The sequence below is a fragment of the Triturus cristatus genome, chromosome 1_1 (genome assembly GCF_964204655.1).
Source record: "Triturus cristatus chromosome 1_1, aTriCri1.1, whole genome shotgun sequence".
In the NCBI taxonomy this organism is placed as follows: Eukaryota; Metazoa; Chordata; class Amphibia; order Caudata; family Salamandridae; genus Triturus; species Triturus cristatus.
Window position 1 is genome coordinate 112,566,279 of NC_140579.1, and position 61,065 is coordinate 112,627,343.

At 52.5% G+C, this 61,065-nt stretch overlaps 1 protein-coding gene across 1 annotated transcript; it reads right to left on the minus strand.

Annotated features, from left to right (window-relative positions):
* Positions 1-27,762: 27,762 nt before the first annotated feature.
* NRM (nurim) lies at positions 27,763-53,041 on the minus strand. The gene is made up of 4 exons (XM_085611865.1): positions 52,089-53,041; positions 40,164-40,363; positions 35,735-35,911; positions 27,763-29,842 (listed from the first exon to the last, which is right to left on the minus strand). Exons 1-4 carry the CDS (start codon positions 52,222-52,224, stop codon positions 29,546-29,548), a joined length of 810 nt encoding a protein of 269 aa, XP_085467991.1. The 5' UTR covers positions 52,225-53,041; the 3' UTR covers positions 27,763-29,545.
* Between the last annotated feature and the right edge of the window lie 8,024 nt (positions 53,042-61,065).

The window sequence follows — 61,065 nt, forward strand, 5'->3', positions numbered from 1 at the left end:
CCTGTTAATATAAAAGAGGATGCAGTGGTGGTCGGACCAATCGCAAGGGGTAATGGTATCCAAAGGGATGGTCTGCCCTTTCGAGATAATGAGATCTAGTGTTTCTCCTTTAATATGCGTAGGTTGGTCACAGTGCTGAATCAGGTCTTGATCATTTAAGAATGATTTAAGGCAAGTAACCGCCTGGTTATTGGCGTTAGACCAGTGAAGGTTGAAATCACCAAGGAAGATTTGAGTCAACATTGCCAGAGATGTTTTCCATTAGTTGCTCGATGAAGGGAATGTCTCCCGGGGGTGATAAAAAGTGTGAAGTTTGCAAATCTGCAGCTTATTACTTGAGATGCTGAGACAGAGGTATTCACAGGAGGAGGGCGAGGAGGACTCCATGTGCGGAATCGAGAGGGTGTTCCTATGAATGCAGGCTAGGCCACCACCAAGCTTCTGAGCTCTGTCTAGCCTGATAATGTTGTGAGTAGGAGGAATTAGGAGGTCTAAGATAGGCGTGGAGGCGGGATGTAGCCAAGTTCCAGTGAGGATGATAACGTCTAAGTCATGGTCAATGAAAGAGCACATCAGCAACTCAGCCGAAGGAGCGCTCTACACTCTTAGACGTCTCAAGAAACTCAAACCCTTCATTCCCCCTGACAATCTTATAACGGTTGTGCAATCACTAATCCTCCCGAAACTTTACTATGGAAATGCCATTATCACGGGAACTCTGAAAAATCACATTGCCCTCCTCTAAGAGCAGTTCTCAACGCAGCTCCCTGGCTCCTCACATGTATTACGCGTTTGAGCACATCTCACCTGCCCTCAAGAGCCTCGATTGGCTTCCCATGAAGGAAGATGCATCTTCAAGACCGCTTGAATCAATCACAAAGCCCTAAATACAAAAGCCCCACATACGTAGAAACCAAACTATCGAGAACAGAAAAAGGCCGGACACTGGGAAGCTCCAACTCACTTCTTCTCCTAACTCCAGATGTGAAAAAGAAATCCTCCCAGGTGTGCTACTTCTCAGAAAATGCTCCTAGGATTAGGAACTCACTCCCTAAGGACCTCCTCTGAAACCCCTCTTTTTCTTGCTTCAAACAGGACCTCAAATCCTTACTGCTTAACAACTTCTTCAACACGTGCACAAGCTGATCCACCTTTCCCAAAGACGCAACCCCTAGTGACACGTTCCTCCAATGCTGTCGGCTCGTACAGCTCATAATCTGTCACTAATGCCATTACCCTAATGCTGTAATGTAATTTATGTTTCTTGACTATTTAACTACCTTAATGCTATATTGTTTTACACTCTTTGGTTGACTGCTACAACCCACGCAAATCCTCACATGTATCTTGAGTAAACTTATTGGCACATCACGTAAAGCGCTCTGATAGCTTCGGGTCTAGCTAGTGCTATATAATACCCTAAAATAACATAAATAAATACAAACTAGAACACTCTCTTTTTACTCAATTTTCCTTTAGGGGTATAGTTTCCATCTCACAACCTCCCAAATCTTTCTTTTCCCCTATAATTATACATTCCTTATCCTTAGCCAAACCTTTTAATTCCTTGGATGCATTAACCCCTGGGAAGAATCGCACTGTACACAGTGGGTAGTGCAGAAGGAGTCAGGTACAGCTCCAAGGTAGAGGTGTTTTGTACACAGTGGGTAGTGCAGGAGGAGTCGGTACAGCACGAAGGGAGGGGCGCTCTGTACACAGTGGGAAGTGCAAGAGGACTGCGGGTACGGCATGAAGGGAGAGGCACTCTGTACACAGTGGGTAGCGCAGGAGGAGTGAGGGTACAGCACAAAGGGAGAGGCGCTCTGTACACAGTGTGTAGTTAAAAGGGAGTGAGGGTACAGTACGAAGGGAGAGGTGCTCTATACACAGTGAGTAGTGAAGGAGAAAGGGGTACAGCAAGAAGGGAGGGCCTCTCTGTACACAGTGGGTAGTGCAGGAGGAGTGAGGGTACAGCCCGAAGGGAGGGGCGCTCTGTTCTCAGTGGGTAGTTCAAAAGGAGTGAGCGTACAGCACAAAGGTAAAGGCGATCTGTACACAGTGGGTAGTGCGGGAGGAGTGGGGGTACAGCACGATGGGAGAGGTGCTCTGTACACAGTGGGTAGTGCAGGAGGAGTGGGGGTACAGCACACAGGAAGAGGCGCTCTCTATACAGCGAGTAGTGCAGGAGGAGGAGGTACAGCACATAGGAAAAGGCACTCCGTAAACAGCGGGTAGTGCAGGAGGAGTGAGGGTTCAGCTCGAAGGGAGAGGCACTCTGTAAACAGTGGGTAGTGCAGGAGGAGTGGGGTACAGCACGAAGGGAGAGACAATCTGTACACAGTGAGTAGTGTAGAAGGAGTGGGCCCATACTAGGCACCAAGCAGTCAGGGTTTTAGCCTGGAGGTGGCCTAGGGGTTGGACTGAGGCACAACATAGACCAGTAGTTACCACACTTGACAAGGACTTGGCTGTGAAGTGTACAGAAGGTGCAGTGGCCCAGAGCTGAGAAGGGCCCACTGCACCCCACCTCTCATTGCATGGGGCCCTGCGTTAAATACTTATATTAGGGCCCACTGCACCCAATCTGTTGCTGCATGGGGCCCGCGTTCCTTTCTTGCATTAGCGCCCACTGCACCCCTCCTCTTGCTGCATGGGGTCCACGTTCCTTTCTTGCATTAGCACCCACTGCAACCCACCTCTCGCTGCAAGTGACCCCACGTTCCTTACTTACATTATGGCCCACTGCACCCCACCTCTCGCTGCATGGGGCCCCGCATTCCTTACTTGTATTAGGGTCCACTACACCCCACCTTTCGCTGCATGGGGCCATGAGTGTCCTTACTTACATTAGGGCCCAATGCACCCCACCTCTTGCTGCATGGGCCCCACCTTCCTATCTTGCATTAGGGTCAACTGCACCCCACCTCTCGCTGAATAGGGCCCTGCGTTCCTTACTTGCAGTAGGGCCCATTGAACCCCACCTCTCACTGCATGGGGCCCCACAATCCTTACTTGCATTAGGGCCCACTGCACCCCACCTCTAGCTACATGGGGGCCCACGTTCCTTACTTGCATTAGTGCCCACTGCACCCCACCTCTCGCTGTATGGCGGCCCGCACTCTTTTCTTACATTAGGGCCCACTGCACCACAAATCTTGCTGCATGGGGCCCTATGTTCCTTTCTTACAATAGGGACCACTGGACCCAAACTCTGACTGAGTAGGGCCACGTGATCCTTACTTACTTTAGGGCTCACTGCACCCCAACTCTCGCTGCATGGGGCCCCACGATCCTTACTTGCATCAGGGCCCACTGCACCACAACTCTCGCTGCCAGGGGCCCATGCTCTTTTCTCGCATTAAGGCCCACTGCGCCCCACCTCTCACTGCATGAGGGCCTGCGTTCTTTTCTTGCATTAGCGCCCACTGCACCCCACCTTTCGCTGCATGGGGGCCCACATTCCTTTCTTGCATTAGAGCCCACTGCACTCCACCTCTCGCTGCATGGGGGCCCACATTCCTTTCTTGCATTAGGGCCCACTGCACCCCACCTCTCGCTGCCTGGGGCCCTCACTCTTTTCTCGCATGAGGGCCCACTGCACCCCACCTCTCACTGCATGAGGGACTGCGTTCTTTCTTGCATTAGAGCCCACTACACTCCACCTCTCGCTGCATGGGGGCCCGCATTCCTTTCTTGCATTAGGGCACACTGCACCCCACCTCTCGCTGCATGGGGGCCGATGTTCCTTTCTTCCATTAGGGCCCACTGCACCCCACCTCTCGCTGCATGGGGGCCCATGTTCCTTTCTTCCATTAGGGCCCACTGCACCCCACCTCTCGCTGCATGGGGGCCCATGTTCCTTTCTTCCATTAGGGCCCACTGCACCTCATCTCTCGCTGCATGGGGGCCCACGTTCCTTTCTTGCATTAGGGCCCACTGCACCCCACCTCTCGCTGCATGTGGGCCCGCGTTCCTTTCTTGCATTAGGGATCACTGCACCCCACCTCTCGCTGCATGGGGCCCGCGTTCCTTACTTACATTAGGGTCCACTGCACCCCACCTCTCGCTGCATGGGGGTCCATGTTCCTTTCTTACATTAGGGCCCACTGCACTCCACCTCTCGCTGCATGGGGGCCCACATTCCTTTCTTGCATTAGGGCCCACTGCACTCCACCTCTCGCTGCACGGGGCCAATGTTCCTTACTTACATTAGCGTCCACTGCACCCCACCTCTCGCTGCATGGGGGCCCGCGTTTCTTTCTTGTATTAGGGCCCACTGCACCACACCTCTCGCTGCATGGGGCCCGCGTTCCTTACTTACATTGGGGTCCACTGCACACCACCTCTCACTGCATGGAGGTCCACGTTCCTTTCTTACATTAGGGCCCACTGCACCCCACCTCTCACTGCATGGGGCCTGCGTTCCATTCTTGCATTAGGGCCCCCTGCACACCACCTCTCGCTGCATGGGGCCTGCGTTCCTTACTTACATTAGGGCCCACTGCACCCCACCTCTCGCTGTATGGGGGCCAGCGTACCTTTTTTGTATTAGGGCCCACTGCACCCCACCTCTCGCTGCATGGGGCCTGTGTTCCATTCTTGCATTAGGGCCCCCTGCACCCCACCTCTCGGTGCTTGGGGGCCCGCGTTCCTTTCTTGTATCAGAGCCCACTGCACCCCACCTCTCGCTGCATGGGGCCGGTTTCCTTACTTACATTAGGGTCCACTGCACCTTTGCTAAACCAGTGTCAAGTGATAAACACAGATATCCCGCCAGATGCACTAATTGGAAAAGTGACCCTCTTCTTTAATACACCAAGGAATACTAGAAATTATAATTTGTGAAGGTTTCTAAAGCTCAACATCTAACAGAGTAAAACAATTCAAATTGGACAGTATATAAAAACACAGCACCTAGCGCCGAGCTGTGCCCTGAAGCACTACTTGCATCTGCTGATGTAGCACCCGGTGGGCAGTGGTGCCCTGTGTTTCCACCTGGCAGCGATAGTGTCTTTAATGCTTACTCCCTACATTCATTAGCAGACAGACAAGAGTCAGCCATCCCTACCACAGCTGCCAGAGATAAGCTCTAGATAGCTCAGTAGGTTTAGCTCCTGCCAAGATTGGGGCCATAGCCCAGCTAACTAGAACCATGGGCTGCTCATGGCTTTCTGTGGCATTATCGGCTCCAGCGTGTTGGTTGAGCTACTTGAGAGACAGGGGGTCCTAAAGCTCATGTGCTGCTGAGGTACGGTGGTCTCTGAGCTAGGTGTAGTGTAGTGGGGCCCAAGGCCCCCATGCATCAAGAATCACAATAGACACTGGAATGTAGTTGGTAGAACTGGCCCAGGGCACGTGTGCCGGACCCCTTTAATTATCGGGGTCACTTGTCCAGTGACACCTGTGTTGAATGTGTGGGGGTAGAGTGTAAACCAGCCCTCGGGGTGGCTGGTACAAGGAAAGACTAGAACAGTGACCAGCAGGTCGCTACTTCCCTCCCAAACATTATTAAGACTGGGACAAGAAAGTCAATCCTGGGAAGAAAATAAAACGACAAATAGAAAACTTCCACTGAGTCTATTCAGCTGGTTTCAGAACAGGGCGGTGGTACAACTGCCGCTAGGACCACCAGTTCTATCGGGCACAGTTCAGTGGAGCCCTGCGGGTCCTGTCCTCCGATCCTCCCTGGACTCAAGGCGTGGAAGTTGACAGCCAAAGTCTCTTATATATACAGTTCTCTGTGACGGTGCAGGTGGTGTGATCGTAAATCTGGCAGGTGGTACGTTTTCACAAAATTCATCCTGGCTCCACGAACATCAAACCTCTAACGACGGATGAAATCTTGGTTGTTGTTTAATCATCACCGAGGCAACCGTGCTTCCAGCTGCTGAGTGGTGGAATAGTTACAGACATCCTTCTCTCACCAGGATGCCCCTCTCCCGGGTGTTCCCCTCTCACGAGATGCCCCAGAGGCCCTCCTCACCATGCTTCCACCGGACTAGGTGTACTGCGCCGTCTCACTCCAACTCCACCCTCTAGGTTCGTGGAGGAAGCATTACGAGTCCCACTTTCAAGTCCCAAGCTCCACCTGGAGAGCAGTTGTTTCCTGATAGAATTACTGGTGCCATCCAGGCTCTGGTGCACTGGCATGGATAGGATGGCATTTAGAAGAACCAGCTTATACACAAGATCTTTGTCTTCCTGGGACCTGCGGGGAGAGCTGCTGTAGACTCGTCTGTCGTGTTGGGACCCCGCTCTCAGCGGTAATCCCCGAGGCCCTTGCCCCTGGATTGCCACAGTCTGGTGATGGCGTGGTCAGATCCTTTTCTAGACCTCACCTCTGAGGTCACTCAGGACCTCCAAGCAGGACCACAGTCCATTCTCCCGTGTGACCCCAAAGGTGGATGTCACAAATGGTCCAGCTTGCTCACTTTTGCAGGCGGCAGGTTTTCTTGGTGTAACCGAAGACTTCTGGACAGCCAGCCTCTCATTGTGCTACAGATGTTACCTGGGTACTGTGCTTCCCTCCTGTTTTTGCATTCAGTTGTCTTCTGTACCTTGTAGTGTGCCAGATGTCTAATCACACACTTTGCTCTTCTTTCTTTTCTCTTCTTCTTTCTATTCTCTTCCTTTGGACTTCTTCTGTGGTCGCCTCATGCCACAATGTTTCCTTTTCCTTGTTCTTTCGCTTCGCAACGTGGTATGGTCCCAACTTGTCTTGCTCGTCTTCTCTGACCAGGCCTCTCCTTGTGACGTACACTTCACATGGGTCCCCCCCTGCCATGTCCTACCCCTAGGACAATGCTTTCTCCTCATTCAGTGTCCAGAACACTTGTCGGTACCTCCTACCTTTCACGACCTCTCCTAGGTATTCATCCTTTGACTTCAGGTAATCCTTCCCAGACCTCTCACAGGGCACTTTCTCAGACCTTTCGCAGGTCATCTTCTCAGACCTCTCGCAGACCTGGACTGGTCATCCAGGCAGTGCTTACAGTCTCTGAGGAAGAGATGACAGGCAGACCTAGACAGGTCACGTGGGCAGTGCTTGCCATCTCTAGGGTAGAGTCAGGCCTGAACTGGTCACCTGGGCAGTAATCGCAGTCTCTGGGGCAGAGATGACAGGCTGACCTGGACTGGTCAACCTGGCAGTGCTCGCAGTCTCTGGGGTAGAGTCAGAGCAAACGCAAGATGATGGATGGAGTGCTGAATCTTTTCAGACACTCGCCCCCAGTCACAGATCTGGGTTGAATCCATCATAATTCTTTAGCTCACTTCGCCACCCCAGTTCAGACCCAGCCATATGCAAATCAGTTTTGACCCTGTGCCTCACGGGAGCAGTCCAGCCCTAACTGCCAAGCCAGTACTTCCCTGGACCAGAAACAAACATCCTGGGACCAGTTTCGGGGTAACACCCCTCATCAGCCAGGCTAGTTTGAATCCAATAGCAAAGTGAGCACGGCACCCATGTCTGGGTATACTCTGCCAACTTAGGGCGAACAAAGCAAACACAAGGAAATGATGAACGGAGTGCTGAAACTTTTCAGACACTTATACCAAGTCACAGATCTGGGTTGAATCCATCATCATTCTTTAGCTCACTTCGCCACCCCAGTTCAGACCCAGCTATATGGCTGGGTCCAAACTGGAAAGGCATGGTGAGCAAAAATAAATCGATGGATTTAGGCCCAGATCTCTGTACTGGGGTGAATGTATGACACTGTTCTGCATTCTGTCCATCAACAGTTCTTTTTGCATTTGTCACCCCGAGTGGGACGGGTATGCTCAGAAGTGAGTCCCCTGCCCTCCATGCCACTGGAATCAAGCTATCCTGGCTGAAGAGGGGGGAAACCCCAAAACCGGTCCTAGGATGCTTGTTTCCAGTCCAGGGAGGACCTGGCCTGGCAGTTCGGGCTGGACTGTTCCCATGGGGCACAGGGTCAAGACGGATTTGCATATGGCTGGGTCCAAACTGGAATGGCATGGTGAGCAAAAAAACGATGAATTTAGGCCCAGATCTCTGTACTGGGGTGAATGTATGACATTGTTCTGCATTCTGTCCATCAACAGTTCTTTTTGCATTTTTCACCCGAGTGGGACGGGTATGCTCAGACGTGAGTCCCGTGCTCTCCATGCCACTGGAATCAAGCTATCCTGGCTGAAGAGGGGTGAAACCCTGAAACCGGTCCTAGGATGCTTGTTTCCAGTCCAGGGAGGACCTGGCCTGGCAGTTTGGGCTGGACTGTTCCCATGGGGCGAAGGGTCAAGACTGATTTGCATATGGCTGGGTCCAAACTGAAATGGCATGGTGAGCAAAAAAACTGATGGATTTAGGCCCAGATCTCTGTACTGGGGTGAATGTATGACATTGTTCTGCATTCTGTCCATCAACAGTTCTTTTTGCATATGCAAATCAGTCTTGACCCTGTGTGTCATGGGAACCGTCAAGCCCGAACTGCCAAGCCAGGTCTTCCCTGGACCGGAAACAAACCTCCTGGAACCGGTTTCAGGGTAACACCTGTCATCAGCCAGGCTAGTTTGAATCCAGCGGCAAAGTGAGCAACGGACCCACGTCTGGGTGAAGGAAGTTGCCCGTTTAGGGTCACCTGGGTCACTCACGACCACCTCTCCCCCTTCCATATCAAACAAAGAATCGGTTAGACAGTAGAGAATACAAACCAAGTATATGTTTATTCAGATACACTCGAGTGGAGCCCCATCTGCCCAGTTGCTTAGGGGTGCTGCAGAGAGGACTGACTTCAGCAAACATAGTGATACATTATGTACATTTCAGAACCAAGGAAAACCCGCCCATAATGGAATTTTCCAAGCAGGTGCAGCTAACACAAAGAAGTACAGTAGGATGGGTTTTGATTCTGAGGCCGGGCACACAGTACCTCCTTGCCAAGGTAATTCTGTCCGTGCCTGCCACTAGACTGGTGGGAGAAGACCTCTATCTAGTGGGAAAGGTATGCGCTAATAAGAACAGTATTTATTAGTAGAGCAAATCCTAACCTTGGAGAAATGAAACTTTCCACAGCCTGCTTCGCGAGGAGGCAATAAACAGCTAATGGCATGATTCAAAAATGGCGGCTAAACATAAAATGGTGCCGCAAATGCTAACTTACATGGAACAATGCACAAACAAAATAGCAAAGCATATTAATTTCATCAAACCCTCCTTTCGCTAACTAATTTATGGGGGGCGAAAAAGACATAACATTCTTATGAAGAAAAGGACATCAATATTCAGAACAATCCATATACTCAGCGTCAGGAATAGAAGCTGTAAGGGATAACGTAGAACCAAAGATACCCTCGTGAATTTGCATCATTTCATCAACCTGTTTTTGTAACATAACTGCTGCATTAGTATCATGAACTGAGATTCTCGGCTTGGGAGTAAGGATAGTGACACAATAGAAGCAACAAGCTGGGAGACATTGTATGCAGAGGCAACACGTGAAGAAGATATCAGCAACCACAGCTAGGAAAATGAGGATCTTCCAACCCCAGGATGTGAGTATGTTCCAGAACCATCCCAATAGTGTCCCAGTACCTGCCGCTTGGTGTATGTCGGCCAAACGTCTATGCAATTTTTGTATAGCTGCATACACTTTGGGAGCGTGATCAGGTATGTAAACACAACTGCTGCCAATGACGTGACAAGCCCCACACCTATCTGCAAGTATGACATCTAACACCATCCAGTTCTGCAAAGTGACTAATCTCATAGCCTGAAGCTCGGCAGTGATGTTTGTCAGTATTCCAGCAGTTGTAGTCATAACCCCCCCCACAACTCTTGTTAGCCGATGAAGTTGAAGACTATTAGCCATGGAGCCCCAAAAGGGTAGGAGACCCTTTATGGCATCCCCAAACTGTTGTGCGGTGGTATCTGTCTTATCTATATCCTTTGTGTCAATAACCCTTTTAACTTGGGGCAAGTATGTACTCCTACGCTGCTGCTGATGATCTCTATGATATTTGGATGGAGCAACATACACAGGGGGAAGAAGGAAAGAGAAATAACATCTGCCTGACCATCCCCTTGGAAGCCAGACATGAGCTTGGGATCTACAGACAAAATAGACATTTTGGGGTAGGACCAAGGTTGGACTATTAATCGTTCTCAGTCTGTAGGTGAAATTGCATTTACTCTCCCCCACCTTTACCTCCCCCGTCTCCTGGACTCAGAAACTAGCTATTGTGTTGACCACGGACACCGGCATCGGTTTGTCCTTAGTAATATTGCGAGCTTGGAAAGATTGAAAATACTCAGAGGTGTTGAACCTTTGGAAATCAGCCATTTCCATTCGAAGCCATGTTTCGTTCTTCACTTTTTCATATGTGCTCATACAGGATTTTGGGGACAATGTACCGAAGGTCCCTTGTCCTGCCGGTCCTACAGGAGTAAACCCATGATGAAAACGTTTATACTCTACCACAGTGCGAGAATCAGCAGGTGTCATAACCAGAGTAAAGAGTTGGAAATGGTAGTGCACCATAATGAACAATTCAAACCAACCTTCACTGCTACTAATATATGACAAAGTCATGGACAACAAATTGTCGCTCTTATGAGTAACTGAGGGGAGTAATCCACAAACCCAACAATTAGTTGTATAGCCCACATCATGGCCTGATGCAACATTTGTATAAATACATTGTCTGTGTAAGACTTTCTATGCTCTTCTTTGTGAGGGGTCAAAGTAACAAAAATGTGCTCAGGGGGAATGGTGGTATTATCCATCAGGGAATGCACAGGAAATCTCTCCTCTCTACAATCACAACAATCAATATGCAAATTATTTTACTATTTTTTGACCAACCCTTCATTGAACGTGGTGGTGCAAATAGCTGTTCCTCTGCAGCCACAGGCCGACCAACAGGATGCATGATTAGTCAAGAAGAGGAATGCAACAAAAATGAAAATAAAGGCAAGTGTTCCCAGTGTCCATCTGAGCCTCACTGGTACAGGCTCCTATTGTTCATCAAATGTTGGCGTTCTTGGGCACCGGCAGTGGAGCTTGCTCAGTCCTAAGCTCAAGATGAATCCCACGACGATCAGGATAATGTACTCCCCTCCAGGAGAGTACGTGCAACTTTTCCTGTCCAGTGTCATGAACAGTGCACAAATCTCACTTCACCCTAAACAGACTCTGTTGGTACTACAGCAGAGTACATCCTAACTTGAACAGTCCAGTCCTGTCTAATTTTACTTCTCCTTTTGTGCACTGTTCCCAAGCCGGGGCTGCAAATTGTACCTGGCAGCCGCAGGCACGGTTTGATCAAGAAACAGCGGCTCCTTTATGGCTCATATCTCCAGGGGGACTGCTGCATTTAACACATCATCCTTCACAGCATCCGTTTGGGTCCACATTAACTTTTTGTTTCTGAAGGGAATGAACTGAGGCACCTTTTCACACTCAGCATCCTCGACACCATACCTCACCCATTGGTTATAGGGTAAGGGCAGCGGAACCCTACGGCAGTGCAATGCATGAACCCAGTTCTTCCAGCCGGCAACCTTCACCGCAGTGTGGGTGGCCAAGAGGACCTGTTCAGGTCCCTTCCATTGGGGCTCCAAGCTCTTCTTCTGCTGGAAGTTGTTCACTAATATGTAATCTCCAGGCTGAATATCGTGTCCGGGCCCCTCTGGAGTGGGTTGAACGGACACGCGGACCTGTTGGTGAATAGAAAGTAAATCTTCAGTTAACTGGCAAAGGTAGTCTGTCAACAATGGATATTCAATTGTAACATTGATCTCTGCTTCCCTGACTTGTCAATCCAACATCGCTAATCATTCAATTGTGCTGTACTTTCTTGCCACAATGCTAATTCCTCCACTGTGGCCTCACTCTGTATTTTCTTCACATTCTCAAGAGTATCCTCAAACATAGCACCTTCTGGCACCCATCTGGAGGGACCTGCTACAAACATTCTCTTCACTTTAGTCCGTGCCGTTTCCTTAGCTGTCTGATCATCAAAAGCATTCCCTCTGCCTACATCATCAGTGATCTTTTTATGGGCACCATACTTTACTATTGCCAACTTCTAAGGGAGTGTCAAACAGACAGAAGCCTCAATATAAGGTGACCATGTTGGATCTTGGCGCCATGGGAAGTAAGGAACCCTCTCAGCCCAGAGTCGCCCAAAATTATGCGCGATCCCAAAGGCACACTGGCTGTCAGTATAAATATTGACAACCAGTCCCTCGCTCAATTCACAAGCTCAAATAATGGCGGATAATTCAGCTGCTTGGGTAGACTGATAAGGGACTTGTGATGTCTCTACGACTGTACGCAATGTGGTGATGGTATAAGCAGCATTTGTAGTGCCATCTGGCAATTTGCAACAAGATAGATGCATGGGCATATACTTCCCCTTGTGTGTCAGATAAGGGAACATCAGTCAAGATTACCCGTCCTTTCGTCTCTTCTTCCGTCCGGAAGATACAATCATGTTTCTCATTTTTTTAATTTTCAGAAGGGGAGGGGTAGCAACGTGGCTGAGTTCAGAGTGGCACACCGTTTGATCGTAATATGCTTGGCAAAGAGTGTCAATTCATAATCTGTCAGACATGCACTGGTGAGCTGCTGTGTCTTGGTCTTATTCAAAAGTGTATCCACAGCATGGGGTACCATGACTGTGACATCAGTGTCAAGCAAGAGTCCAGCCAATTGTCTTATTGAGACAGCCACAGCCGCGACCGCTCTTAGACAGCTCGGGAGGGCTTTTGTGACAGGGTCAAGAACAGCGGAGAAATAAGCACACGGCCGTTGCTTAGCTCCAAATGTTTGTGTTAGAACAGAAAGCGCACAACCAGCCATCTCATGGATATATCATACAAATGGCTTGCTGTAGTTAGGTGTGCCAAGCACTGGAGCTGAACAAAGCGCACTTTTTAATTGCTCAAAAGACTGCTGTCATTCAAGCGTCCAAGGCAGGGGTTCATGCACATCTTTAGTAGTCAAAGCAAGCAGGGGTTTGGTTAGTAAGGAATAATTTAGAATCCACTGGCAACAGTAGGAAGTAATGCCAATAAAAGTGCGCACATCTTTGTGAGTTTGAGGAGTGGGCATTTTAACAATAACACTAATATGCTCCGGAGTTAGCTTCATACCCTCCTTTGACAGTAGGTGACCTTCTCTCGACAATACTGAAATTTGGAAAGGGACACTTTATGTACGTGGTGTGCCAGGTGCAACAACAATTTAAGTGTACTGTCCATACAACCTTGCTCTGTGTCAGAAGCGATGAGGAGGTCGTCAATATACTGAAGCAATACATTACCTGCAAGAAGCATAAGGGATCCAATTGGGCCTTCAAAGCTGGACTATAGATACTTGGACTTTCAGTATAGCCCTGAGGTTCTCGACAGAATCTAAAGCTTCTGACAGCTAGGGTGAACACAAACATTTCTTCTATCAGGATGAATAGGAATACTGAGGAACGCATTTTTCAAATCAATGACAGAATTTTTTTTTGCAGAAGAGGCAATCATTGTCAGAAGATTGGTGATGTCAGGAACCACAGGAAACTGGGGAATCTCTATTTTATTAACTTCACGCAAATCAATCACAAAACGATAAACATCTTCATGGTCACCAGAGGGACCTGGGGGTGCCCTTTTAAGAATTGGAAGAATAGGGCTATTGCAAATATTAGCAGTCGTCTCCTTAATCACACCTTTCTCAATCAAATCCTGTAAGATCTGCAACAAGGCTCGCTCTCCTGCCTGCTGTCTCGCCTGTTGCCCACAGAGTGGGTGGTATGTCTATAAACTCATCAGGAAGGGGCGCATCTTTGGACAGACAATGCTTAGCCCACACCACATCCGGACCTATTGTCATATAGACACCGTCTGGAGAACAATAAATTGTGGCATGCAACTTTTTAAGTAAGTCCAGACCCATCAAATTATCACCACAATTAGATGTCAACAAAAATGCAGAATCCACAGTGAAAGGACCTATGGTCAATGCAAGAGGTTTTGAAATGGGGCTTACAACCGGTATACCAGAAAAAACTTATTATGGCCAGACAGAGCCACCAGAGGGACGAAAGAGCAAGAAATAGAACTGTTTGCTGCGCCTGTATCCACCAAAAATTCCTTAGCCGAGCCATGCAAGTTCGCAGTAACATAAGGACCGCGCTGATCTATAGGTATCAACACTGGTCCCTCACTGTGTCACTGGCTGTCCTAGCTGTAGGACATTCTTGTCACCTCATCTGTGTCATGATCATCATGATAATACTGTCCGCCCGAGGGTCATGAAAGTAATTACTATCAGAACAACCCTGTGAGGCCACAGCATTCTGAACCCCGTCCGCTCCTCCAGCTCCACGACCCAGTCCACGAGAACCTCGTCCTTTTGGGGCAGCCACCTTCTGCAACAACAGGGGACACTTGCTACGCCAGTGTCCCTCCTCTTTACAATACGCACACTGATTCGGCCCTACAGGCGTAGTATTCCTGCTAGTACGTGGAAGCTGCTGGGCCAAACCAGCACGTCCTCTACCTTTCCCTCTATAAGCCTGCTGCAACAACACCTTTGTCTTCAAATCCTTGTGCTTCTTCTACGTCTTCTCCTTATCCTCATTTTCCCTGTCCTCATAATACTGCGCTATATTCAAAATAACAGAAGGAGAACAGGTGGACCAGGTGCTCTCGGAAGCCTGCAATCAAGTCGCAATCTCGAGAAGCAAATATGAAACAAATCTATTAACAAACAACCGAACACCTCTCTCAATGGACAAATCCTGCCCACCATAATCCAGAAACACATTTTCAAACGGAGTGAAAAAATCAGACACTCATCTTTCTTCTGACGACAAGCCAATAACTTGTCCCAATATCCTTGCTCGTGGAATAAGAGAATGCATATATGTGATAATGCGATCTGGCAAAGCAAGTATCTCTGCCCTAGGCTTATCTCCTACAATCCTGTCCTGATCACATGCTTTTATTTGATCCCATGTACCACCCGATTCCGCAACATGATCCTGTGTGTGCATTTGTCTCCAAATATCAACCGGAACAAGCAGACCAAAAAAACACTTCAATATCCGTAAGCGTCATTACTGTTGAAGAGGCTGCCTCAGTCAATTCTTTTTATCATGCAGTAGGATTTTTCTTAGAGTCAGGTCAGGCACTCACCCCCAGTCACAGATCAGTTTCAGCACCTCCTTGTGTTTGCTTTGTTCGCCCTAAGTTGGCAGGGTATGCCCAGATGTGGGTCCCTTGCTCACTTCGCCACTGGATTCAAGCTAGCCTGGCTGATATGGGGAGTTATCCCAAAACCGGTCCCGGGATGCTTGTTTCTGGTCCAGGGAAGACATGTCTTGGCATTTCGGGCTGGACTGTTCCCATGAGGCACAGAATCAAGACTGATTTGCATATGACTGGGTCTGAACTGGGGTGGCAAAGTGAGCTAAAGAACGATGATGGATTCAACACAGATCTGTGACTGGGGGTGAGTGTCTGAAAAGTTTCAGCGCTCCGTCCATCATCTCCTTGTGTTTGCTCTGGGGTAGAGTCAGACCTGGACTGCTCACCAAGGCAGTGCTCACTGTCTCTGGGGTAGAGTCAGACCTGGACTGGTCACCAGGGCAGTGCTTGCAGTCTCTGGAGCAGAGATAACATACAAACCAGGACTGGTCACCTGGGCAGTGGCCCCAGTCACTGAGATAGGCCTAGTGTGGTCACCCGGGCAGTGCCCGCAGTCTCTGGGGCAGGCCTGGTCTGGTTACCGGGGCAAGGCCCGCAGTCTCTGGGGCAGAGATGACAGAGCTGGATTAGTCACCCAGGCAGTGCCCCCCCCCCCCCGCAGTCTCTGGGACAGGCCTGGTCTGGTCCCCTGGGCAGTGCTCACTGTCTCTGGGATAGAGTCAGGCCTGTTCTGATCACCCGGGCAGTGCTCACTGTCTCTGGGACAGGCCTGGTCTGGTCCCCTGGGCAGTGCTCACTGTCTCTGGGATAGAGTCAGGCCTGTTCTGATCACCCGGGCAGTGATCATTGTCTCTGGAACAGGCCTGGTCTGGTGCCCAGGGCAGTGCCCGCAGTCTCTGGGACAGGCCTGGTCTGGTCCCCCGGGCAGTGCCCGCAGTCTCTGGGGCAGAGATAACAGACAGAGCTGGATTAGTCACCCAGGCACTGCCCCCCCCCGCAGTCTCTGAGACAAGCCTGGTCTGGTCCCCTGGGCAGTGCTCACTGTCTCTGGGATAGAGTCAGGTCTGGTCTGATCACCCGGGCAGTGCTGACTGTCTCTGGGACAGGCCTGGTCTGGTGCCCCGGGCAGTGCCCGCAGTCTCTGGGACAGGCCTGGTCTGGTCCCCCAGGGCAGTGCTTGCAGTCTCTCGGACAGGCCTGGTCCCCCGGGCACTACCTGCAGTCTCTGGGGCAGAGATGACAGAGCTGGATTAATCACCCAGGCAGTGCCCCCCCCCCCCCCGCAGTCTCTGGGACAGGCCTGGTCTGGTCCCCCGGGCAGTGCTCACTGTCTCTGGGATAGAGTCAGGTCTGGTCTGATCACCCGGGCAGTGCTGACTGTCTCTGGGACAGGCCTGGTCTGGTGCCCCGGGCAGTGCCCGCAGTCTCTGGGACAGGCCTGGTCTGGTCCCCCAGGGCAGTGCTTGCAGTCTCTCGGACAGGCCTGGTCCCCCGGGCACTACCTGCAGTCTCTGGGGAAGAGATGACAGAGCTGGACTAACCCAGGCAGTGCCCGCAGTCCCTGGGGCAGGCCTGTTCTGGTCCCCGGGGCAGTGCTTGCTGTCTCTGGGGCAGGCCTGGTCCCCCGGGCAGTGCCCGCAGTCTTTGGGCAGGCCTGGTTGCTCCCCTGGGCAGTGCCCGCAGTCTCTGAGACAGGTCTGGATTGGTCCCCCGGGCAGTGCCCGCAGTCCCTGGGACAGGCCTGGTCTGGTGCCCCGGGCAATGCCCGCAGTCTCTGGGACAGGCCTGGTCTGGTCCCCCGCACAGTGCCCGCAGTCTCTGGGACAGGCCTGGTCTGTACCCCCGGGCAGTGCTCGCAGTCTCTGGGGCAGAGATGACAGAGCTGGACTAGTCACCTGGGCAGTGCCCGCAGTCCCTGGGACAGGCCTGTTCTGGTCCCCCGGGCAGTGCTTGCTGTCTCTGGGGCAGGCCTGGTCCCCCGGCCAGTGCCCGCAGTCTTTGGGCAGGCCTGGTTAGTTCCCTGGGTAGTGCCCGCAGTGTCTGGGACAGGCCTGGTTGGTCCCCCGGGCAGTGCCCGCAGTCTCTGGGGCAGAGATGACAGGCCTGGTTGGTCCCCTGGGCAGTGCCCGTAGTCTCTGGGACTGGCCTAGTCTGGTCCCCCGGGCAGTGCCCGCAGTCTCTGGAGCAGAGATGACAGGCCTAGTCTGGTCCCCCGGGCAGTGCCCGCAGTCTCTGGGGCAGAGATGACAGGCCTGGTTGGTCCCCCGGGCAGTGCCTGCAGTCTCTGGGGCAGAGATGACAGGCTTGGTTGGTCCCCTGGGCAGTGCCCGCAGTCTCTGGGGCAGAGATGACAGGCCTGGTCGGTCCCCCGGGCAGTGCCCACAGTCTCTAGGACAGGCGTGGTTGGTCCCCTGGGCAGTGCCCGCAGTCTCTGGGCAGGCCTGGTTGGTCCCCAGGGCAGTGCCTACAGTCTCTGGGACAGGCCTGGTTGGTCCCCTGGGCAGTGTCCGCAGTCTCTGGGCAGGCCTGGTTGGTCCCCTGGGCAGTGCCCACAGTGTCTGGGACAGGCCTGGTAGGTCCCCTGGGCAGTGCCAGCAGTCTCTGGGACAGGCCTAGTTGGTCCCCCAGGCAGTGCTCACATACACTGGAGGGACCGTCTCTCATCGGCAGCTCACCCTTGCTTGGCGGCTCCTGCTGGACCCGTTTAGGTGGAACCAGGCCGAAAAGGATTCGAAAAAGTGCACTCAGGAAGGAAAGAGTGCAAAGCTCACAGCAGAACTCGTGCAAGATTTGACGTGCACAGGAAATGCCCAGGCCTGCTCCCCCCCCCCTCCTTTGAGCACCGCAGGGGAGTACAGCTCATAAAATGCGCTGCTGGTGTCTCCGCCCACAGCGGGTCAGAGCAGATACACGCCATCCTTGGGAGTACCTGCACCCGGAGGGTGGGGCAGGCACTCCTGCCCATCGGTGCAAGGAGGGGGGGGGGGGGGGGGGGTAGGGCAGTGGTCAAAAAGGGTCCCGGTAACACGTTAGTTAGACGCGGCGGGGCGTCACTCTTCACCCTCTTCTTTTAGTGTGCCCCCAATCCGCCCGCCCCGTGCTGTCAGAGCTGTCAGCGCAGCCCCCGCAGGCGGAAGACAACAGACCCACATGACAGCAAGACTCCGTCCGCCCTCCCCAGGAATGGCGCCAGGACCGGTTTTACCACGTCATTCTTGTTCGTGTGCGCTTTACTCCTGCAGGCAGGGGTACGTTTCAGGTACCCCTGCTTCCAAGGCTGATCTGTCGGAGGGCAGTCGGGCGTCTCGTGGTCACAGCGTGCAGTGCCGGCTTTAGCACTGGTGGCGCCCTGTGCGACAATGTTTGTTGCCCCCCGCCCCACCCCCCCAATGACCACCTCACTAGCACCCTTTAACAGTGCCCCCTCAAGTCTCCATAACCGCTCTCACTCAGATGTATTTAATTAGTTATATAGCGCCGCCTATACCAGTGTAGGGTGTCAGAGCACTTTTCATCAAACACACATTACTCAGAGACAATCAACCATATGTGTGTAAATCAGTATATAGGAAATGTTACATAAGCCAGAAGACTACAAGGCGAGTCACATGTCATCCATACTGGTAGACAGTATAGTGTGATCTGAAGAAGTACAAACTCAGAATTTAAAACGTAACCTCATGGTTGGGGGTTACATTTAATAATAAGGTTTTTTTTTACCGAAATGAACCCTTTTTAAACATTAGAATAATGAAAGACGGAGGAAAAAATCACAATGATCTAATCGATCCCTTGCAGTTTTCATGCAGCTCTTTGGAACCAGTTATTAGCTCACTGTTCCATGTTAGGATTTTAACTTATACACTGCTGGTAACCAAAGGATCTCTCTGACAAAAGCCCTGACCTGTTTAAACTACATGCACTTTGTGATCTGCATGGTACACCTTCTTGGCAGCAGCCATATTAACCCTCTGTGCTACCATAAAATGAGTTAAAACTTCCACTAGACAAAACTCCTCTCTCCAGGAAGAACATTGATCACGGGAAGTCATCTTGACAGTTTTATTGTTGTGTGAAAATTGCCCGAGGCCGGCAATGCAGCAGCAGCAGGTGCTTTTTAAACCACAGAATACTTCCAAACAGGTGCCCCCTGGAGGAGTCAGCACCCGGTGCGGTGGCACCGGTCGCACCGCCCTAGATCCGGCCCTGACAGGGTGTTATACGCAGGGCCACTGGAATTATGCGGAAGGAGAGGACTAATTATGTGTCGTGATGCGGCACATTTTTTTATGCTATTACTTCTTTATTTCGTACTTTTTACACTAGTTAAGACTGTCTGGGCATTGGTTGCGCCTCATTAGTACCGGTTTAAAACCCCAATACAGCCGTAAGCAACAGAAAGGAAACAAGTCAACCCTTGCAAAAGGCCTTAACTGCGCGGAAACAGGTTTTGCTGGAGTTTTTAGTAACTTTTGAACCCTTTGAGCTAGAAACAAGTTTTTCTTGAAATCTGCAGATTATGCGGCAGATGATGGGTTATGTGGCAAATCTATATTTATTCCCAAATTGGCGGCCACACAATCGCATCATTCCAGTGGCCCTGGTTATATGTATGAATGCCGGGGTCACTGAAGAAAAATATGAGGAGAACCACGCTGATTGTGCCCATCACTGCCAGAGACTCGCCTGTAAGGGTCGGGCCCTGGGCCCCCAGGCAGTAATAATGACCACGCAGACACAGTGGTATACCATCAAGCACTGGCAGAGTGCATGTGCGCCAAGGAAGGGATGGAAGGGTGATCGAAGGGTGTGGGGCGAGTGTGGAAGCCAGCCCTCTAGGAGTGCCTGGTGGAAACACCGTTCTTAGGAACACTAGAACGTGAGCAGCAGGACACTACATTCCACCTTAAATTTATTATGGGACGACGAGTCCAACCTGTGGAAGAGACCGAAACGACAACATAAATGCCCAGAGTCTATCCCGGTAGCTGACAGGAGCCCAGAGTCTATCCCGGTAGCTGGCAGGAGCCCAGAGTCTAACCTGGTAGCTGGCAGGAGCCCAGAGTCTATCCCGGTAGCTGGCAGGAGCCCAGAGTCTATCCCGGTAGCTGACAGGAGCCCAGAGTCTATCCCGGTAGCTGGCAGGAGCCCAGCGTCTATCCCGGTAGCTGGCAGGAGCCCAGAGTCTATCCCGGTAGCTGGCAGGAGCCCAGAGTCTATCCCGGTAGCTGGCAGGAGCCCAGAGTCTATCCCGGTAGCTGGCAGGAGCCCAGAGTCTATCCCGGTAGCTGGCAGGAGCCCAGAGTCTATCCCGGTAGCTGGCAGGAGCCCAGAGTCTATCCCGGTAGCTGGCAGGAGCCCAGAGTCTATCCCGGTAGCTGACAGGAGCCCAGAGTCTATCCCGGTAGCTGGCAGGAGCCCAGAGTCTATCCCGGTAGCTGACAGGAGCCCAGAGTCTATCCCGGTAGCTGACAGGAGCCCAGAGTCTATCCCGGTAGCTGGCAAGAGCCCAGAGTCTATCCCGGTAGCTGACAGGAGCCCAGAGTCTATCCCGGTAGCTGGCAGGAGCCCGTCTTTCCCGGTAGCTGGCAGGAGCCCAGAGTCTATCCCGGTAGCTGGCAGGAGCCCAGAGTCTATCCCGGTAGCTGGCAGGAGCCCAGAGTCTATCCCGGTAGCTGGCAGGAGCCCAGAGTCTATCCCGGTAGCTGGCAGGAGCCCAGAGTCTATCCCGGTAGCTGGCAGGAGCCCAGAGTCTATCCTGGTAGCTGGCAGGATGGGATAAGTGAACAGGTGCAGCTGTGAGCACCAGGCTTCACGGCACGCCTCCACTGTTTTACCAGACTGCTCTGGGCATGAACGGCAGTGTAGATGAAGCCCGGATTTCTCGCTCGCCAGTCCATGTTGTCACAGTCTACCTGGCCACTGTGGGTCCTGTCCATCCTGTTGTCACTGCGTGAAAGTCTATTTTCAATGTTCGCTGTGATGGTGCATTTGGAGCAATAGTGAAGGCTGTCGCCGATACGTCTTGAAAGACACCCTGGCCTGCAATCCTCCAAAGACAGATGACATATCGGTGACTGTTGAAGATTCTTCCTCGGATGCCTCAGTGCTTCGCTCTGCCCAATGGTAGAGCAACTTCTGGCTCCCCTCTCTCACCAGGATATCCCTCTCTCACGAGGACTCCCCTCTCACAGGAGTCCCCCGTGGTGCTCCTCACCGGGCTTCCACGCGACTGCACAGTATCTCTCCGATGTCATACCATCGGCCCATGGAGGAATCGCCACCAGCCCCACCTTCAAGTCTCTCACTCCGCCTCGAGGGTAGTTGTTTCCAGTGTCGGTGTACTCCTGCCGTCCGGACCCTGGCCCACAGGCTGTACAGGACAGTCTTCGGGGTGACCCAGTATCCATGCGTGCTTCAGTTGCCTCCTGATACCTGTCGTGGAGCAGCTGCAGACATCTCTCTTGGCGGGAACCCCGTAAGGCCCTTGCCCCTCGATTGCCACAGGACTGCGTGGGCCGTACACACCTCACATAGGCATTGCCAAGGGGTCATGGATGAACTCCCAACAGGGTCACGTCCATGCCTCTCGTCCAATACCAAGGGTGGATCGCCCAATGGTCTAGATTGCCTCACCAGCAGGTGCCAGGCTCACCGGTGCACACAGCTGGTTCCTGGGCGGCCAGCCTCCCACGGCACCAAATATGCCTCATTGACCCCTGGTTGTTTATAGGCACAGGGCTCTTCTCTGGATGTCCAGCGCTCCTTGGATGTTCTTAGGGATGCACCCGATTGTAATAACACTCACCGTTCTTATTGTGCACTTTGGATGGTGTGCCCGTTGTCTTCTACAGACCATTCTCCTGTTCTTTTTCTTCGTGCTTTAGTGCTGTGGCCTCATGTCACACTTTCCTTCTCTTCCATCTTCTTTTCTTCCCTTCTTCTCTTCCTCCAGACCAGGCCACACCATGCGGCGTGCACTTCACTTGGACCTTCCTGGTCATGTCCTACCCCCTAGGACTGACTCTCTCCTCTTCCCTGACCAGGCCTCTCGCTGTGATCTTTTCACAGAAACTTCCCTGGTCATGTCTGTCCTCTCTAGGACTAGAGTCTTTCCTTGTTCCTCTTGCGGGCCTCCTCTCACTTGAGGACGCACTCCTTGCGCCTCAGGGCTACGCCATGGTGGCACTTCCTTTCATCACTTGACGGTGTGGTGCATGCCCCTTCGAGGCATACCACCTCAGGTAGGCAGTCATCGACCCTACAACACACGGGTGCTGGTTAGGTGGGGGGGGCCTTGCACCGCCAACTCACAACCTCTTTCACCTCCTGCTAAACACGCCTGGTGGGTCTCCCCACTGTTAGACACCACCTCATGCCACTCCTCTCTTGCAGGTATCTCACCCGCTTCATCTGCGCCATCTTCTTTCTGCCCCTTATAGCAGTGGGGTGGGGTCCACCCCACTGCGGGCACCTGGGGCAGTCTCCCCTCCCCACGCGGGCTCTTCAATGGCTCAGCCTCATGCAATTAAAACCCTCAAGCTCAGCTCATGCCCAATGGGTAGCCTGGACCTTCGCCTGGTCCGCGATGGCCTCCTGGGGGTCGTGACAGGCAGGGCACTCGGCCAGCGCATCCCCTTGGTCTATGGGGACCCCACGCTCCGTGCTGGCGCAGGGTCACAGCACTCAGCTGCTGCAGGGTCATGCACAGGTGGGCACCATCTTCCTCACCCACCTCGTGCAGCTTGTTGGCAGGGGCACCACAGCACAGGCTATACACTTGGACTATCTCATGCTACGGTGAATATCCCAGAAGGGCGACTTTGGAAACTGTAAAATGAAGGGAAATAGCTGTATTTCATTCACATTCAGCGATTCCTCCCCTCAGCGCCTTGAGACCCTCACGGGTATGTAGTGCGCTTTACAAGTACATTGATTGATTGATTAGCGCATGCGCGGAGCGCGCATCAGGCTGGACGCCTCAAACGCCGTGGAGCGTCCCAACGAGTTGGCGTGCATTGGAGTGCATTCTACCATTTAAAGTGTGCATAGAATTCATGTTTGCATCCATCGGATAGATTGCACCAACTCTTCAAACGTTGAACTGTCTAACATTTTCGTGAGGATGAAACATAGTTAAATGAAATACCAACAGCACGCGAGAGGTGTTTCCGGTCAGGAGTTGAATTTCTTACACAACACCATCATGGAAGTACAAAAGGATTTGCAAATTTGAACTACTGTGTTCCAGTTTTGCATGCAATCATACATGCTTAGTGGACTGACGTGATAATGGAAGAAGCGTTACACACATGCGTTCTTATTCACCATCATTCATTTTATTGCATTAGTAGCACAGTTGGTTTGGGAACGGAGGAGCCACGAACCCCTTGTGGGCAGTCAGTGCAAGTATTGTGGGACATGTAGTGCGAGTGTGGTGGTCGTTTGTAAACAGCACACCGTGCGCGGCAGGCACAAAGCCTGGTGTTTGTTTTTGTGATAAAAAAAGCAGTGTCTCTTTTGAACCCAATTATGTAACTTATACTCATTAAATCTCCATGCCTCACAATACTCAAACAGACTCAACAGGAGGGCGATACAATTGTAACTACAAAACAAGTGTGCCAATACACAAGAATAGTAATGAAAATATTACATATCAGTTTATTAAAACAATTTATTCAAATTAAAAACTAACATTTGAACACATGTATTTCATATCCTTATACACACATTCCCATTTTAAGCAGCACAAACAATCACACAATAGATCAAAGATAAAAAAAGATCGAATAAGAGAAAAAGAAAAAAAAAAAAAAAAGAGTATCAAGAGTAACCCTGAGCAAAGTACTACGCTACGCTCACGTAGTTTGCGCTACTTCGCCCTACGCGAATTGCACATAGCAGTGCAAACACACGTAGCGTAGCGGTCATTTTTTGCTTGCTCGCGGTCCTCAACGTCAAGTTGGTAACCGCGAGCGAGCAAAATTACATCCCGGCAAGACTTTTTCCTCGTTCGCGATCAGCAACATCAAGTTGCCGATCGCGAGCATGGAAAATAAAACTCCCGGCGAGATTCTCAACATGGGGAGGTCAGGTTTCTCATTGCGAGTGGTCGCATATGCTCGCGACCGCTGGCGATGAGAAAATACCAGTCCGCGTTGAGAAAGCTGCCGCTCAAGTACAAATCTACTCGAGCGGCAGAAAACGACTGCTTGCACTGTACAAGATGCCATTTGCAATGATTGCACAGTGCGGACAAGCATCCAGCATTGTGCAATAATCGCAAACAGCATTTCCTACCGCACTACGCAGTTTGTGAAGTGCACTTCGCGTAGCTACGAGTAACGCTACTACGTGAACTACGCCCATGGTTAATCCAGAAACAATATACTTTGTCATTAAAATAACCATATTCATATAAAGTAGTACTTAAGGCTGGGACCCGATACACCGGAAATAATCAAATATCCAGTATGCCAGCCCACTACACGGATTATTATGTAAGTGCGTTGACACGTTTCAACGGTATTTTCTTGGCTAAACCATCTTCATTTTTTTACATACTTAACGAAGAGCAGACAGTCTTATTTACGTTATATCTTGAGGGTGTCCCAAATGAGACGACGTAGAATAGAAGGTTTTCCTGTGGCTAGAATAGCACTTTAAAAGCTTCACACTCTGGTACTATTGGACCATGTCTCAAAGTACCAAAGGGAGGAGCAAAACCCAATGTCTACACACAAATAATTTCGTTACGCCCAGACTGGGTCAAGTTTATACGGAAAAGCCGAGGGCCAGGACAGGTTCGAGCTGAAAAGGAGATCAAAAGGGATAAAAAGGAAGGATAACATTCCTAATTTCGATAATACTGATGTATTTTGCTACTTTACTGATATGCTAATATGTATCATCTCTGTACACTTGGTTATATTATGTCCTATACAGGAGTCTGTTGTCTGAATGAATGTATTTATGTTTGTCTTTGTGTGTGGGACCCTCGTTTACGTATAAAATATATTGTATGTTATTTCGTTTATTGATTATTCTAAACGTTATCATTGAAATAAACTGAGTTTATTTTTATCCCTTTTGATCTCCTTTTCTGCTCGAACCTGTCCTGGCCCTCGGCTTTTCCGTATAAACTTGACCCAGTCTGGGCGTAACGAAATTATTTGTGTGTAGACATTGGGTTTTGCTCCTCCCTTTGACGCTCGTTGTTCCCTAGTTCCTCTGTCTACCCATCCAGTTCCCAGGGACCCCCCTTTTACAAAACATGTCTCAAAGTACACCCCTTCGTCAAATAAGGTCTTATTATCTGGGGTACAGAGCCACTCCACGTCCGTCCCGTTTTCGTTTAAAGATAGTAAAGTAAATAAGGACCCATGAGGGATTTATTGTGACCTCACACTCCCTATACCCATGAATATACAACTGAAACGTGTCGACGCACTTACATCATAATCCGTGTAGTGGGCTGCCATACAAGATATTTGATTATTTACGGTGCATCGGGTCCCAGCCTTAAACGCAATTTTACATTTATGTGGTTTTTTTTTTTATGATAAAGTATATTGTTTCTGGATACTTTTTTTCTCTTTTTCGATCTTTTTTTATCTTTGAGCTGTATGGTGATTGTTTGTGCTGCTGAACATTAGAATGTGTATTAGGATATGAAATACATGTTGATTTTGTTTTAATAATTGTAATAAACTGATATGCAATATTTTCATTAATATTCTTGTGTATTGGCACACTGCCTTTGCAGTTACAATTGTGTCCCCTCCTGTTGAATCTGTTTGGGTATTGTGAGGCGTGGAGATTGAATGAGTAGAAGTTACATAATTGGTTCCAACAGAGACACTGCTGTTTTTAATTTCTTGAAACAACGCTAGTCCTTTGGTGTTCAAAGGCTCCCTCTCTTTTTCTTAGTTTGTTTTTGTTACAAATGAGGGGTGGAGCACATTGGAGTTAGTTAGTCGGAGGGAAGATAAACAAGCATTGACATAGCCAATAGGTCTCGCTTTTGGGATCTTATAAGTATTTAGTTATGCAGCTGCTGCACTTTCAAAACCCACCTACTAAAGGTCTCGCCAGACCAGCGCATGCGCTGGGTCAGGCGAGACCTAAAAACGATAATTTTCAATGGTGCGATTGAAATTTCGCCAGGAACGGGGCGGCTTACCTTAAGGTGGAATAAAGGAGGACATGCTAGATGGGAAATCAAACATGCCGCTACTTCCAAAAAGAGTTCTATCGGTCCACTGTCAGCCACGAACGTAGTCAAACATAAGGTTTGGTAAGCTAAGGAATGGACATTGTGATAAAGGGGTCCTCTCCAAGGGAAGGGGCGTGATTGGCAAATCATGCATTTGTAGCTGGGTTTTAAGCAGATTAAACGTGGGTTCTGAGGTTTCCTTTTAGGACATAAACATGGAGTTAAAGATCCCGGTTGCATTTGTTCTAAGGAGGATTCTTTTTGCATTGGGGGGTTAGAAGGTCACGGATTTTTTTTTCTGTTTCTTTTGGGGTTGGGCCAAAGCATGACACGGTTTGCATGTAGATTATTAATTACAATGCAGTAAGCGGAATGTTCAGAGTGTGTAGCTATACTAGGCTTGTTAGTATAGTCGAGGTTATATATTCCATATGCTGATGTGTCCTTATATGAAATTTTGTATTTTAGATACTCCTGATTAAGTGAATTATCCCGAAATGCATTGGTACTTTTAAAGATATTGTGACATATGGAAACTTGGACTGTCTTGTGCTACTGTGAAAAGCCCAGAAAGGCAATTTTGGAAATAGTGTAAAATGAAGTGAAGAATGATGAAAATTTTGAGAAAAAAGAAGAGGAAATGTGGACAAAAAACATTTAAATTGTGATAATTTGGTAAAGACTTGACTTATTTGATTCTTGTATACATATGGCTGTGCAGCATCTTTGGGGACCTGACGTGGCTCCATTTTGTTTACATTCAGCAATTAGCGCACAGGCGGAGCGCACCGCAAGCTGGCACGCATCAAATGCCGTGGAGCATCTTAAAAAGTTGGGAGTCGTTGAGTGCATTCTACCCTTTATAGGGTACAGGCTACACTCCCCCCCCTACATTCTGGGCTGTTGCACACACGGGTCCAACACGCTCGTCGCCAATGTAAGGGTCAGGCCCTAGGCCGCCAAGCAGTTATAATGACCATGCACACACAGTACTATACTATCCAGAACTGGCCCAGGGCACATGCACCTGGCCCCTTTTATTAGCAGGGTCACATGACCTACGACACCAGTGATGGGTGGGTTGTGGGGTGAGCGTGGGAGCCATCCCTCTAGGAGTGGCTGGGGGAAACACTAGAACGTGACCAGCTGGTCACTACACCACCCATCCCGGGGCGCAATTACCCCTGCTAGAGCGCCCCCCTCCAGGCACCCCTCTTTTCGTGTCCAGAAGAGATGGAATCCGAGGGCTTGGAGACAAATACACAAGTGCTAGGCCACGCACGCACCATAGCGCCAAGAGAACCGGGTGGACAAGAGGCGCTTGGGACGAGGTCTCGAAGCGCAATATCAGCACATTAGAAAAACACAAACGCAATTAAAGTACAAATTTTTATAAAACGTTATAAAAATGTATTTCCAAAACACACTGCAAATGTATATTCTTTTTACATAACAATATAGAAAAATACAGAAATTTTACAATGCGGACTTTATACAGTGTGGACTACAGGAAAGACAATTTTGAGCGGAAGAAAGTTTGTTTTATTTTAATAAGCTTCCTCCACTCACGGCTCGTGCTAACTCAAAAATATGAGTTACGGGGGCGCCGGGGGCTTTCCGTCAGTGCATCGGCTGCAAGACTTTTTCCATGACACTGCTATTTCCGGACTCTGCAGTTATGTAAAAAGAGCTGCATTTTTTAAAAAGAAAAAAAAAACAGGACGTTGTGCGAAGTTTAAGCTCAGTGCATTTTGTTCCACGAAGCGATGGCGCCCTCAGGCGGCTGATGGGAGAACTGCAAGTGTGAGCGGCTAGACACCAACATTTAAGGACAAGTTCACGCCTGTGACGACTCATTGGTTTTAGCCCGGTCGAAATAAAGGCAATTTTTTTTAATTATTTACCTGCAGTTAAATGTTTGTAGTTTAGGAAAGAAGACTACGGAATCGGGCAGTGAGGGCATTTTTAATATTACAGCACACCAAGTGAAGGCGACCTCACTGGTGCCAATAACTGAGCCCAGGGGTATCAATCAACCAGAAATGTCAGTGCATCAGGAGACAGGTGAGAGTGGATGAGTAACGCGCCCTGATAGGATGATACAGCTCAGGGGGAGGGGCCAAGGCAGCCCTCATGGGGTACAATGTAGGAGTCAGCACACGGTATGTGTCCTGCAGATATTGGGGTGACCTATAAGTAATGCACAGGGGCAGGTCCTGTCATGATCAATGCTGGCCGTGCTCTCACCGGCCTCGAAACATAACGGCGGGACAGGAACTTTAATTAAAGCTCTCCCGAGTAAAGGGTGGAAACAGCACTGACCATTAGAGGCGGTGCTAGGGGCAGGCAGAAAAAACATATGCTCACATCAAATGTCTTCTGTCTTATTGGCAGAGGACTGCAGCGCACCCCTTTAAAGCAAAGTTATCAAGTATGTTTATTACCCCTGGGAATGCCATGAAAAAAAAATTGAATCTCCAAACATTATTTTCAAAGTAAAAAAAAAACAAAAAACCCCACAATTTTAAAGATATTCTTGTTCTTTTTTTTTATACAAAAAGCGGCTGACCTGAAACCAGAGGTCAGTGAAAGCGGCCTCCTCATTGGCCAGGGTTCTTTGTGCTCAAACACAGTCTCAGAAATAATGTTTTTCACCAGTCACAATCCATGAAGGGTCCCTTTCTTACCGCCCTGTCACACCTACAGACCACATTTAGGGCCCGGGGAGGGGAAGGCAGAGAGCTGCGCCCACCCACCTACCAGGGCCTTGCAGGAAGTGACCTGGGGCCGACCACTCTTATCCTGTCGCAGAAACGGAAGGTGAAATCCAACACTTTGTTTGCACTTGTAGTTTGGAAACCTTGGCACCGCTGTCTTGTGAAATACTGAGCACACGCGCGTGCTGTCCTGAGTTAAGGATGGGCACCAGGTGCTTGGCAGACATGCGGGTATTGGGGGGGGGGGGGAGTGGGGGGTGTTCAGCTTGTAGAGCAGAGGCTGGCCTTTCGTCCTTAAATCGCAGTTCACGAACAGGGCTCCTCCAGCACCGACCCCTCACTAATAAGACTAAGGAACCGAGGGCCCGAGCGGGACAGAGGCCTCCTGTTAGGCATGATCCCAGGAAGCTCTAGGCAGGGACCCCTGGCTCTCTGCCCCCCTCAGGACCCCTTGTACCCCCCGCCCCGCCTCAGCTCCTCGCTGCAGAAGATGGTGAACTTCTTGTCCAGCTGCGCGCGCAGGTAGCTGTAGTCCTGCTTGTCCAGGCCGTGGCCACAGCTCAGGTAGAGGGTGAGGAGGATGGCCAGCAGCAGGCGGTCCAGGGGCAGGCAGGGCACCGCCCACAGGATGAGCAGGAACTCCAGGTAGACGGGGTGCCGCAGGTGCGAGTACAGGCGCACGGCCCGCTGGGACTTCAGCGCCAGGGGGTCCCCCAGGTCCAGGCAGTGGTAGTACACCTGAGGGGAGACAAGAGGCCAGACTTAGGAGAAAAGAAGGGGCCAGACCTAGAAAGGGGGGGGGGGGCGGGAGAGAAAGAGGCCAGACACAGAAAGGGAGCGGAGAGAAAGAGGCCAGACACAGAAAGGGAGCGGAGAGAAAGAGGCCAGACACAGAAAGGGAGCGGAGCGAAAGAGGCCAGGGGGAAGAGAGAGGTAAGAGGCCAGACTCAGAGGTGGGGGGGGCGGGGGGGGGGAAGAGAGGTAAGAGGCCAGACTCAGAGGTGGGGGGGGGGGGAAGAGAGGAAAGAGGCCAGACTCAGAGGTGGGGGGGGGGGGAAGAGAGGAAAGAGGCCAGACTCAGAGGTGGGGGGGGGGGGGGGAAGAGAGGAAAGAGGCCAGACTCAGAGGTGGGGGGGGGGGGGGAAGAGAGGAAAGAGGCCAGACTCAGAGGTGGGGGGGGGGGGAAGAGAGGAAAGAGGCCAGACTCAGAGGTGGGGGGGGGGGGAAGAGAGGAAAGAGGCCAGACTCAGAGGTGGGGGGGGGGGGAAGAGAGGAAAGAGGCCAGACTCAGAGGTGGGGGGGGGGGAAGAGAGGAAAGAGGCCAGACTCAGAGGTGGGGGGGGGGGAAGAGAGGAAAGAGGCCAGACTCAGAGGTGGGGGGGGGGGGAAGAGAGGAAAGAGGCCAGACTCAGAGGTGGGGGGGGGGGGGGAAGAGAGGAAAGAGGCCAGACTCAGAGGTGGGGGGGGGGGGGGAAGAGAGGAAAGAGGCCAGACTCAGAGGTGGGGGGGGGGGGGAAGAGAGGAAAGAGGCCAGACTCAGAGGTGGGGGGGGGGGGAAGAGAGGAAAGAGGCCAGACTCAGAGGTGGGGGGGGGGGAAGAGAGGAAAGAGGCCAGACTCAGAGGTGGGGGGGGGGAAGAGAGGAAAGAGGCCAGACTCAGGAGGGGGGGGGGGGAAGGGAAGGGGGAGAGAGGAAAGAGGCCAGACTCAGGAGGGGGAGAGAGAGGAAAGAGGACTGACTCAGGAGGGGGGGGGGGGGAGAGAAGGAAAAAGGCCAGACTCAGGAGGGGGGGAGAGGAAAGAGGCCAGACTCAGGAGGGGGGGGGAGGAAAGAGGCCAGACTCAGGAGGGGGGGGGAGGAAAGAGGCCAGACTCAGGAGGGGGGGGGGAGGAAAGAGGCCAGACTCAGGAGGGGGGGGGGGGAGGAAAGAGGCCAGACTCAGGAGGGGGGGAGGAAAGAGGCCAGACTCAGGAGGGGGGGAGGAAAGAGGCCAGACTCAGGAGGGGGGGGGAGGAAAGAGGCCAGACTCAGGAGGGGGGGGAGGAAAGAGGCCAGACTCAGGAGGGGGGGAGGAAAGAGGCCAGACTCAGGAGGGGGGGAGGAAAGAGGCCAGACTCAGGAGGGGGGGAGGAAAGAGGCCAGACTCAGGAGGGGGGGAGGAAAGAGGCCAGACTCAGGAGGGGGGGAGGAAAGAGGCCAGACTCAGGAGGGGGGGAGGAAAGAGGCTAGACTCAGGAGGGGGGAGAGAGAGGAAAGAGGACAGCCTCGGGAGGGGGGGGGGGAAGGAGAGGAAAGACGCCAGACTCAGGAGGGGGGGGGGGGGGGAGGAGGAAAGAGGCCAGACTCAGGAGGGGGGAGAGGGAGGAAAGAGGCCAGACTCAGGAGGGGGGGAGAGGAAAGAGGCCAGACTCAGGAGGGGGGGGGGGGGGAAGAGGCCAGACTCAGGAGGGTGGGGGGGGGGGGGAGAGACCAGACTCAGGAGGGGCTAAGAGAGAGGAAAGAGGCCAGACTCAGGAAGGGGGGGGGAAGTGAGCGGTAAGAGGCCAGACTCAGGAGGACGGGGGGGAGAGGTAAGAGGCCAGACTCAGGGGGGGGGGGGGAGAGGAAAGAGGCCTGAGTGAAGAGGGGGGGAAGAGAGAGGAAAGAGGCCAGACTCAGGAGGGGGGGGGGGGGGGAAGAGAGGAAAGAGGCCAGACTCAGAGGTGGGGGGGGGGGGGGAAAGAGAGGAAAGAGGCCAGACTCAGAGGTGGGGGGGGGGGGGGGAAGAGAGGAAAGAGGCCAGACTCAGAGGTGGGGGGGGGGGAAGAGAGGAAAGAGGCCAGACTCAGAGGTGGGGGGGGGGAAGAGAGGAAAGAGGCCAGACTCAGGAGGGGGGGGGGAAGGGAAGGGGGAGAGAGGAAAGAGGCCAGACTCAGGAGGGGGAGAGAGAGGAAAGAGGCCAGACTCAGGAGGGGGGGGGGGGAAGAGAGGAAAGAGGCCAGACTCAGAGGTGGGGGGGGGGGAAGAGAGGAAAGAGGCCAGACTCAGAGGTGGGGGGGGGGAAGAGAGGAAAGAGGCCAGACTCAGAGGTGGGGGGGGGGGGAAGAGAGGAAAGAGGCCAGACTCAGAGGTGGGGGGGGGGAAGAGAGGAAAGAGGCCAGACTCAGGAGGGGGGGGGGAGGGAAGGGGGAGAGAGGAAAGAGGCCAGACTCAGGAGGGGGAGAGAGAGGAAAGAGGACTGACTCAGGAGGGGGGGGGGGGAGAGAAGGAAAAAGGCCAGACTCAGGAGGGGGGGAGAGGAAAGAGGCCAGACTCAGGAGGGGGGGGGAGGAAAGAGGCCAGACTCAGGAGGGGGGGAGGAAAGAGGCCAGACTCAGGAGGGGGGGGAGGAAAGAGGCCAGACTCAGGAGGGGGGGGGAGGAAAGAGGCCAGACTCAGGAGGGGGGGGGGAGGAAAGAGGCCAGACTCAGGAGGGGGGGGGGGGAGGAAAGAGGCCAGACTCAGGAGGGGGGGGAGGATAGAGGCCAGACTCAGGAGGGGGGGGAGGAAAGAGGCCAGACTCAGGAGGGGGGGAGGAAAGAGGCCAGACTCAGGAGGGGGGGAGGAAAGAGGCCAGACTCAGGAGGGGGGGAGGAAAGAGGCCAGACTCAGGAGGGGGGAGAGAGAGGAAAGAGGACAGCCTCGGGAGGGGGGGGGGGGGAAGGAGAGGAAAGACGCCAGACTCAGGAGGGGGGGGGGGGGGAGGAGGAAAGAGGCCAGACTCAGGAGGGGGGAGAGGGAGGAAAGAGGCCAGACTCAGGAGGGGGGGAGAGGAAAGAGGCCAGACTCAGGAGGGGGGGGGGGAAGAGGCCAGACTCAGGAGGGGGGGGGGGGGGGAAGAGGCCAGACTCAGGAGGGTGGGGGGGGGGGGGAGAGACCAGACTCAGGAGGGGCTAAGAGAGAGGAAAGAGGCCAGACTCAGGAAGGGGGGGGAAGTGAGCGGTAAGAGGCCAGACTCAGGAGGACGGGGGGGAGAGGCAAGATGCCAGACTCAGAGGGGGGGGGGGGGGGGGAGAGGAAAGAGGCCTGAGTGAAGAGGGGGGGAAGAGAGAGGAAAGAGGCCAGACTCAGGAGGGGGGGGGGGGAGACAGAGGAAAGAGGCCTGAGTGAAGAGGGGGGGAAGAGAGAGGAAAGAGGCCAGACTCAGGGGGGGGGGAGAGAGGAAAGAGGCCAGACTCAGGAGGGGGGAAGAGAGAGGAAAGAGGCCAGAATCAGGAGGGGGGGGGAGAGATAGGAAAGAGGCCAGAATCAGGAGGGGGGGGGGGAAGAGATAGGAAAGAGGCCAGACTCAGGAGGGGGGAGGGGAGAGAGAGGAAAGGGTCCAGAGTCAGGAGGGGGGAGGGGAGGGGAGAGAGAGGAAAGGGTCCAGAGTCAGGAGGGGGAGGGGGGGAGTGGAAAGAGGTCAAAGTCAGGGGGGGGGAGACACCGCATGACATGTAGCACCAAGACCCTTGGCTTCTGCAGCTCTGTACACCATTGGCTATGACATATTTTGAATAAATATATCCAACCAGGAGCTCACCACAGCCCTCACCTCCATCATCCACAGACACTACTCAGTAAGTAAATTCCAGATATCTGAGGGACTCCTGTCTCCGTCTGCTGGGCTGTCTCTTTTGTCACTGCAACCCCAAACCTGGAAACCCCCCCTAACCTGACCTTTAACTGCCACCTCTAATGGGCCGTTGGGGTGATGGCTGAGGGCCACCTGTCACTGGAGGACCCCCACATCTTGGTATTGAGCCCACCTTTCAGTACCACCCATTACTAGAGGCGCCCCACATCTTGGTATAATGCCTACATATCAGTACCACACCCCGATGGTCACGTACTTCCTCACACCCCGATGGTCACGTACTTCCTCACACTCACACCCCGATGGTCACGCACTTCCTCACACTCACACACACCCCCGATGGTCACGTACTTCCTCACACACACACACCTGCCTGATGTTCACCTACTCCCACACACACCTGCCTGAAGTTCACTTACTTCCTCACACACCTGCCTGATGTTCATGTACTTCCTCACACCTGCCTGATGTTCACTAACTTCCTCACACACCTGCCTGATGTTCATGTACTTCCTCACATCTGCCTGATGTTCATGTACTTCCTCACACACCTGCCTGTTCATGTACTTCCTCACACACATGCCTAATGTTCACCTACTTCTTGACACCCACCTACCTGATGTTCACATGCTTCCCCACATACCTGCCTGATGTTCACTTACTTCCTCACACCCACCTGCCGGATGGTCACGTACTTCCTCACACCCATCTGACTGATTGTCACATACTTCCTCACACCCATCTGACTGATGGTCACATACTTCCTCACCCACATTCCGGATGTTCACTTACTTCCTCACCCACCTGCCTGATGTTCACCTACTTCCTCACACACACCTGATGTTCACCTACTTCCTCACACACCTGGCTGTTCATGTACTTCCTCACACACTTGGCTGTTCATGTACTTCCTCACACACTTGGCTGTTCATGTACTTCCTCACACACCTGTTATGTTTAAATACTTCCTGTCACAACTGCTCACTGTTCACATGCTTCCTCCCCCACACACATGCTTCATGTTCACATACTTCCTCACACAAATACATCTTACCTGATGTTCACATACTTCCTTACACACCCAGCTGGCTAATGTTCACATACTTCCTCACACACCCATCAGCCTAATGTTCATATACTTCCTCACACCTGCCTGGTATTCACATACTTCCTCACACACCTGTTATGTTCAAATAATTCCGGTCACAACTGCCAACTGTTCACATGCCTGATGTTCACATACTTCCTGACACACCCACCTGCCTGATGTTCACGTACTTCCTCACAACAGTCTGGTATTCACATACTTCCTGACACACCCACCTGCCTGATGTTCACATACTTCCTGACACACCTGCCTGATGTTCACTTACTCCCTGACACCTGCCTGATGTTCACATACTTCCTGACACACCTGCCTGATGTTCACGCACTTCCTCACACACCTGCCTGATGTTCACATACTTCCTGACACACCCACCTGCCTGATGTTCATGTACTTCCTCACACCTGCCTGATGTTCACATACTTCCTGACACACCTGCCTGATGTTCACGCACTTCCTCACACACCTGCCTGATGTTCACACACTTCCTCACACACCTGCCTGATGTTCACACACTTCCTCACAAACTCACCTGCCTGATGTTCACACACTTCCTCACAAACTCACCTGCCTGATGTTCACACACTTCCTCACAAACTCACCTGCCTGATGTTCACATACTTCCTGACACACCCACCTGCCTGATGTTCATGTACTTCCTCACACCTGCCTGATGTTCACTTACTCCCTGACACCTGCCTGATGTTCACGCACTTCCTGACACACCTGCCTGATGTTCACGCACTTCCTCACACACCTGCCTGATGTTCACACACTTCCTCACAAACTCACCTGCCTGATGTTCACGTACTACCACTCACACCCACCTGCCTGATGATCACTTACTTCCTCTCACCCACTTGCCCAATGTTTACGCACTTCCTAACCCATCCTCCTGCTTGATGTTCAATCACTTCCTCAGGACACCCACCTGTTTGATGCCCATCAGCTCGGCATAATCAAAGACGAGAACAATGCTGAAAATAACGAGCCAGGCCACGAAGTGCAGCACGAAGCAGAAGAGGGAGAGCCAGGTGTGCCAGGGCTCAGTGCAGGCGTTCCACAGGTAGGGGCCTTCCGGCACTGGCTGCCAGTAGCGCATCAGCACCTGTGGGGCAGGTGAAGAGAATACAGAATACGTGGTATTTATTCACCGCAAAGCAAGATAAAATAGCACATGATCTGTGCACATTACCAGGAGTCTATAGAAGGCTGTGTACATCAACTGCAAATATAGGTACATGAGGGCTGCAGGCAGGGCAGGGTTTAGGGTGGTGTGAAAGGTGCAGTTGCACCTGGCTCAGAGTTTGAGGATGGTCAATGATGGTCAGTGTTTAGAAAGAATTTGTGGGTTTAAAAGCACCAGTTGTGGAGGTTCTCGCGTGTCCTGCAGTTTTCAGGCAACAAAAGAAATATGCACCTCCGCACCCAAAGACGACATATGCGGCATACCTCAAGGATGATCCCTCAGCACCAACCTGCTCTACAACTACATGGACCCCCCCCTCACAGATGTCGTCAGATCCCACGGACTCAACCTATTCTCCTACACAGACGACACTCCACCGATCCTCTTACTCATCGAGGACAACTCCAACACCAAAACCAACTTCTGCAATGCCAAGAGCAACGAGGCCCATTGGATGGGAGACAACTGCCTCCAACTCAACTACCACAAAACTCAAGTACGGATCTTCGGGAAGAACACCTCCACGTGGGACCCCAGCTGGTGGCCTGCAGAACTCGGCATCATCCTCGACAGCCAACGGACCATGAAATGACAAGTCACCACAGTCGCCTCCTCCTGCTTCCAAACCCTTGGCATGCTCCGCAGAATCTTCAGATGCATCCCAGAGGGACCGTCACTCTGGCCCTCGTCTCCAGACGCCTCGACTACGGCAACGCCCTCATCTCCACCCCGCTCCTCAGAAGACTCCAGACCATACAGAACGCTGCAGCCAGACTCATCCTGGACCTCCCCATACGAACTCACATCGCCCCACACTTGAGACCGCCACAGGCTCCCCATCCAGAAGAGATGCCAGTTCAAGATCCTCACAAACGCCTACAAAGCCCTCCATGACCTAGGACCGGCCTACCTCAATCATCGAATTGACTTCTACGAACCCGTCAGACACCTATGTTCCTCTTCACTCACCCTCGTGTACACCCCTCGCAACGCCCCACCCGCAGCGGCAGACGCTGCTTCTCCTACGCCGCTGCCAAGACCTGGAGCGACCCCCCCTCTCCAGCTCAGTACGACCCCTTTTCTGGCAGACTTAAGAAAGACTCAAGACCTGGCTCTTGCAGACACAGCACCCAGATACCCCTAGGGGTGACCGTATTGCACTTCACAAATGGTGTTTGATTGATGGAAGTGGCTGTGCTATAAGGGGGAATCATTCATTGAGCCTTCTAAGCACCTTCTTTCACTGCACCACTGAAGCTAAAGAGAACCAACGACCTGTGCTCACTAAAGTAAAATAAATGAAGATAATCTGCTGTATGGTGGCTGTGCAGGTGTACCTCCTACCTCATCACACTCCCCGGGAGAGAGAGAGAGCAGGTCAGGTGTACCTCCTACCTCAGCACACTCACCTGGAGAGAGGGAGAGGGCAGTGCAGGTGTACGTCCTACCTCAGCACAATCACCTGGAGAGGGAGAGGGCAGTACAGGTGTACCTCCTACCTCATCACACTCCCCGGGAGAGAGAGAGAGCAGGTCAGGTGTACCTCCTACCTCAGCACACTCACCTGGAGAGGGAGAGAGAGGGCAGTGCAGGTGTACCTCCTACCTCAGCACACTCACCTGGAGAGGGAGAGGGCAGTGCAGGTGTACCTCCTACCTCAGCACACTCACCTGGAGAGAGAGAGGGCAGTACAGGTGTACCTCCTACCTCAGCACAATCACCTGGAGAGGGAGAGGGCAGTACAGGTGTACCTCCTACCTCAGCACAATCACCTGGAGAGAGAGGGCAGTCAGGTGTACCTCCTACCTCATCACACTCCCCGGGAGAGAGAGAGAGCAGGTCAGGTGTACCTCCTACATCAGCACAATCACCTGGAGAGAGAGGGCAGTCAGGTGTACCTCCTACCTCAGCACAATCACCTGGAGAGGGAGAGGGCAGTACAGGTGTACCTCCTACCTCAGCACACTCACCTGGAGAGGGAGAGGGCAGTGCAGGTGTACCTCCTACCTCAGCACACTCACCTGGAGAGAGAGAGGGCAGTACAGGTGTACCTCCTACCTCAGCACAATCACCTGGAGAGGGAGAGGGCAGTACAGGTGTACCTCCTACCTCAGCACAATCACCTGGAGAGAGAGGGCAGTCAGGTGTACCTCCTACCTCATCACACTCCCCGGGAGAGAGAGAGAGCAGGTCAGGTGTACCTCCTACCTCATCACACTCCCCGGGAGAGAGAGAGAGCAGGTCAGGTGTACCTCCTACCTCAGCACAATCACCTGGAGAGAGAGGGCAGTCAGGTGTACCTCTTACCTCAGCACACTCACCTGGAGAGGGAGAGGGCAGTGCAGGTGTACCTCCTACCTCAGCACAATCACCTGGGGAGAGAGAGCAGTACAGGTGTACCTCTTACCTCAGCACACTCACCTGGAGAAAGGGAGAGAGCAGTGCAGGCGTACCTCCTACCTCAGCACACTCATCTGGAGAGAGAGAGAGGGCAGTACAGGTGTACCTCCTACCTCAGCACAATCACCTGGAGAGAGAGGGCAGTCAGGTGTACCTCCTACCTCATCACACTCCCCGGGAGAGAGAGAGAGAGCAGGTCAGGTGTACCTCCTACCTCATCACACTCCCCGGGAGAGAGAGAGAGCAGGTCAGGTGTACCTCCTACCTCATCACACTCACCCAGGGAGAGGGCAGTACAGGTGTACCTCCTACCTCAGCACACTCACCTGGAGAGGGAGAGGGCAGTGCAGGTGTACCTCATACGTCACCACACTCCCCGGGAGAGAGAGAGAGCAGGTCAGGTGTACCTCCTACCTCAGCACAATCACCTGGAGAGAGAGGGCAGTCAGGTGTACCTCCTACCTCAGCATACTCACCTGGGGAGAGAGAGCAGTACAGGTGTACCTCTTACCTCAGCACACTCACCTGGAGAAAGGGAGAGAGCAGTGCAGGTGTACCTCCTACCTCAGCACACTCACCTGGAGAGAGAGAGAGGGCAGTACAGGTGTACCTCCTACCTCAGCACACTCACCTGGAGAGAGAGGGCAGTCAGGTGTACCTCCTACCTCAGCACACTCACCTGGAGGGAGTGGGCAGTGCAGGTGTACCTCCTACCGCAGTACACTCACCTGGAGGGAGCGGGCAGTGCAGGTGTACCTCCTACCTCAGCACACTCACCTGGAGGGAGCGGACAGTGCAGGTGTACCTCCTACCTCAGCACACTCACCTGGAGAGGGAGAGGGCAGTACAGGTGTACCTCCTACCTCAGCACACTCCCCGCGAGAGAGAGAGAGCAGGTCAGGTGTACCTCCTACCTCAGCACAATCACCTGGAGAGAGAGGGCAGTACAGGTGTACCTCCTACCTCAGCACACTCACCTGGAGAGAGGGCAGTACAGGTGTACCTCCTACCTCAGCACACTCCCCGGGAGAGGGAGAGGGCAGTGCAGGTGTACCTCCTACCTCAGCACACTCACCTGGGGAGAGAGAGCAGTACAGGTGTACCTCCTACCTCAGCACACTCACCTGGAGAGAGAGGGCAGTACAGGTGTACCTCCTACCTCATCACACTCCCCGGGAGAGAGAGAGAGAGCAGGTCAGGTGTACCTCCTACCTCAGCACAATCACCTGGAGAGAGAGGGCAGTGCAGGTGTATCTCCTACCTCAGCACACTCACCTGGAGAGAGAGAAGGCAGTGCAGGTGTACCTCCTACCTCAGCACACTCACCTGGAGAGGGAGAGGGCAGTGCAGGTGTACCTCCTACCTCAGCACACTCACCTGGAGAGGGATAGGGCAGTGCAGGTGTACCTCTTACCTCAGCACACTCACCTGGAGAGGGAGAGGGCAGTGCAGGTGTACCTCCTACCTCAGAACACTCACCTGGAGAGGGAGAGGGCAGTGCAGGTGTACCTCCTACCTCAGCACACTCACCTGGATACAGAGTACAGGTGTACCTCTCACCTCAGCACACTCACCCAGGGAAAGGGCAGTGCAGGTGTACCTCCTACCTCAGCACACTCACCTGGAGAGGGAGAGGGCAGTGCAGGTGTACCTCCTACCGCAGTACACTCACTGGGAGAGAGGTTAAGTGCAGTGCAGGTGTACCTCCTACCTCGGCACACTCACCTGGTGAGAAAGAGGGTAGTGGAGGATCCTACCTCGGCACACTCACCTGGAGGGAGAGGGCAGTGCAGGCGACATACATTGACCGCTGTAGCACCCCGAAGCCATGCGCCATCCAGCGCTTCACTGCCTCATTGGCCATCAGGCTGTGCTGCAGGACGAAGAGCAGGACGAGCCCCGCGTTCACCCCCAGGGGGCGCAGCACTCGAGGGTCCTGCAGGGCGCTGCTCCATCTCACACTGGCTTCTCCTGCAGGATAGAAAGGGGCAGGGAGATGGGTAAGTTCTGGGGCAGATATCTGAAGTTTTTGGGGGTGTAGTTTTTGCTTATTAAGGGTAATATTTGTCAGATCTTGGAAGTATTTAACAGTGCTTAATTTGAGCCGGTCGTTTAGCACCAGCACTTAATTGTCAACACTGGCACTTCTGACAGTTTGCCACACTGTTACGCTGTTTGTTAAATTTAGAGACACACACACCAACAAGTGTTTACTAATTTAATATACATTAAAAATGAATAATACCTGCCAGCCAAGCTATTCTTATAGCTTTCGGGGCCTGCAACAGTCTGAATTGTCACAGCTATAGCAGTGCGTGGGTTAGTAGTTGTGTTGATTGTGTCATTGGTAGTGCTGAAAGGGGCAGTGGGCGGTGCAAGCTGCAGTGGCCTCACGAGGAGGACCCTGGTACTTTTTTTGTTTTACAAGTTAAGCACTGGAATAATGAGAATGCAGACAGCAGATGGTGGCGGGGGGAGAGGGAAAGGCGTTCTGGAATAACTTGTTCTCTAGAAAGTTTCCAAGAATGCAAGGGTGTGTGTGTGCACTTGTATGCCGGTGTGCGTGACGGCACGCGTGTATTTATATGCATGTGTCTTCATGCACACTTAATGTAGATGCACAAAAGAGTACACATGTATGCACAAATAACATATGTGGGTCATTTTAATGCACAAAATACAGTGGAACAAAAACAGGAACATGGAAAATGTATAGGCCTTTGAGAAATGCAGGTCATCATCAGAAGGACGCCCCAACGCCTTCACCACTCTACAATTGCCAATAGTTTAATCAACATTCTAGTCACAGAGAACAGCTTCACAAACCCCCCCAACTTCTGCAGGCAGAACGGGTTCTGGTAGAGGTGGGCAAGGCGCTGAAGGGCTAACGCTACGTGGCAAGAAGAGCTAAGCCACTGATCTGGTCGGTGTGACTGCTCCCCTCCCACGCAGCTCCCCCACTAAGTGGCGCCCTAGAGCTGTTTGCAGTGTGTTCGATACCATCCTCCACTCGCAGGTTCCTGCCTACACCTCATCCCTGGTGTTCCAGTGGGAGAGCACTCTGCTCTTCTGCCTCTTCTTTGTGCCCTTTCGCTCGCCTTAATTTTTTCACTCTCTCCTTCATTTTTCACTTTTTTCCTCTGTTCTCTCCTTTGTTTTTCACCCTTTCCCTCTTCTTGATCTTTCTTTCGTTTTCCCTGCGCAGCCCCATCCCCTTACAGTGTGTCGTTCCTGTTCCTGCCTTCCAGCTGACCTGCACTCCCCGAACCATACTTAATTGTGGCTGCTGTGCGACCGTCCCGTAGGCACACCCGTCTGCGCCCATCTGCAACCAGCGGCAGGGCCCCTGGTCCCCTGAACCTCCTCCGCTACAACCTGAGCACCCTCCACTATCTCAAGCCCGGACACAACAACTGCCAGCTCTCGACACCGACCAACACCCACTGCCCTTTCTCCTGAATACACAGCAGACGCACCTTCACCCACCTCCGTACCCCAGCAACATCTCCCAGCCCACCGGACATCACTGCTCGCAAACCACTCAACTGCATCCTCCTTAACGTACACACCCTACAAAAGCACGCAATAGAAATCTGGGGCCTCCTCAACACCTACTCGCCCGACGTCGCCTTCCTCACGGAAACCTGGACCAAAGCTAACTTGACACCCGACATCGCTACTGTAGGAGAGTAGGATCTGCTTCACATAGGTACCCTCACATTTTGCTGGTGTTTCACGGTTTTTCAACCTTAGTCTGGCTGTGGCCCTGCTAATCAGGGCCACAGCCTAGGTGCTTCCTCTCTAAAATGGTTTGCATGTACATTAGGTACAAATCTATCTTACAGTGGTATAGGCTACCTATGTCACCATCATTGCACACACATATATAACCTATAAGTCACTCCTATGGCTGGCCTTAACAATCCTGAAGGCAGAGTGCTTGGTTTTTATGTGAGAGGGTGCCCCTGCATGAGCAGAGCCCCTCTGCAGCGTTCGGAGTACCTCCTCTGATGCCGTTTGTGGTGCAGCCTGACCATATACTCTTAAGTGCATTATAACCTTGCGGTAAATGCTAACTTTGGGATGGCTGCACGGAAACATGTTGTGTTTGGTGTCAAATGCTTTGGAATACTACCCACCCCCCGCCAGTTCTGGGGGCGGGGGTAGCATTCCACCCTTTTAGAGGGAGAGACATGTTCACACTGGTCTAACCCGGTAGGACTTTCTAGAGCTCTGGCATCACAAAATGGATGCCTCTGCCACAGACACGGGTCTGGCCTCCTGCTGCTGACCGAAACTCCAGCAGAGGAGGCCTGGACAATAGGTTTCCTGTCCCAGGGAGGTGTAACCACCTCCCCAAACAGGCAGATGTGTATTGGGTCTGGGCAGGAGCACTCTCTGGTGCTTTGAAGTCCTGCACTGGGGGCGCACTTGGTGTCCCCGTGCATAGTCCAGTTCAAACCGGTTGCAGGGGCTACCTGCCCCTGCACTGGTGCGAAACTGGACAAAGGAAATGGGTGTAACCACCCCTCTTTACAAACCCTCCCATAGGTGGATCCCTAGAGTATGTCCAACCCTCAAACTTAGTATAAGTATGAGAACCCAGTCCTTGCGACTTTAGATTACACTGGACAAAACTCTGCAACATATATCCAGGACCATCGACTTTCTATTTCGACTAGAAGACGGACGAAATCTCCCTTGAGGTCAAGGAGTGACTCCCCTGCTTGGCAGGCACCAAAGAAGCAACTGTCCGGTCTGCAATTCCAAAGCTCCCGTTGGACGCCGAAGTCTCTGCACCACCAGAAGTGGATTTCCAGGCTTCCCTGAGGCTACCCTGAGTCCACAGTAAAGCTGAGGCCCGTGGCTATTGTGGGTGACGAGGAACCATGACCACCATGTACTATTGCTGGTACATCGACTTCCTGTTTGTTCTTGAAGTTCTGCTTTGGGCTCCGAGTAGCCCCAGCCTTGAGCACTGACTGCACGGAAGATCTCTGGCCTCCACTCCACGAGTGACCCGGGTTCCAGTGCAACCGCTCGAGGCTCCTTTGCAATCGCTAGTCCGTTGGCTAGTGGGTCCCCACGAAGGCAACTCCTCTTCTGATTGGGCTTCCCCGGTTGCTCCAGACGTGCCCTGACTTACTCTCGCTGGGTGAGTCCCTCAGACCATGCTGATGCTGGTCTGCACCGAAGTCCTTCTCTTTCCACGAGATTTGCTGGTGCCAAGGCTTGTTGGGTCCAATCTGGTCGCCGACACCACAGCACTCGACAAACTTCATGGGATAGCTTGAATCCGGCTCGTGGACTTAGTCGACGCCTCCTGGACCTCGTGGCTGAAGAGTCAAGACACCTGTCAACTCAACTGACGCACCCGACATCTGTGGGCATTGGTCCATCCTGCCCCTGGTCACTGGCAAGTGACCCAGACTCTGTCCTCTCTGCTTCCAGGTTCCTTCCTTCCTAGATCCAGGCTTGGATCTCTTCAGACACTTCTCTTCACGGCAGCAGCAGTTCTTCGACAGCTTCCATTGTAATCGACAACGCGACCTGACACCAAAAGACACCTATGTACCTGGCTTCCCAGGGTGAGGTAACAGGAGTACTCCGGTGCTCCTGTGGGTGCTAGCCCTACAACTTCTTAAGTCCAAAAGGGTTTGGTCCTTACTCGATTCTAAGTGTCCCTAATCTTTAAATTTCGAACCGCGACATTGCCCATGGAAGCTAACGGGAACCCGCGGTTGTGTTTACACACTGCACACAGCCCCCGTGGGTCCCCTGTGTCACTACCTTGGGTGGTTCCTTGGAGTCCCAGCGAATCTACAGGCTCTAGGCCTTACGTCTAGTTCAGTCGTGTTTCTTAAACCACTTTTTAGGTCTTGCCTAGCTATTGCGTTTACGCAATCGCTATGCGAGACTCTAGTAAGAGGGGCATTTCAAAGCGCTCCCAAAAGTGGATTGCATGGCGAGCACACGCACAATCACGTGCATCGTACCGCCATGCAATCCGTTTGGGGAAGCGCTTCAGCCCACTGGCGCGTGCACGTGTAGCCACAGCCTCGGCATCATACTTCAGAGGGTCCACTCCCCCGCCTGGAATGCGCTTCCCCGCCACAGCATGCCGAGAGATTGTTTCCTCATGGCGCCTCTCACAACTGTCCCTCCCCCACCACAGGGCTAGTCTCACGGACTTTGACGTGCATGAAGACTGCACCCCTTTCTTTGGAAATGCTGTGTCGAAGGAAAGGTACCCAGCCGCTATTAAAGTGAAACTACAGCATTTGTTTGACGAACAGATGCCTATTTTTTTTTTTAAGTCCTATGCCGCGGTTTCACTTTAATAGCAGCCACGCACCTTTTGTTTGACACAGCTTTTTTAAAGAAAAGGGTGCGGCCTTCATGCACGTGAAAGTGTGGCATGGGGGATTTAACAACAAAAAATTTGCAATGCCATAGGTCTCGAATTTGCGAGAGTTTAAGCTGTTGGCATTTGCAATGCCAAAAGCTCAAACTCTCGTAAATACGAGACCTATTGCATTGCAAATGCTTGTTTGGTATATGATTTGGTACACCCCTAGGGCCCAAACATGCATTAGTGCTATTACTGTTGATTGCTAACTTGTACATTAAGTACTTCGAACTCCAGTCTCTTAAAGAGACTAGAGGGGTGTGTTTTACCTTAAATACATATATTTTGAATATATACCTGGTGTGGTTGTCCTTTCATTTGATCATTCAAGAGATTATAAACTGGCAAAACAATATGCTTTACATTCCTTCAAGACTTAGCCTGAAGGCTGCTCTCCATAGCTACCACTAGGATAGCTTTCAATAAAGGTTGTCTTTAACCTATTCACCATAAGGGGTTGTTTGGACTGATACAAGGTGCCCACTAGAACTAGTGGACAGCATACATTAGGCCAACTTCTCACAGCTACCACCATTCCTGACGGATATAAGAACCTGCGTATGGACTGCCCATCCGCCCAGGAAGCATCGCCATAGTTCACAAATGCACCCTCCACATGACCACCCTGCCAGATGACACAACAAGCCTCACGGAGAACTCCACTTCAAGATCCAGACCAACCCCAAAATGACTCTCTGCAGCACCCTCATCTACAGGCCGCCTGGCCCCCGCGCACACTTTACCGACACCATCACTGACTTCATCGCACCCCACACGCTCGTATCCACAGACTACATCCTACTCGGAGACCTAAAATTCTACCTGGATAACCACGATGACAAACACTGCCTCCCTCCTAAAGAACCTCGCCAACTTAGCACTGAATCAACTAATCACTGCCACCACGCAAACAGCAGGACACACTCGATCCAGTCTTCACCAGAGGAAACAGCGTCTCCTACAGCCACACCACGGAACTCCTTTGGACAGATCACCACTGCATCCACTTCTTCAAAAAAACACCGTACACAAGCACGCCCACCACCGTCCCCACAGAAGCTGGAACAAAGTCACCGAAGACCTGCTCCCCTCAACCCTCGTCAGCAACCTACCACGTCCACGTCAGATGCAAACACTGCAGCACGGAACTTCCACCGCTGGATCACGAAGTGTGCCGACGCACTCTCCCCTCTAAATAAAGCCATCAAAAAAGCAAGCTGGTTCACCACTGCACTCCAAGAATCCAGACGCTCCTGCAGACAACTCAAAAAGACTTGGAAGAACAAAACCCCAAAAACCTGCACCGCCTACAAAGCAGCGACCACCGCACAACACCAACTCATCAAATTCACAAGGAAGAAATCCCTCCAGGACAGAATCCTCACCAGCGCACACAACACCAAAGAGCTCTTCTTCAGCAAGCAATTCACCAAACCTTGCAACAAAGCAACAGACATCCCACCCTCCGAAGACCTCTGCAACAGACTCAGCACCTTCTTCCACCACACGATTAAGATGATCTATGACAACTTCGACAACCAAGACCACCTCACTGCTCCCGATCCCCCTCATGCAACTTCACCCAAAAGACCTGCCTCAAATGGATCTCGCTCACAACAGAAAATTCCCTGAAGACCATGAAAAGCATCCACTCCAGAGCACCCTCAGACCCCTGCCCACACCACATCTTCTACAGAGCCACCTCTGCTATCGCACCCGAACTACATCGGACAATCAAATGCTCCTTTGAGACCGCCACCTTCCCGGACGACTGTAAACACGCCGAAGTCAACACTCTCCTGACCCGATGGACCTCAAGAACGTCAGGGCCCATCTCCCTGCTTCCCTTTACAGCGAAGGTCATCGAAAAGGCTCCTCCCTCAGCCCCACCCTCTTCAACGTGTACATGGCCACCCTCGCAATCACTGTCAGGAACCACGGGCTCAACATCATATCTGCCGCCAACGCCCATCTGAGCATCTTCCTCACCAATGAACCCATCACCAAACAACTTCCAAGAAGGGATGAAAGCTGTTGCCACCTGGATGAAGAACAGCTGCCTGAAACTCAAAAAAGTCCTCATCCTTGGCTCCACCCCCTCTGCATGGAACGATTCCTGGTGGCCCTCGGAAATCCCTCCAGCCAGGCAGACGACGCTCAAAACATCAGCATCATAACCAGACTCATCCCTCTCAATGAGCCGCCAGATAAACGCCACATCCTCGACCTGCTTCAACACCCTCCACACGCTCCGAAAGACTTTCAGGTGGATCCCAACTGAATGTAAAAAAAACAACATCATGCACACACTCATCAGCAGCACACTGAACTACCGCAACGCAACGCTCTCTACGTCGGAATCAAAAAAAACTCCTTCGCAAACTCTAGACCGTCCAGAACGCTGCAGCTAGACTGATTCTCGACATCCCCCGTCGCAGTCACATCACCCAACACCAGCGCGATCTCTACTGGCCTCCAGTCGAAAGAAGAATAACCTTCAAACTCCTCACCCATGCATACATGGCCCTTCACAACACCAGGACCGCATACCTAAATAGCCGCTTCTCCCTTCACACACCCAAAAGACACCTCCAATCAGCTGACCTCTCACTGGCCACCGTCCCACATATCAACAAGACCAGAACGAAAGGTAAATCCATCGCCTACCTTGCAGCCAAAGCCTGGAACACCCTACCCACCCACCAGGAATGCATGGGGAGGAATATGTGTGTCCATGGTAGTTCCTGATGTGAGAGGAGTGCAGGGGCGAGATTTATTGTGACTGGTGGAGAAGTGCCACTTCTAGAAGTGGCATGTCTGTGTGCTGTGAATTGCATGTCTGGCTTGTGATTGACAGGAGCTGAGGGGGCTGGGGAATTCCAGGAGCCAGGGTGAGTCTACCCGGTGGTGAATGGAGAGATCTGCATGTAGATGGGAGGGAGGAGTTGCACCTGGGACCTGAATAGGGCCGGGCCTTCCCTCTACAATGCTGGCTCCATCTCCTGTGGCGAGTCTGATGTCCCTGGCCTTTCCTGTGAATAGAAAGGGGAGCTGAGCAAAACAAAGTTCTCCTGAACTAGTTGTATCTGGTTCTCCCCTTGCCCTACAGTTGTAAAACAAAGGATTTGCTGATATAAATAGAGGGGCTGTGACCCCATGAAGATGTTCTTGGACTTGAAACTACCAGGGGCGTGCTGCTGCTGGGGCCCAGGGGAAGGCTTGCCTCCCTGGGCCCTGCCCTGCCCCTGGATGCCTGGAGGACCTTCCTTTGCTGGGAGCTGTTTTGCTCCATCTCTGATGCCCAGGACTTTACAGAGACTTTCAGCCTTTCTGCGCACTAGGAGCGCTTAACTTATTTTCCCCCCGAAGGAGGAGAGCCTGGGGGCTGCGCAGCGCTGCACCCCTCAGAGAGGGAATCCCCCGAGGTAGGGATTCCCCCCTATCGATGCTGAAAAGGATGGGTGCCCACCCAGCTTAATTCTTTGTTTAAAGGGCAGGTGCCCACCCCGCTTATTTGCCGTCCCGGCAGGTGCCCACCCCGCCGGTATCTTTACTTTAACTGGTGGCCGCCACCTCGCTCCGATTTCGCGGAGCCGGAGCCCACCCGGCATTGCTGCAGTTGTGTATTCCATTGCGGGAGCCCACCCCACATTTCTAAGCTGATCGCAGGAGCGGGCTGCCGCGAGTGACCCGGAAGTGGGACAGGGAGCGGAGCCTGCTCACGTCTCGGAGCCTCGAGGGCTCCACTTCTGCTTGGTCCCAAGGAGAATGGTCGCTGCAGAGGGGGGGGGGGGGGGGAGGGGGAGGGGGAGGGAGGTGCTTCAGTGTGTCGGCGGGGCTCCCATAGCGGAGACAGAGCCCCGCAGCCCATGGAGATTAAAAGCGGAGGGGGCTCGAGGCACGTTGTCGGTGCCTGCCCACGCTGCACTTGAGAAGAGGAGACCGGGAGAAGTATTGCCGACCCCGCCGCAAGGAAGAGCCCAGTGAGTGAGGGCTGATCTCGGGCGGGCAGCCGCGAGGAGGGAACAAAAGTCCCTGTGGGAGGCTTGGAGGCATTTTCGGCGCACGGCTGGTGCCGTTCAGGGCACAGTGTACAATGCCCCTTTCCTGAGGGACCCGCCATCGCGGGCCGCTCCAACGTGGGGCCCAGCTGTTTCCCGAGCCTGCGTGGCTCCAACCTGGGCATAATTATTTTAGAGCCTTGCGTGGCTCCAACACTTGGGGGCAAGTTTCTTTTGAAGTCGACGAGAGCCCCAGAGGGCCCAGTGACTTGGGGGCCATACTGAGGCACACTGTCGGTGCCTGGGTGGTCCCGCCAGAGAGCGGGCCGCCCCAACGACATGGGACATGTTTATTTTCAGAGCCAGATGGCTCCAACATTGGGCACATTGATTTCAAGGGCCACTGAGAGCCCATGCGTCATTATGATTATTTACAGCTGCGCAGCAATTAGTGCCAGCTGCACCGTTTAGGCGCACAGTTCTTTTGGGGTCTTGTGAAGTCAGGAATGAGATGCACTCCTCTGCCCCACACTTTCCCAGCTGCCCAGCAAGTAGTGGGCAGCTGCCACGTTTAGGTTTTGCGCCGTGGCGCACCCTTGACTTTTGCTGCCTAGGCAGCCGCCCTGACTTTGGGGACATATTGCATTTGAGCCCCCCCTCTTCGGATAGCCAGTTGGCCAGGTGGATGGTTTGATTTATAGGGCGCCAGGCCCTAATGTGATTATGGCGCTAGGAAAGTTGATCCATGTAGAATGATTTACTCACCTGTGTTCTATACCTCTAAATATGGTTCCTATGATTATGAGGTTGTTTTGCATCTAATGTGTTTATGCTAGTGAGATGATGTCCCCCTGTGTGATTTACGCCCCTAATGTAGTTATAATTAGGAGGTCAGGGTCTAATGCGTTTTGACTGGTGAGATGATGGCCTCATGTGCTTATGATGGGGAGGTTGGCGCAGAATGTAATGTGCGCCTGATGTGATACTGAGGCTAATGTAGTTTATGTCACAGGCTGATGCTAAGTGCAGCGATTACCAGTAGTTACTGGTTGTGTTCTATGGTTTCGATAAATTCTACATTTACTAAGTTCACTTTGTGATGGTTCTGACAGTGGTCCAGTTGGCCCTGCCAGGTGTAAATAATCCCTTGTAGATATGACCCAGTGCCAGGTGGCACCATGTATAATATGTGCTTACTATTCTAATGTGTTATTATAATACAAAGGCTATTTTTATATATAACCTTGTGTGGAGTTTCTTTTGTAGTGTGCCTGGGATGTTGTTGCTGTATGCGTGCACAAACGCTTTACACATGGCCTCCGGGATAAGCCTGACTGCTCGTGCCAAGCTACCAAGGGTTATCTTTGGCGTGTAACTTCCTTGCCCTGACTAGAGTGGTGGTTTCTGCCTGGCTTTGGCGCAAGCCCTAGCCAACCAGAAATCCCATTTCTAACAAGTATTATTTACCAGCCACCGGGGAAATCAAGGATTAGCAGCAATCAAATAAATACGAACATTACACCTACAAAAAGCCAGGACTATTAGCTTTGCCAATGGTTGTTAGTTCTATAAGATAAATTAGCAACAGCTATGGCTTTGTTGTATACAGTATTGAAAATGCATCCATCCTGAAACGAGGGAGGAAGAGAAAGACGGAAAAGCACCACTCGAACATTAGCGCATCCCCGCTGCATCAACTCAGCACCACCCAAGCACCAGCGCAGCACCACCACTGCATCACTCAGCACCACCGTGGCATCAGCACAGTACCATCTCAGCATCAGCACAGTACCACCTCCTTATCAATGCACCACCAACAGCGCAGCACCAATTCAGCATTAGTGCAGCACCAGGGCAGCACCACCTCAGCATCGCTCAGCTCCGTCTCCGTCAAACCCCCCCTGTGCGTCATTTCATAGAGTTTGATGTCTCCTTATCTAGAATAAGAAACCAGCCCACATTTAGGGTACACTTGGCCATATACGTTCCGTGTATTTCAGCCACAGCGCGGTCCTCGCGGCAGGGGCGGGGCAGGCACGACTCTGAGTTCATATGTAAACACTTTCAGAGTCTTCCAATACAGTGAAAGAGCCCGTATGTCAAAGAAGCGCAGAATAAACATTATTTGAATAAGACCGCCGTGGATTCAAAAGGATGCCATGCATTCATAAGACTGACATGGCGAACATGTCCGGGGCGCGCGGGCTCCCAGAGCCGGGCCAGGCCCTTGGCTCGACTCTCCCCGGTCTCTCATTGGCTCGCCCGGCTCTAGTTTTTGCAAAACAAGTACAGTCTTTTATGTTACTTAATAACTAATTTCCCTGTTTGGATAAATATATTCACGCCGCCCCCCAAAATAAAGGAGACAGAAAAATAGGAGGCGCGTTATGAGTCTTATACGGTCCGTACTACACACCCTGCCCGTGCTTCACGAAGCAGGGGTCGCACTGGGGGGCAAGGGTCGCACTGGAGGGCAAGGGTCGCACAGGAGGGCATGGGTCGCACAGGAGGGCATGGGTCGCACAGGAGGGCAGGGGTCGCACAGGAGGGCAGGGGTCGCGCAGGAGCGCTCTGGGGACTGGGTGGGGTGTGTAGTGCGAGGACAAGGGCGCGCGTACAAGGACACCTCGATATATGAATGACATATGAATCCCTGCGCCGCCTCCGCCCCTCGTGGCCCAGAGTGGAGATCAGTGATCCCACAGTATTAATAACTTTTACACTGGTGACCTCGGGCCCTGGCACGGGGCAGAGCCCGCTGGTGCCACTCCGAAGGGACACACGGTCTATACTGATCATGTCTGCAGGAGGACAGCGTCAGGGCGGCCATGAATGCCATTATTAAGGAATATTAATAATGTTGCACCCCTCGCAGCACCCCACAGTTATTATTGACAGAACATTTGAGCCTGGCTCACCAGGGCACGGTAAGGCAGGGATCGATAGAGAGTAAAACCATTAATATCGGATATTAATAAACATATAGTATATTGATCCTGGTCATGGCAGGCGTGCCCCGCCCTCCTGGGGGCGCGTGTGGAAGATAGACTAACCCACACTTCTGGGGGGCGGGGTCTTAGTTTACGAGGGAAGAAGTTGTCATTAACATCAGAGCATGGCTCCCCCCGCCCCCCCGTGTATAACCACGTATATTATTGAGTGAATGTGCAACACCCCCACTGCACAAGAGCAGAACTGTCATTAATATCAGAAGCTGACCCCCCCCCCAACCACATATATTATTGATTACACCCCACGGGGGAGTCAATGTCTGAAGCTGGCTCACCCGGGCCCCCCTCCACGAAGACGGCCCTGAAGGTCAGGAAGCGGATGAACTCGATGCCGGTGCCGAAGAGCAGGAGGAAGGAGGCGAGGGCCAGGCCCCCGAGGGCCACAGAGCGGAGCCAGGGGACCCCCGCCATGGAGGACGAGCTGGAGAGGCCGGGGCGACGTCTGGGCGGGAGAGAGAGGAGGAGGAGGCCTGGGCGGAGAGGAGGGCGGTCCGAGAGGAGGGAGAAGAGAAGGGAAGGAAGAAAGAAATGAGGCCTTGGGAGGGAGGGCAGGGAGATAGGGAGGAGAGAGAGAAGGAGACCTGGGCGGAGGGGAGGGCGGTCCGAAGGGAGGGGGAAGAGAAGGAAGAAATTAGGCTTTGGGAGGGAGGGCAGGGAGATTGGGAGGGAGGGCAGGGAGATAGGGAGGGAGGAGAGAGAGAAGGAGGCCTGGGCGGAGGGAAGGGCGGTCCGAGGGGAGGGGGAAGAGAAGGGAAGGAAGAAATGAGGCCTTGGGAGGGAGGGCAAGGAGGGAGGAGAGGGAGAAGGAGGCCTGGGCGGAGGGAACGGCGGTCCGAGAGGAGGGGGTAGAGAAGGGAAGGAAGAAATGAGGCCTTGGGAGGGAGGGCAGGGAGATAGGGAGGGAGGAGAGAGAGAAGGGGGCCTGGGCGGGAGGGAGGGCAGGGAGAGCGGGAGGGAGGGCAGGGAGATAGGGAGGGAGGAGAGAGAGAAGGAGGCCTGGGCGGAAGGGAGGGCGGCCCGAGAGGAGGGGGGAGAGAAGGGAAGGAAGAAATGAGGCCTTGGGAGGGAGGGCAGGGAGATAGGGAGGGAGGAGAGAGAGAAGGAGGCCTGGGCGGAGGGGAGGGCGGTCCGAGAGGAGGGAGGAGAGAAGGGAAGGAAGAAATTAGGCCTTGGGAGGGAGGAGAGAGAGAATGAAAGGAGGGGGGAGGGCACTCAGACAGGAGGGAGGAGCGAGAGAGGGAGAGGAGCGGGCCTAGGCGGGGGGAGGGCACTCAAAGAGGAGGGAGGAGCGAGAGAAGGAAAGGAGGGGGCCTAGGCGGGGGGAGGGCACTCAGAGAGGAGGGAGGAGCGAGAGGAGAGGAGGACGCTCAGACATGAGGGAGGAGAGGCTGAAGGGAGGGCAGGCATGAAGCCTTGGGAGGGAGGCAGAGAGATAGGGAGGGAGGGGCGAAGGAGAGCTGGTGGGGGAGGAGGAGACAGGACGAAGGGACTAGGCCTTGGGTGGGAGATTATGGAGGCAGTGTAGTGCTGGGGCCAGAGAGATAGGGCGGGAGGAGTAAAGAGGACAGGTGGAGGCTGAGTGAGTGAGGGAGGGGCGGGGAGAGAAAGGAGGGAGCTCAAGGGGCGACTGAGTGTGAGAGGGAGGCGACTCAGGCGAGCAGAGCCTTGGGCTGGAGAGTATGCAGGGAGTGTAGGGGGGGGCAGACAGGAAGGGAGGAGTAAAGGGGACAGGTGGAGGGTGAGGGAGGGAGGGGCGGGGAGAGAAGGAAGGGGCAGAACGTGGGCGGAGAGGAAGAGGAGGGTGAGGACAAATGGAAGGACGGGAAGGCCCTGGCAGAGCCTAGAATCAGCAAAGGCTTCTAAGTGCTGGACAATGTCTGGGCCCCTACCTTGCCCCCCCCCCTCCCCCGCCCCCCCCTCCGCCTGCCTAGTTAGGGGTTACATGTGAAAGAGGGGTTCTTCTGCCTACAAAGATCACAGACTGCCACCCACCCTCCTGGGCCATCTAGAGCCTCTGTGGAGGGCACAGGGTGCAGATGGAGGGCACGGAGTGATGTGCAGATGGAGGGCACAGAGTGATGTACAGATGGAGGGCACGGGATGATGTAAAGATGGAGGGCACAGTGTGATGTGCAGATGGAGGGCACAGGGTGATGTGTAGATGGAGGGCACAGAGTGATGTGCAGATGGAGGTCACAGGGTGATGTGCAGATGGAGGGCGCAGGGTGCAGATGGATGGCACCGGGCACGGAGGGATGTGTAGATGGAGGGCACCGGGTGATGTGCAGATGGAGGGCACGGGTGATGTGCAGATGAAGGACACGGGGTGATGTGTAGATGGAGGGCACAGGGTGATGTGCACATGGAGGGCACAGGGTGCAGATGGAGTGCCCAGGGTGATGTTCAGATGGAGGGCACAGGGTGCAGATGGAGGGCACGGGGTGATGAGCAGATGGATAACACAGAGTGATGTGCAGATGGAGGGCACAGGGTGATGCATAGATGGAGGGCACAGAGTGATGCGCAGATGGAGGGCACAGGGTGATGTGTAGATGGAGGGCACAGAGTGATGGGCAGATGGAGGGCACAGGGTGCAGATGGAGGCCACAGTGTGCAGATGGAGGCCACAGGGTAATGTGCAGATGGAGGGCACAGAGTGATGTGAAGATGGAGGGCACGGGGTGATCTGCAGATGGAGGGCACAGGGTGCAGATGCAGGGCACAGGGTGATGTTCTGAAGGAGGGCACAGAGTGATGTGTAGATTGAGGGCACAGGGTGCAGATGGAGGGCACGGGGTGATGTGCAGATGAAGGACACGGGGTGATGTGTAGATGGGGGGCACAGGGTGATGTGCAGATGGAGGGCACAGGGTGCAGATGGAGGGCCCAGGGTGATGTGCAGATGGAGGGCACAGGTTGCAGATGGAGGGCCCAGGGTGATGTTCAGATGGAGGGCACAGGGTGCAGATGGAGGGCACAGGGTGATGTGCAGATGGAGGGCACAGGTTGCAGATGGAGGGCCCAGGTTGATGTTCAGATGGAGGGCACAGGGTGCAGATGGAGGGCACGGGGTGATGTGCAGATGGATGGCACAGAGTGATGTGCAGATGGAGGGCACAGGGTGATGCGTAGATGAAGGGCACAGAGTGATGCGCAGATGGAGGCAGAGGGTGATGTGTAGATGGAGGGCACAGAGTGATGTGAAGATGGCGGTCACGGAGTGATGTGCAGATGGAGGGCACGTGGTGATGTGCAGATGGAGGGCACAGGGTGCAGATGGAGGCCACAGTGTGCAGATGGAGGCCACAGGGTGATGTGCAGATGGAGGGCACAGAGTGATGTGAAGATGGAGGGCACGGGGTGATCTGCAGATGGAGGACACGGTGTGATGTGCAGATGGAGGGCACAGAGTGATGTGCAGATGTAGGGCACGGAGTGATATGCAGATGGAGGGCACGGTGTGATGTGCAGATGGAGGGCACAGAGTGATGTGCAGATGGAGGGCACAGGTTGCAGATGGAGGGCCCAGGGTGATGTTCAGATGGAGGGCACAGGGTGCAGATGGAGGGCACGGGGTGATGTGCAGATGTAGGGCACGGAGTGATGTGCAGATGGAGGGCACGGGGTGCTGTGCAGATGGAGGGCACAGGGTGCAGATGGAGGCCACAGGGTGGTGTGCAGATGGAGGGCACGGAGTGATGTGCAGATGTAGGGCATGGAGCGATGTGCAGATGGAGGGCACGGGGTGCTGTGCAGATGGAGGGCACAGGGTGCAGATGGAGGCCACAGGGTGGTGTGCAGATGGAGGGCACGGAGTGATGTGCAGATGTAGGGCACGGAGCGATGTGCAGATGGAGGGCACGGGGTGCTGTGCAGATGGAGGGCACAGGGTGCAGATGGAGGCCACAGGGTGGTGTGCAGATGGAGGGCACAGAGTGATGTGAAGATTGGGGGCACGGAGTGATCTACAGATGTAGGGCACAGGTTGCAGATGGAGGGCACAGGGTGATGTTCAGATGGAGGGCACGGAGTGATGTGCAGATGGAGGGCACGAGGTGATGTGCAGATGGAGGGCACGGGGTGATCTGCAGATGGAGGGCATGGGGTGATGTGCAGATGGAGGGCACAGGGTTCAGATTGAGGGCACAGAGTGATGTGCAGATGGAGGGCACAGGGTGATGTGTAGATGGAGGGCACGGAGATAACAAAAATATATGAAATGACCAAAGAACAAATCTTTATCAAAAAAGGCAATCAGGTGAGGGCACAAAAAGGCGCGAGGGTAAAGGGAAGGATGAGTTCCTTAACTTCAGAAACAAGCTAAGGGGCATATTAGCAAGGGCTTCATCGCCGCTGTAGCGGCACTTTTTGACGCTAAAGCAGTGATTTTTTTATCACCCTATTAGCAAGCTGTCGCTAACAGCAGTTAGCGACAGCTTTCAGGTGATAGCGACCGGTTTGGGGCCCACTTTACATGTCAGCGATATTTATCGCTAATGACATGCAAAGTGGCCGTACCCAAACTGTTAGCGACTGAAAGCAGTCACTAACACAGCTATCGCCTATTAGCAATGCAGGCTGTGCGATTAAAAAAGTCGCGCTAAGCGCGATTATCGCCAGAATCTAACACCTGCTCAAAATATTACTTTGGCGTTAATGCGTGAATATCGCTGGATTTCCAGCGATATTCACGCATTTAGCCGCTATCGCTGGATATTTGATCTCATTAGAGATAAGCGTTGCTAATAGCGTGTTATCACTGCGATAATATCCGGCGATTAAAAAAAAACGCGCTAACCGCGTTTTGCAGAAAATACCGCATGTCCTTGCTAATATGCCCCTCAGTCCTTTACTTTATCTTTTTTAGCAGACAAATGCACAGGAAAACGAGTTCTCCAACTCTCTGGAACGAGCGAATCCGACATGTATATCTCCATTCATATAATAACTAAACAACTAGTGTTACCGCATTATCAGCGATTCTTTCCATCAATGTCTCTTTCTTCCATTGCAGGTTCAGGCCGTAGTGAGAAGCGTGTCGGCAGAACGGGAACGCCTCGGTATGGCATTGCGGGCAGGAGCGGGAGCTGGCGTAGAAGCAGGAGGAGAGAGCCAGCGCGTAGTGCACACCCCGCGAGGGACCCACCGGGCGCGAGAGATCATGACCCGCAGGAGGGCAGAAGACGCGCACGTCAGCTAGAGCATGAAGCACTCTTCCGCCCGTGATGGCAAGTTTTATATTCTGCTAAGGCTCCTCCTGACTGCACACAGGCTCGGGAACTGAGCAGTCCCGACAGTATTCATGCAGATACTTTGATGGGTGAGAATTCACTACATTTGCGCCTATGCTGCAAAGGTCTCCTATCTTTCTCAGCAGAAGGAGAATCCTTTATTCTATGCTGCATTTTATGTTCAAGCACACACATGCTGAAGATGATGTGCCAGAAAGCAGCTCGCTGAGGAAAGATGGGCTGGACAGCAACATCAGACAAAGCCCTAGCGAGGCAAGATGACACTGTGCTTAAGTGGACATCTGAGGCATGCAGCACCTGAGATCAGGACCTGACGCTCAAAGTTGCACCTGAGACCGCTGGACCCGGGAGAGTCGTCAGAGTGCAACCTGGGTGCCAACAAGACACGTTATCACCCAGGGAAGGATTTGGCTGTGACCTCAATAGTAAGTCAGTGGCAACTGGACTTCTATCAGAAACAAGAGGCCCTCGAGGGACATCAACACTGTGGCCAGGACTGCCTCACCCCTTTTGTGGACCGAGGAGTAGTTGCAGGTACACCCCCATCGACCGCATGGCATCCACAGCACCCTTGGGCATCTTCAACTTCCTGTATACCTTGCATCAGGACCGCTTGTCCTCTGTTTATTTTCTCCTTGTTTGAAGATCAAGTGATTTGCCCAGAATCACAGGATGTTTTAGGCGATGTCTAGACTCGACCCTGGATCCTCAGCTCCGAAGTCGGCAGCTCCGGCTGTTATGCCACACACTCTCACCTTCCATAAGTAACCTTCACAAAGGATCAAAGAGCCTGAAACTGACTGAAGACTGCTTTACCTGTTGAGGTAATTATTTCTGTGGACCTTGCTGGTCCCTCTGACTGGCTCCTTGTCATAATTGGTCAACCAAAGTTACTTACAAGTACATTAAAACGTTTCTAAGTGTCGAATTCTTTGAATTTGCCCAGGCTTGTAAACAGTTGAGAAAAAAGTGCATATTTACTATACCTTGTAAAATCTCTATCTCTGGAACCATCAACTGGAGCATTTTTGTTGTGGTTTCTAAAAATACATAAAAATACATTTCTTTGTTTATAAATTGGTGCCAGATTTTATGAGGGCCTCATTGATTTCTTCAATAGTTTTACTGCTTTTTTAAATGCTTTACACTTGTTCCTCTGTGTAAGTCTTGGTGCTCAGAGCCACAGCTACCCAAGGTGGATGTAGAGGGATTAACAAACGTCAACTACCGGTCCTAAAGGGGTTTGTGGTCCCGCACTCACCAAGAGCGGGAGTTTCAAGATGGCCACCAATGTTTATGATGGGAGGGAGGAGGGCAACGGTCCAGTACTCCAGGCCCGTATCATGACGTCATCGTCCAGCAGCCCTATGAAGGGCCCTGATGAAAGTAGAGGGATGTGGTATGACCAATATGGTAAGGAGAACGGAGGCGCTGTGGAGAGAGTGAATACTGGGAGATGGACGAAGACGCCAGAAAAACCCTTTGAAGTTGGAAACTGAGCCACAGGGAGAAGAAACCAGAGCAGAGGACAGGGAAGGCAGAGTCGGTGGAGAAAAGCCTACCAAAGGGCAGCCTTGCGGCACCGCACATGCGTCCAGCTGTCCCCATGAAGCAGAGGACGCTGTAATCCCCACTGCCACAACCCCGGAGGCTGTGGCCACAGGCAAGAGCCCTTATTTCGTTATTGGTCACTGGAGCGGTGGTGGAAGAGAAGGAGACCACCTGTACCTATGCACTAAAGCTAGGAAGGCACCAAAAACTGAGCACAACATCGCGGTATAGCTATAGCTTGGATGAAATACACTGGTTTGTGTGTACTGTTTCTTTTCTAGAGGCTGACCTATCATCCTGATGATGCAAAAAGGGGAGACAAGCAGGAAAAGGAGACGCCTGCAATGCAACCTCAAGAGAACGAGAAGTATCCCTCAATATACAGGAAACAAAGCCACTGTGTTGTTTTACTGCTAAAGTCTATTCTACCCCAGAAAGAGAAGCTCTTTAACCGAATAAACACAGCTCTTTACCCTCATTTTGGTTTGGCCATTTGGTTCCCTACTGACTCAGTACCGGAGGACAGAGTTAATAAGTATATTACACAGTGAGGTTACACAATCACACTTTATAATACATCCCATTTCCTCACATTAGTCAAACAAAAAAAACCTTAAAACTACACAATTCAGTGGTGCTATGGGATTGTGATTCCAACGTCGATTCCTAGGCAGGCATTTACACCCTCTATGTGCCCTCAGTCCATTCTATGGGCTTCTTTAGTATCTATGGGACTTCTACCCAAGCAAAGCACAGGCATAGATTAGGCATAAGTGCAGTTCAATATGCTTCTGAGCAGAGTATTTTGTAGTTCAGTTCAACAGTTCAAACCCCAAATGGGATTGTTCAAGTAATCGTCAATATCTGCGTGTTTGGCTCGGTCTTCCACATGTGAGGCCCTGTTACCTGCTCAGTTTGCTGCGGTCAAATCTGTTGAGAGACAGTTGGAAATGTATCTCTTCTGCAGGGTCACCCCAGATTATCAGAGTTTTGGTCTTTCGCTGTACCCTACATGTTTGCTGGCTGTACACCTTTCTGCACTTTACTCTCCCTAACCAGAGGTCAAGTGTCTGTACTCCCCTTTTAAGATGATGACATTATTATACCCCTGATTGACATATTTAACTTACCTATAAGTCCCTAGTATATGGCACAAAAGTGTGCCCAAGGCCTGTAAGTTTAATGTCGCAAGTGGACTGCAGTACCCACGGTACCACCCATTACAGTGGCAGTGTAAACATAGCTGCAAGCCAGCCATCTAAAGCCGGACTGTGCAGGTGCAAAATGCAAAATCGAACTTTCAAAATAACCCCTTTTGACAGGTCTAAACCTTTCTTCTAAATATGAATAAGTCACCCCTAATTGGGCCTTAGTTGCCATAAGGAACGGTGCATACTATTTAAAAGTAGCACATGTAAAAGTTTAGTGTTAAACGTGTCCTTAAGGTAAAAAGACCCTTCATCTATTTTTACTGTAGCAGGGTTTACTTGTGAAAGCATTGGGATACAATATTAAATGTAATATTGCTGTCTCAGGCTAGGAAGCAGGTGCAAAGTAAATGTTTAGACTTCTTAAAATATTTATTACACGCCAAATTCATTACTGAAGTCAGATTTGTAATAAGCATTTTGGAAGACGTACGTTTAGAAAGTTACGTTTTCCCTGTGTATGCCTCTAGAGGCCCATTTGCATGAGATACACCTGTAACTCAGGAGCTGAATAGCTCTTTTTATGAGGTGTGAACTTGCTCCGAGAGCCAAAGGCCATAGGTGTGGCGAGGTGTCCTGTTCCTACAGTAGATTGATCATCTGGACTTTGCCCAGGAACTTAACTTCAAAGTGGCCTACCCTATCACAGGCAAATGCAGTTAAATCCTAGGACCACCCCCTCCATTGTCTTTCTAGTCAGTGAGGCAACAATGCCAGTGGGAGGGGAGATGCCCCAAAATCCGTTTTGAGTGGCCATATGGGAGGGGTTGCTCATTTCTCTGGCCACATCTGTAGGGTGAACACAAGAGCTCTACACAGAGGTAAGAAAGGATCTGTCACCTTGAAGGTAGAGAGGGGTTCTGTGGTATTGTCTGAATAGGGCACACAGGAAGCACTGTAAAAGTGTGCATTGGGTACAGACCTTTACCCTATTCACTAAGGAGGGTCCAAGAGTCAACACAACTCACAGACTGGGCCCATGCATAAATGTGGCACCCACAATACCCTCCTCAGAACACAGCTAGAAGACTGGACCTGCCCACCCTCTTGTACCCAGGAAAAAGAAGTGGACTCCAAGGTTCATAAGGCTGACCTCCTATGAAAGCTACTGGGACACAACAAACTACAAGAGACCATTGCCTAGCTGACCAGTGGCAACTGGACCTGGACGCGTCTCAGCTGTTTGGCCTCCGCCTGACACCCTGTAAGTCTCTGCCTCCTCTGAAGTCCTTGGGGGGGCT

Excerpts from the sequence above, each read along its gene's own strand:
- NRM (XM_085611865.1), bottom strand. The coding sequence starts at position 52,224 with ATGGCGGGGGTCCCCTGGCTCCGCTCTGTGGCCCTCGGGGGCCTGGCC. Across the intron at positions 40,364-52,088 it reads CTTCGTGGAGGGGGGCCCGG|GAGAAGCCAGTGTGAGATGG; the intron begins GTGAGCCAGCTT and ends TCTATCCTGCAG. Across the intron at positions 29,843-35,734 it reads AGCTGATGGGCATCAAACAG|GTGTACTACCACTGCCTGGA; the intron begins GTGGGTGTCCTG and ends GTCTCCCCTCAG.